The sequence below is a fragment of the Rattus rattus genome, chromosome 5, assembly GCF_011064425.1.
Source record: "Rattus rattus isolate New Zealand chromosome 5, Rrattus_CSIRO_v1, whole genome shotgun sequence".
Classification (NCBI taxonomy): Eukaryota; Metazoa; Chordata; class Mammalia; order Rodentia; family Muridae; genus Rattus; species Rattus rattus.
The window spans coordinates 35002476-35074564 of NC_046158.1; the positions used below are offsets into that span (position 1 = coordinate 35002476).

General features: G+C 43.1%; 2 protein-coding genes across 5 annotated transcripts; both read right to left on the minus strand.

Annotated features, from left to right (window-relative positions):
• Positions 1–5302: 5302 nt before the first annotated feature.
• Positions 5303–22409, minus strand: Nr4a2 (nuclear receptor subfamily 4 group A member 2). Of its 4 annotated transcripts, none has more exons than XR_004387989.1 (8): positions 13148–13986; positions 11367–11490; positions 10019–10884; positions 9135–9264; positions 8608–8771; positions 7560–7762; positions 7059–7116; positions 5303–6910 (listed from the first exon to the last, which is right to left on the minus strand). XR_004387989.1 is itself a non-coding variant. In XM_032903310.1 (8 exons), the coding sequence occupies exons 3-8, from the start codon at positions 10880–10882 to the stop codon at positions 6654–6656; spliced, it is 1797 nt and encodes a 598-aa protein (XP_032759201.1). In that variant the 5' UTR covers positions 10883–10884; positions 11367–11490; positions 22309–22409; the 3' UTR covers positions 5303–6653. The 4 variants fall into 4 exon arrangements, 3 of the variants coding, with proteins under 3 accessions (XP_032759201.1, XP_032759202.1, XP_032759200.1); XM_032903310.1 differs by lacking the exon at positions 13148–13986 and adding an exon at positions 22309–22409 and having other exon boundaries at positions 7059–7237; XM_032903311.1 differs by having other exon boundaries at positions 7059–7237; positions 10019–10706; positions 13148–13983.
• LOC116901422 (translation initiation factor IF-2-like) lies at positions 20685–22547 on the minus strand. Its single transcript, XM_032903312.1, has 2 exons — positions 21185–22547; positions 20685–20901 (listed from the first exon to the last, which is right to left on the minus strand). Exon 1 carries the CDS (start codon positions 22534–22536, stop codon positions 22006–22008), a length of 531 nt encoding a protein of 176 aa, XP_032759203.1. The 5' UTR covers positions 22537–22547; the 3' UTR covers positions 20685–20901; positions 21185–22005.
• Between the last annotated feature and the right edge of the window lie 49542 nt (positions 22548–72089).

Sequence of the window (72089 nt, forward strand, 5' to 3'; positions counted from 1 at the left end):
GAGGTTGACAGAGCTGAGTGACTAGACAATGAAGTGTCCTCTGTGGCTCCTTCCTTCTCTCTGGCTACCTCTATGCCTTCTGTACTGGTCATTCCCTTCCTAGGTAAAAGCTGCTGAAGAACTCCTAGAGGGAAGCTATCTGCATGAGTTCCCTGCCCTGCCTCCTGGTTGATAACCATGGCTTCAAGCATATAAGCGAGTCAGAGGCTAAAGAGAGGCCGAGGTCTGTTGAGTGAGGAGTTGGTTGCTTCACACACAGCACCACCACCCAGCACCACTACCACCCAGCCTCGTCCTTAAGCAGTAGCTGACAAACTTTTGAACTGGGACCCACTCTTAAATTATTTCATGTTGTGCCCCAGGAAAAGTTGCAGCATCAGTATGGAGACTTCCTACCTTGTGAAAGCGCTCTTAATTTCTACTCTTTCATGTCTCTGGGGGGATATCCTAATAGGAAGCTGTAATAACTTTGCAAACCACCAGTCGTTCAAGGGTCTTGTTTCAAAAACTCTGTCTTACCGCGCCCTGATGAAGAGTCCTTTCCCTCCTAATCGCATACCCTAATCAAAATTCCAATTTAGTTTGAGGTTGTCAGTACAATCCTCTCCTTTAAGCTTCCAGAGCCAAGCAGTCTCAGCTGGCTCAGTCCCTCTGGAAGCCCCCTCCTGTTGCTGTGAAGTTCTCCTGCAGCCCTCCTCCCCCCACCCCCCATCCCCAGCCACCCTCTGCTACCTCGGGAGGTCTCAGGCAGAAGCCTGTGTTTGCACGTGTCTGCTGAAACAAGTGGAACGTGGCTTGGAAATCTTACTCCCCTTAAACACAAGCTTAGATGGAAATTAGGAAGAACAGTGAAAGACCCGGTGGAAGGAAGGAACAAGGACCTCCCTAGGATGCCACCACTTGAAGAAAGCTGTCCGGTTACAACAAACACAGGTCCTAGCCCGGTTCAGGCAAGAGATGGGCTGGATCGCCGCTGCCGATCTCCTTCCCTCCCGTAGGATGGCCCGCGCTTAGAAGGGCTTCCTCCTCCCAAAGGCCCGCTCTAGGCGCTGTCCCATCCTGCCATCAGGCTAGTCCCTCACACTGGCGCAACGGCCTGGGTCGGGCTCCTTAGACGCTTAGAAGGAGACCCGAAAGGGGGTCGGAGCCGCGAGCGCTCACTGTTGCCTCGGGGTGTGGACACACGTGTACATCAGGCTCGCGCGGCGTGGGGATGCGGGCGGCTTTCCCAGCCACGCCCCTATGTGAGTCCAGACCACTTGCAAAATATCCTCTCCAAGGAGTTTTGAGGGTACACCCTAAGGCTGCTGGAGACTGACCCCAGTTGCGGGCGCAAAGAGAAGGCGCCTAGTCTGGACGGGCACCGCGCCTCGGTGCCTAATGCACCCGACGGGGCCCCTGAGCCTATGGCGACCTCGGTCTTGTGTAGTGGTAATAGACCTGAGGGGGACACGGGAACAGCTGGGAGAGAATGAAAAAGACCGGAAGGAAACAGAGAAACTGTCCGAGGATGTCCAGAATATCTCTTGGTGTAACCTTCACAACCAAACTCATCTCCAAAACGCACCGGGCAAAGCAGGTTTGCTTGCGAATCCATCTTCTTCTGTGGTAACCCCATACACACGCCCTGCCCCATCGAGCTAGGACCTTGACATCATTAGTCAAGAAGCGTACTTATTAGACCCACGACCCACTAAAACGGAGTGTGTCGCCAGAGCCTGGCTTCTCCTAGTTGGCTTGCGAGCGTCGGAGGCTTTGGATGCAGGGTTAGGCTTTCAGGCCCGCCCACCGCTTCCTGGGGCCACTCCAAAAGAAGTCGAACTTCTCAAAAGAAAAGGCTCGGCCTTGGAGGAAAGACCTCGTGGCTCCAGCTCGCTTGTGCTCCGACGACAGACCAAAAGAAAAAAAATCACTTAACATCACCACCATTCAACTTTGGATTCTAATAAAAATTCAAACACGGATTTCCGCGTGTTGCTTTAGTATTAAAAAACGAATTAATTTTTTAAATGATGGCCTATTTGGAACTCTTATTCTGCCTTATCAATAAAATCCGCCTGTATCGACTCAGTTCGCCCCTGCGGAAACGTAACTGCTCCTGCCTGCTCCTGCCGCAGTTCTGACAAATAGAGTCTTTCCCGATGTCTAGCAGACAGATGCTCTTGTTTAAGACCTGGCTGAGACCTGAGAACAGCAGGGATAGATCAGTCCTCCGCTGAAAGCTTCCCAACAGAGAAGCTTCGAAGTGGGATTACAAGTACGGTTCTGCGGGGTGAGGGGGGAAAGTTTGGGTTGCTGAGAAACTTCCAGAGCGCATAGAAAACTATAGTTCACACCTTCCCATACTAGAGACAGGTACTGGGGGAGGAGGGTATGGTCGGTCCTTGAAGACCCTTCCAGAAGAGGCTATATTAAAAGACACTCATTCCCAGACCTTTATTCAACCGTTAAAACAAGAGTGGGAGAAAGTTTTGCATTTCCGGGCTAGATGCTTTCCGGTCCCCTTTCACCTTAAGGCAACCTGTCTCCTTTCTTGCATGGACTCAGAACCAAACAACCAAACGCCTACCCCGCCAAGGGAGGCGAGGCCAACCGCACAGACCCTCACCCCTTTTTCTCCAGTCACACCGGCGCTGCGCATGGTGGATTAAAAAAAAAAAGAAAGAAAGAAGGAAACAGGCGCGTGTGCACTGCTAAGCGACGCCGGGAAACTGGTGGCTGGAAGACGCGCGACTTGCTTCCTTGGGAGTGCTCTGGTATTATTATTATTATTACACAGTATAAGGTCTGAGAGATGGAAATATATCCTTTACAGAAAAACTCTGCGGTCAAAATATCACAAAAAAATTGGAGGGCATTAGCCTGTGCACCCCTGCTTGTATCTGAAAGTATTTCTTCACGAGGATGTTTTGGTTTAAAAGATAATTAGAGAGGCCCGAGCATGAAGAGTGACATTCGCAAAGCCAATAAATTCTTAAGAGAACCTGAGATTCAACCTTCAAGTGACAGAAAAATCTCTTTGTCGGACCCCTATAATATAATAGAGTATTAGCGTCCCATAGACTTATAAATGGTGTTTTTAGGAGATAGAATCCCCCAAACACTCTAGGGATAAAGTCAATCTGGTAAAAGAAAGAAGTAATCAAGGCAAGGGCTGTGTCATGGGTGTGGCTTGATGCTATTACTCTGGACCATGCACATCTCTTGTGAATCAGGACCGGCGATTCCATTTGCGCACGCAGAAGCCCGCGTGTGTACACACACACACACACACACACACACACACACACACACACCCCTCCGAAGCACCCTCTGAGCAATTTCGGAAAGCCAAAAGTCTAAGCGAAGGAGAGCAGGGAACCCAGAAAAGCTATGACCCGCAGTCCAGATAGCAGAAAGGCTGAAGCCACCAAAAACCAGGCAAAAGAACCGCTCATCCGCTCTTGTTTTAAATTAAGTCTATCTCTCCAAAAGTTAGGGCATTCTAGGCAACTTCTCAACGTGGAACTGGACAGAGAAGACTTTAAAATAGACCTTCTCTCAAGCCTGAGAAGTGGGTGGACGGATGGTCACATTGGAACAATGACTATGTATTTCCCACTGCTGAAATGACACTCCGCAAATGAAACGCAAGGGTCATTAGGGAACGGAGATGACTAGGAACCCTTCGTCATAAAGTTAGACCTCTACCTGAAGACGTTCCACACACTTTGATTTGACAATGTAGAGACATTGGGTCTTCCTGGGCTATATCCAGAGAAAGACTCAGACTGTAAAGTTCTAGGCAGAGGGAATCTTTGAAGACCCCTCCCCGGGGGTGGGGGATGTAGGTAAGAGCCGAATTGGAATCTGATTCTGAAACAGAAACCTTACTAGGGGTAAACTGGGAATCACAATCCAGCCCAGTAGATGTCTGGAGAGCAGGAAAGCCTGGATCTTCTAAAGTCTCCAGAGACTCACTCCCCCCCCCACCCCTGCGACGCCCTCATTGGCCTCAGATAATGCTGGAGGCTTCCTTTGGGGAGAATCAGCCTTGGGGTTCATTTCTGGGCTCAACTCTAAGGGATTCTACAGTGAAGTGTAATTGTCTCGGGGAGCAGACACGTGGGAGAAGAGCTTATTCTGTCTGCTTAAAGAGTTTGTGGCTTTGACTCAAAGTAAGACGTGAAAATACAATGCAGTCGCTGGTCTGATCTTAACACACACGCTAGAAAATTAGACATTTCCTGCTTGATAGCTATAGCTATGTAGCTGGTTTGCCCCTCGTGGCTCAGGGAGAAACTCATCCAGGAAAAATAGCTTTAAACTACCACAGGGGACTTTCCTTGTCTTTTTTTTTTTTTTTTTTTCAACCACAAAACAGTTGTTTTGAGGGGGTGAGGCCTGGTAAATCTGGTGGCAAGATACTCTTCTGACACCCACACTTAAAACAATGACTTTTTTGTAAATTTCAGTGACACCCTCCCCCCAAAAGCCATCTGTGTTTAGCCAGGGTCAGGAAACAGGATCATCCCATCTTACATCTCTCCTTAAAGTCACCTAAGGCAGAACTGGACTACCATCTGCCCAAGGATGGGTGGTTAAGAACCAGACCAGATGAACTTGGTCCCCTTCCCTCCTTGGCAAGTTGATGCTGTATGGAATAATAGAGCCCCATCTTGAAACTTGTTTAAACTAAATCCAAGACCTGACAAGGTTTAAAAAAAAAATCTGAAATAATTAGGTAGAAAGTTTCTAAAAAGTTGAAAATACACCTCATCACTACCCACCAAAGCAGGGGAATAATGTAAGAAATGTCTCTTCAGAGCTCTTCTGGGGAGGATGGCTCAGAACTCAGGCAGGAGACTCGGGGTGTCACAGCAGCATGCACAGGAGTTGAAAAGGCAAAGATAAAAAGAGTGCTGGAATCTGCATGGCCTCTGAGCCTCAAGTGCAAACGTCTGAATTCTGTGCACATGAACTTCCCAAGATTCCCAACTTGGAAAAGTTCAGACTTTTGTTCTCCCAAGCTCGCCTTTTGAAAAGCTGTAAACTCAAAACTTACAAGAGTAGGATATTCTAAATTGATTCTGATAAATGTAGGTCACCAGACTGGAAAATTCAGGCTAAGGAAAAATATCGCACTGAATCCTCTAGATAATTAGTTCAATTACACCCTTCCTTTTGCCACAATGGATCCAGGCTGTCAGTCTGAAATTCAGATGTCACGTAAGTGACCTACCCCAAATCAGTCTCCACTTTGGCCTCTTTCTCAGACGTGTTGTTAAGTCATCCTTTTTCCTAACCCAGAAATAAGACAAAGTTCTGTTCATTTACGTGGTTTATTGTTGTAAACATTAAAATTGTCTTTCTTAAAGAAAGAATTTATCAGAAAAAAAAAATCAGCATCTCTAACTGTCGTACACCATAGAAAAAAAGGCAGTGACTCATCTCATGTGCCATACTAGAAATATACAAAGAAAATACTACAGAATATGGCAATATTAAAATTCTTACTCAAACATAAAATAATATATTAACTGACAATTTTAGACATTAAAAAAAAACAAAAAAAATTCAAAGTGCTCAGTAATTTCCAGGGAGTTATGTATATTATAAGCACTCTGGAAACAGTCAAAAGCTGTTGCATGCAAGTTTTGATTAGCTTTAGACAACAAAATAATCAAGATATAAACTTTCTTTTATCAACATCAACGGTACATACAACACTTACAAACAAGGAATGTTGGACGGTGTTACAAACACTATGTGTCCCTTTTGTCAGGATTTTCCAATGTATTGATACTTGTGCCCACCTATTATACAATTGAGAAAATGTTGAAGCTCAGATAACTACCAATCTTTATAAAATCTAGCAGACTACATAGTGTCTGAAATACTATTTATATAATATAGACATTACTGAAGTAGCAAGTGCCTATAACATCTTCAACCTAGAGTCACATGCTTGTCCCCTTTTTATGTAGTTATTTTCTTTTTTTTTATTTTTTTGCAAACACACTTACTTTTTAGAATTTGTAATATTTATTCATAAATAGGCACAAAATAATTTAAAAAGCCAAACTGCATTGGATAAAATTTACAAGCCTCTGCCTTCAATTCATGCCACCCACGCAACATTTAGTTTTACTATATATTACAGCTTTCTTTACAGCAGAAAACTTTGAAGTCTTGTTAAAGGGCAAAATATGAGGGTCCCATTAAGAGGGGTGTGTGTGTGTGTGTGTGTGTGTGTGTGTGTGTGTGTGTGTGTTACATTTGCCTTACATTTGTCTTAACTGCAACAAGCAAGCATGGCCAAACATTTCCCATCATACATTAGCAATCTTCCTTCTGAACAATAAACTGATTTTGAACTGATAATAAAAAAGTTTATACCACTGTACTGTGTATGTTGTCCGTTTTCTAAATCCAGGATGCCCCGGAGCCAAAATGCCCTTTCACGTTCTGCCTGCAGGTTAGGAAATAGCAACAGTTTTTAATTTGTGTTTGTTTGTTTGCTTGTTTGTTTGTTTACTTTAGGGGTGAGGGCTAGGGGTCTACAGAAGGGAGACATGAACCGGACACTTCAGCCAGCTCTCTGCCCATCTGACCAGCCCCCTCTGGATTTTTTTTTTTTCTTTCCAGTTCTTTGACGTGCATGGGAGAGAGTCTTAGAAAGGTAAGGTGTCCAGGAAAAGTTTGTCAATTATTGCTGGTGGTGGTACCAAGTCTTCCAATTTCAGGTAGAAAATGCGCTGGAGCCCCTGTGTGCAAAGGGTGCGAAGTTCTGGAAGCTTCCCCAACAGTTTCGACAGGTAGTTGGGTCGGTTCAAACCCCCATTATTGAAAGTCACATGGTCTTTAAGACAATTTACAATTTTGTTTTGTAGCTCTTCCACTCTCTTGGGTTCCTTGAGCCCGTGTCTCTCTGCAGAAAATGCAATCGGAAACAAAAGAATGCACAGGGAGTTAGTCAGCTGTCAGAATCCAGAGAGACTCTGTGATTAGGGAAAGCCATGACCGGTCCCACCAGAGGAAGTTCCAAAGGGGAAGTACCCTGCACCAGCAGTACTGACCTGTGACCATAGCCAGGGCAGCAATGCAGGAGAAGGCAGAAATGTCGATGTTCATATTCTGCAAGTTGGAGGAGAATTCAACAATGGAATCAATCCATTCCCCAAAGCCACGCACGCATTGCAACCTGTGCAAGACCACCCCATTGCAAAAGATGAGTTTACCCTCCACTGGGTTGGACCTGCAATTAATACCAAAGAGAGAGGGGAGAAAAAGAGAGAGAGAGAAGCTAAACAACTAATTACTTGAAGAGCAATAAATGAGGGATTTAAGAGGCACCTAATTACTGAAGAGTTAATAAAATGTCGACCAGTGGACCTTGAAAGGGTTTAATTTCATAACAATCAAGGACTCCCCTATCCCACCTCCACTTGTCCACCCAAGGCTCTGGTCCCACTCTTTCCCTTCTTCACCTTCGTTTTGTTTTTATCTTGCGTCCCACCCCAACCCTTCTTTCTCCCTTTTCTTTACTTCTAATCCCTCCCCCAGGACCCCCTCATTACCTGTATGCTAAGCGTAGAACAAATAATTCTAAGAAAGCTGATTCAAAAAGCAGGTCCTGATCGGCTTTGGGCAGGTCAGCAAAGCCAGGAATCTTCTCTGCCCACCCTCTGATGATCTCCATAGAGCCAGTCAGGAGATCGTAGAACTGCTGGATATGTTGAGTATCATCTCCACTCATCTGATAGTCAGGGTTTGCCTGGAACTGGAATTTCATTTTAAAAAGCACTTAATGAGGTTCTCTAAAATATATAACCCGTGAAATTGCTAACCCCGTTTCTAGTAGGGGAGCCAGGTTTTTATAACAATTAAACCTCTCTCTGACCAGTAAGGAAATTAGATGTTCCGGGGCAATTAATTCAATTAGGGACGGTGCTATGAGGTCGCTGCTTTAAATATGTAAATTACCATTTCCATACAGACTAAATACAGTGCCATCCAGCCCTGGGAAACGTTCAGTCTTATCTCCACAAAACAATTGACACGGTAGTATTCATGCTAATCCCAGAGTGGGTCTTGAGCGGAGGCGCCCTTTGCAGAGCTTAATAATCTTGCAGTCGCTACTAGGTTTGCCCACACTCCCTCCAACCAAAGCCTGCACATTTCTCACAGCTGGAGTAAAAGAATTGCACCACTTGATCTCTGACCCCCGAGAGCCCCCGTTGCCATCCCTTCCACCCCTCTTTTCACTCCCTGGCCCCAGATAAGTCATGGGTGGCAGGGTGAGTATTCTAGTAACTTCTACGTAAGTAGACGTCGGAAGGAAGGTTAGGCATGGACCGGCTAGGTTTTGCCTTTCAGATCGCAGTTGGAGGGACTGCCGGACAATAATGGTTAACAAAGATGAAACCCCTCTAGCATGTTCTCGGTCTAGACTTTGAAGTGCACCGTCTCTCTGTCTCCTGAAAACCTGCCCAAAGTTGTGAAGTATATATTCCGGTGTGCCTCCTTTACCCTTGAGTCTGGGGGTGCTAAAGCTGGGTATAGCGCGAGGGTCTTGCCCGTTTGTTGGCTTGTCCACATGATATTCTTACCCCACAAGCTTCTTACCCTGGAATAGTCCAGGCTGGTCATTGCCGGATTGGAGTCGACGTGGGCTCTGACCAGGGCACTGATCAGACTCACCGGAGGTGAGGGGGGAGAGGGATCCTGTGGGCTCTTCGGTTTCGAGGGTAAACGACCTCTCCGGCCTTTTAAACTGTCCGTGCGAACCACTGTAAAGGAATTATTCAAGGGTTAATGCTGTTCCCTTGAGCCCAGACTCGGCTGTTTCACCGGCTCCTCCCCGGAGGAAGCAGTGGAAGCCCGACCTGGTGGTCCAGGGCCCCTCTGCTTGTAAAGACTCTACTGACGAAAAGCATTAATAAACGGCGGGTTGTTTTAGACCTTCCTCCAACTAGGTCCTATACGTAGAGACAAGGAGGGCCGTCGGGTGGCTTTCTTTAGAGGAGGGAATTTAAAAGAGGAATCCTGGAGTCAGGGGGCTGGGGAGTGAGGCAGGGACAAGAGTCCACAAGCAGCTGGTGGTGGTCTTTCAAGGGCGAGGAATGGGAGGTCAACAGCTTGCCCGGACCTACCTTCTTTAACCATCCCAACAGCCAGGCACTTCTGAAACCGACAGTACTGACAACGATTTCGGCGGCGCTTGTCCACTGGGCAATTTTTATTTGCTAAACACACATATTTCGCGTTTTTTTGCACCGTGCGCTGTAGAGGGAGAGAATGTAGGCCCAAAATTATTATTATTTTAATTCACACTACAGCAAACTGGACACATTTTTTAAAAAATGGCTTGGATCTGCATTCCTTCCCTACAAACACAAACACTATTCCTTAAATTTTTTTTTCCTTTTTCTTTTCTTCCTATTTCCTTTCCTTTTCCTCCCCAGGGCATTTACCAGAAGAAAATTGATAGCGTTAACATTTGAGCTAACCTTGCCGCTCCTTGCTGTGTTTTATATGCCAGGAGAAGGAGCAGGAGACGCTCAGTAAATACAAATCCGTGGGCATTCATATTATTTACATTCCTTGGAGACCTTCTCTATTTAAAATGATAAGATTATTCAATCAGGATGGCGAAATAAAGAGATCACTTAATTTGACCATAGGGAATTCTGTTCCACTTGGTTAGCTCAGACACGGTTCTCTGTCCTAACCAATTTCAATCTGAACAAGGAAGACAGCGCCTAACACATGCAAATCGCCCTCTTCCAACTCTGGCTTCAGCAATTTCGGGCTTGAGCCCGCCGGGGGCCGCAGGTTGCTGTGGGGCGCGGGGGGAGGGGGGATGAAAGCCTGACTCTCCCAGTCTTTATTTCTTTCCTTAGACACCCCGAAACCTCTTCTACAGCTCGTGGGTAGCTTCAGAACTCGAGCTGGGCTGCTGACCGGAAGGTGAGGGCAAACTGCTGGGTCTCAGGTACAAGGTCACTACCTGACACCGCTGCCCTGGCTTGCTCACCTTAAAGAAACCTTTGCAGCCCTCACAAGTGCGAACACCGTAATGCTGACAGGCCGCGTTGTCACCGCAAACAGCGCACAGACCCTCATTGGAGGGAGAGCCCCGGGACGGCGGCGAGGGCACCTGCGTGTCAAGCAACTGCGACGCGTGGCCGATCTGCAGGCCCGGGAAGCCCATGGATGCCGGCTTGCGAATGGGATTGGGCACGGCGAAGGTCTGCCCATCCACTACGTGGTGGCTGCCCGCGGGCTCCGGGTTCATGGGGACGTGCAGAGGCCCGTCAAAGCGCATCTGGCAGCTAGACACAGGAGTGCCCGGGGGCGACTGCTTAAAGGAGAAGAGTGAAAGGCGAGAGACAGGTGTCTTCCTCTGCTCGATCATATGCGTAGTGGCCACGTAGTTCTGGTGGAAGTTGTGAAGGGAGCCCGGATCGTCCCACATCGGGCTATGCTGCACCTGGAAGCCCGGGGTGCTGGGTGTCGGGGGCGAAGAGGGCTTGTAGTAAACCGACCCGCTGTGTGGCATCATCTCCTCGGACTGAGGGGGCAGGTGGCTGTGTTGCTGGTAGTTGTGCATCTGAATGTCTTCTACCTTAATGGAGGACTGCTGTCCGGACAGGGGCATTTGGTACAAGCAAGGTGGCTTGACGTCGTAGCCTGTGCTGTAGTTGTCCATAAAGGTACTGAAGCTGGGGAGAGAAGTGGTGGCAGTAATTTCAGTGTTGGTGAGGTCCATGCTAAACTTGACAAACTCTGGAGTTAAGAAATCGGAGCTGTATTCTCCCGAAGAGTGGTAACTGTAGCTCTGAGAAGCGGGGCTGGCTCCTTGAGGCGAGGACCCATACTGCGCCTGAACACAAGGCATGGCTGGAAATGAAACAGGGTGATATACACTCAGCCTGGTCAACTGAACACTTTCTTCCGGCCTCGGGTACACCTGGAGCTACACCGGCAGCTCGAGGTGTCAGGGGGAATGGGGGGATAGGGGTGCAAGGGTTAGGGCAAAAGAGGTTGAACAGCGATGAAGAAAAGAAAGGACTGATTCCTGGACGACCCAGAGCTGGGAAGCTGTTTAGGGTCTACACTCCCGGATATTCCAAAAGCCATCCCCTCCACCCCCTCCCAACACACACTCCCACTCTGGTGAGCCTCTTCGTTGAAGCTCAGGGTCGACAAGGATTTCTAGAACCCATGATCTAGAAATGAAGTTGAATTGCACAATGAGAAAGTTGTTCTCTGTGACCATAAGGCACAGGGTTGGCCTGAAAAGATTCTGTTGCCTTGGGTTCCCCCCCCCTCTGGATATATGAGGAACTCGGGAAAGGTAATGAAAGAAAAAGCTCACTAACCTTCAGCCGAGTGATTGGAGTTTTCGAGGAAATTAAAGGTGGACAGTGTCGTAATTCAGCAAAGGACAAAGTTTCCAAGATATTTTTTAAAAAGCAATTTGGGGATCCAGCCCGTCAGATCTCCCTGAAATACAGACAGAGGAAGTTTCAGGATGTTCCCACCGAGACTTGGCTGGACAGATGCGGACTCACTCAGCAGTCCCTTCAGGGCTTTCTTGGAAGAGAGTGTCAAGACTATACCAAAGAGCAGCTTAAAATGAATGCGCAGGGATAGCAGGGATAGCGTGGCTAAGCAGCAGAGAATGCCACTCAACTTCCCGTTTCCCTGCAGAGAAAGCATCCTGTGGGGAAGTTATCCCAGGAGTCTACTGGATACTAGACAATATAATGAATTGGCCCCCTTTGCTATAGATGGAAAGGCCCTTGTCATTTTACTTTATTTCAAACCTAAGAAGTCTGGGCTAAAGAGAAAACACAGCATCAAAGCCTCCTCTTAATAATTTTCTTGCAGTCAAATGGACTTTTCTCTTAGAGGGAGAAAGAAAGTTAGTAGAACTCAAGAGTACACCGTGGGGGGAAAAATAACAATAGAGATCCCATCCTTAGAAAAACGTTAGCAAGTCCTGGACAACCAAGAAGCTAATTTGGGTGCGAGGGTGGCTTTTGTAATTGATTTTGTTCCAGCAAAATCAAATGGGGCTTTGAGGGGCAAGTGAATTGGTGTTCCTCCAGAGAACTGGATTTTCAACACTTTTCATGGCCCAGAGGTGATGAGAGAGACCTTTACTTTACCAGAAGTATCTTGGGTCAACTGCAGAGGGAAGGAAATATTACGTATATGATATTGGCACCAAAGTTAGAAGCACTTCTCAGCACAGCAAGCTTAGCACCTTCTCCACAATGCTTTCCACCGGCTGCCTACTTGCTGGGACAAGGCACTCTTATATTCTAGCTCTTTTCAGATGTCCCCACTTGCAAGGCATTCTAGAGCATGGACGATCTTGTTCATAAAATAAAGAAAAGAAACCCAAACACCCACTCCTTCTGATCCCTCTCCCTTCTTCCATAATCTTGCTTGCTTCACGGAGTGGAGAAGGTTAACAAGAAAAACCAGAGGACTCTTGCCTTATCCCCCACCCCACCACCCCCATCCGCCGCCGCCCTTGAAAATATGTCTGTGCTGGATATTAACCCGAGGCTGTGTCACAGTTTCATAACTGTATTCTTTACCTCACGCACACAATGACACACTGATACCCAAGGACAGCATATACCAAAAGCAGAAATTTCAGGCAACTTCGCAACGGGACCCTCTACCGACACCACCCTTGCTCGACGATATCCGGGAAACCTCCGCAAGCGGGCGAGCTGAGCGACACTGTTCCCAAGCAACACGTAAACTTTCTCTCCCGGACTGTTTCCCACACGTTCACGAGATGGAGCCTACTCAAGCCACAATCAATTTCACACCAAGAGCAAACTTTGCGCACATCTCCGCAGGCAAGTCCGCTTCCCCTAAAACTGTGGGAGTCCCCCCTGCCACATCCACCAATGAGAAGCCTGGAAACCTCTGCCGGCAGCCAACTCCCCCCGCTTTACGCTACCACCGGAGTTCCAGCAAAGGCTCGGCGGAGCTGCGCGCGCCCACTCGCCACCCCCCCTCCGCACCCCAAGCCCCTTCGCGCTCCGGGGCTCCAGCGCCCACTTGCAGAGAACCCGTTCCGGGTACGCGGAGACCCGGAGGACGCGTGACCGCCGGCGATCCCGCCGCTTCTACTCACTTCTCCGCTCTCTTCATTCATTCAACTCCGCCGAAGTGCAGTTCCCTCCGGGAGCGGAGGAGCCGGGGTCCGCCGGAGCGCTGCGGGAGCGGGGCGCGGAGAGCCACACGCAGCCAGCCCGGCCGCAGGAGAGGGAGGCAGCCGGCTGGGCAGGAGAGAGGGACGCAGAGCCGTGCGGAGCCGCGGGGCGGACTGGCCCTGGCCGCCAATGTGCCTTTGTTTATGTGGCTCGCGCTGCTGCTGCCAACATGCACCTAAAGTCTGCGCGCGTCAGCCCGCGTCAGCGGCCCACGGTCCAATCGCCGAGCCGCCGCGCTCCCCGGACTCCTGGCCCGCGCTCGCTTTGGTATATTTCCGACCTGACGTCACGACTGGGGCTGATTTTAAGGTGGGAACGGTTCACCTTGGTAGCCCACTTGGGTGGATTTTTTTTTTTTTCCGAAAGAAGTGTGACTTCTGCAACCCGGGTCCGTGGAGCCCGCAGCGATGCTACCCTCTACCTGCCCCACCACCCCACCCCCGACCCTGCGTCCTCACACGTGGGGAGGGTGCAACAAAAGCTTGAACGGAAAAGAACGCTGGCGTGGGCCAGGTAGCTGGCACCTGGGCCGAGCCGGCAGAGGTGTGCCCTGCAGCCTCCCAACACACCCTCCACACACTCCTTAGCAGAAGCGGAGACAGTTGTCCCGTGACTGTAACTCTCCAAAGGCTTGGGCGTTAGATGGGATTCCCCTAGTCCGTGCATCCCCCTCTCCCTCTTTAAAACCCACTCTTACTCCCCGCTTCGAGGGATGAGGGGTCAGGGTCTAATTTTCTTCCCCCTTCTTTCCTGAAACTAAAGAGATATGTTACCTAAAGCAGTGTGGGAGGAATGGGGGTACACTGAGCCAGGCCTTAGAAGACCCCACAAGTAGGAATGAACTGTCGCCTGCTTCTCTCTCGCAGACAATGCATTAAAGAATCGGGCAACAGGTGCGCCTCCGGTCGAAAGGTGATCTGATCCACAGCCCCCCACCCCCTCGGTCAACTCTTAATAGCGTTGACATTTCGCTGCGCCCGCCAAGACCCTTCAGTCCCCTCAGGGTTTCTGAAACGCAGGGGATGTGGTACCCGCAACCAAGGAGAAAGCACGGAGGTGGAAGCGGCAAGGAGAGTGGAGCTCGAGGCGGTAGTGGGCCGCTCGGCGTCTCTCCGAACCGAGTGTGTGTGTGCCCATTGCCTCAGCCTGGGGTCCCCGTGAGTTGTGTGAGCGTGCCCTACCCCCGCGGTCCTCTCAGTTGCCTCCAGCTCTGCTCTGCAAGACAATCCGCGCCCCCAAGCGCGTGGATCTTTCTAGCAAAGGAATTGCAGCTTCTCCGGAGGGCTATCCCTATTCCCAGTACGCGGGTGAAGCTGGCTAGACAGGCCTCTTCGGGTCTCTCTCGAGGCCAAGAAGGGGCTGAGGCCAAGGAAGGGAGACTTTGTAGGGTCCCCTTCTTCGCCCAGGACAGCGCTCCTCCTCCCCTCCTCCCGAGCGTCGGCTCGCTCCCAAGCTGCCCCGGCGAGCGGTTGGGGGTGGGTGTGTGTGCAATGTACAGTTCGGCCCCCTCTCGGTGATCCTAGCACCAGCGGAGAGCTCGGCGGAACTCTCGGGGTTGTGGGGTTGCTCATTCCTAGCCTGCAACTCCGCCTAAGCCGGCTCCACGCCGAGCGAGCCTGCGGCTGCAGAGGCGTTGCCATCGGGTGCCCTGCGGCTGCCCAGACTCGCCGCGGGCTCCACTGTGCATCAGCCTCCGGGAAACCTACGTGACCACCTTAAGTTTCCCCCAGATGTTGCGGCTGCCTCTCCAGCTGCTGCCGCTACGGCTCAGCAGTGCTCTAATGGGCGCGAGGAAAAAAAAAAACAACAACAACCAGGAAGTGGGGGGGGGGGTGCAAGGGGGGGGGCAGGGTAAAGAACAACTTATTAGTGTGAGCTCGGCAGCGCCAGCGCCCCGTGGGCAGAAGCGATTCCACGCGAACGAAAGGGAAAAAGTGAGAGTTTGGAGAGCAATGGAGAAGGAAGGGGGTGGGGGTGGCGGTGACGCAGGGGCGCAGGCATTGACGCACCGGCCAGGCTGGGCCCAAAATAGAAGCAACTCCAGCTCACAGGCGCCCTCCCGGGTTCCCTTCCCCTTCCGTGAGGGAGCAGGGTGCGGTCACCAGGAGCTTTCCTTGATCCTCGCGGTGGGCCAGGTTCCCGGCAGCTATTTTCAGACAGTCGGAAACCCAAGCTCAGTGACACTGGGGTGGAAGTTATTATTTTTTAATACAGTTCCAGGAGAGCGGGTATCAGGAGTTTAAGGTCGTAGCCACAGACCTCCCAACACAAAAGCGGCTAAGTAGATCTGTTGCCCTCTGCAAGCTCCTCTCCGAGTCATTAAAAACACATTCAGTTTGGGTTGAGTTGAGTATGGGAACATTTTGAAAATGCTCTCCTAGAGAGGGGAAAGAGGGCCTGGAGTTCTTATACTGAACAGCACGGAACAAGCACAGTAACGAGGGTTATTCTTTAGCAACCTCCAGTGCTTGGTTTCCTGATAAGAAAAGCCTTTGCTCAAGCCTTGTTATACCCGAGATCAAAAGGCAGCGGTCATAGCAATTTACTACAATAATAAGTGAGAATGGGGTAATTACAACATGTAAATGAGAGGAAATGGAGACTTTTTTTTTTCATCCATCTGTGAGTTTTCCCTCTTTTCAAATTTGTGTTCTCTGGATGTTACTACTACTGAGGAAAGACTCATAAACTCATTTAAAGTAATTCTTGGGCTGAGTCTATTCTACGGTTGGAGTTTGGGTCAGGGCTCGCATATACTTCAGGTGGGAAGGATAGAGTGCACACATTGGAAAGTTTAAAAGAACCACGCTCAAAACCTTAGTCCGCTGTTTTTCCCCACTTGATTGGGAAGGACGAAGCTGCAGGAGCAAAGACAAGGTCTGCAATTGACTGATCTTGTCAGTAGGGGGCCTGACTCCACAATGTTCAAGAGACAATCTCCTACACAAATACACATGCATGCGCGCTCAACACACACACACACACACACACACACACACACACAGAGAGAGAGAGAGAGAGAGAGAGAGAGAGAGAGAGAGAGAGAGAGAGAGAGAGAGAGAGAGAGATTGATTGATTTACTACTTAGGCTAACTAAGCCCCAGGAGAAAAGTCTGCAGACCCAAACGTTCATATTGTGTTGGAATTCATAAACAACAACAACAACTCTTAATTTTTCTATTTTCTCCAACAGGGAAACAGTTTAACACATGGAATTAGGTTCACAATGGATTTTCTTTATTTCCTCCTGCCCATGTTTAACTCGCTGTTAGGTCACAGAAGGAAAAAAACCAAAATGGCAATAAAATCTCTCATTTTATCTCAAAGCAGTTCAAATTGGCATATAGTTTGGAAAAATGAAAGCATGTTTTAAAATCCTATGATTACATGTTTAAATAAATTATAGTAGAGAAGAGAATTCCTGTGGGTATATTTGCTAGTACATAAGAGAATGCTTTTGTGCATAGAGGTTTAATTACACATATAATGGAATCAAAATGTAGAATTGAACAACCTTTCAGAAAATGTTAAAACGATGCTTTAGGCTAAAAGACTGAAATTCCGCATTTATATGGCTGCAACTCTTCTGCATTCTTACACATAAATATTTCAAATAAAGTATTTTATAACTCAATTAAAATGACAATAATGTTTTTTTTCAGGATCCACAGTCTGATGGAACTTTAAATTATTGCCACGTTTAAATGTACAAAATAATGGTCTATTTTCTTAATAATTTAAAATAATGGAAGCAAAGAATAGGTGCTATGCATAGTAGGTCCTTCCTTATGTAAACTATAAATTATTGCTATTAATAAATATAAGGATGAGGCCTTAAAAAGCATTGATGAAGCTAATGTTGTTATATTACCTTTCACGATACAAGCACATACTGAGCAGTACATATCTGCCTGTACATCAAAAAACATTTCCATTTAAAAAATCAGTATAAATGAAAATAAACTCACATCTAAACCTAAGTATTTTATTTTTTGCATGGCTAAGCAGATCACACTTAATAAAACTGAGCTTTTGGTATAATTTAGAGAGCAAACATAAATGTAATCCCATTGGATTTTCAATTTTAATGCATGGGGAAGAGGCCTCTAGGGGTTGCTTTCCGTATTCTCCCCAAATGAATTCAGAGGATACCTCACAATGCAGATACAATGAAACGGGCATACCTGTTATGCTGCAAAGTTGAGACAACTTCAAGATATTTTTTTTAAAAAATTGCGTAGGTATTCGAACTTATAAGCATGAAAGCGAGATGTGTTTTCAATTACGTGTGAACAAACTCATGGCCACAGCCTTTGCTGCTATTTGGTAGGCCGTCTTTGAGCAGTGACAGAAAAAGATAAGCTTTCACCTTAAAACATCTGGTTCTCTAAAGAAAAAAATTAGTATTAAAGATGTTTTATTGTTTTGCTTTTGCCATTTCATTTGCAATCGTGGGCTATTAATCAACCAAACTGCCCCTTTCCTGTAGGACACTTGGAGAAGACAGCTGCTCCTTTGATGTCCACACTGAAGATACATGCAGCTTTTATTCAGTTTTAGCCACTCTGTTTTTCACCGAGGACCATGGGTTTTTTAAATGTCTTACTTTAATTCAGAACTCAATTCTAGAAAATGTGTAAAGATGTGCCGAAGTAAACAGCACTTTTTTTTCTAGAAGCTTCTACTTATAAATTAAAATCATAAAACTGAACATATGGTAAAGCCTCATGCCACTCAAAAACTATTTTACATAATAAAAATCTTTGGGTTTTTTTTTCCCTTAATACTTGGCTTACACTGGCCCTCTCCTAATACTTGCTTTTATGGAGACGACTTAATATTTTCTTATGAAAAAACCTCTTTTATTAAAAAGAAGAATAATTTTAGTTTTAGAATTTATTTGCTTATTTCAGTAAGCATGGAAGATATTAAAATGTACAATGTCCTAAAACACATTTAAAATTCTGAAAATAAGGTTCTATACTATTATAACAGACATCAGAAATTCTAACAAGAGCCAATGACATTAGTTATTCTAACAGTACTAGACAAGATTTCTTTAAACAGATAAAATATATTCTTTAAACAGATAAAATAATATACTTCTAATGGTTATATGTAAATCTCAGACAGCCAGTTTTGGTTCTACTTTTAATAAGTAAATAACCACATTTTATTTTTTCTCTCAAGCTAATTGGTAAAGAATCTATTTTAATGGAAAAGAAAATAAGGTATTGCTATATTCAACAAAGACATAAATGCCCTTTTCCTCATCATAATTCTCAATTATCAAGCTTACAATTTCAACACTACAAAAGTAACTTATAGCAAGGACCCTTAGAGTGATAAGAAATAAATCTAATTACCATATCCTTTGAATAGATGCAATATAAATTTCATTGCTCACTTAAAAGTTCTAAAGTTAACAGCATAAACTTGAAGTTGAGTAATTAAGTAATCCTTATATAGACACTTATTAAAGTATTTATACATATTATCTTAAATCTACATCTATCATTTTGCCAATTAAAATTAGGACTTTAATTGCAATTAAGTAATTTAATTGCCAATTGAACAGCAAAATTGCTAAGTGACTAATTTTAATGCCTATTTTAATTACCAATCATGACTGGGGAGGGAGCTAATCAAGTTACATCAAGCAGTACCAGAGTAATGATGTGAAAAAAAGGGAGAACAAACATTCAAGACTACACGCTTTAAAAAAAGAAACATAAATTAAATAAATGCAAACACAATCTGATAAATGTATAAAAATACTGTATTTCAATATCTGAATACAGAACATGAAAAAGAACAAGGTTAATTAAAGGAAGAGCTCCTGTCAATCTTCAGTCAAAGTAAGGGCAACCCAAGTCAATTTCTTATATGGTATTTGTATGGAGCACCTACCAACCCATATAAAGACAAAGCTGCATATTGATGAGGAGAGACCACTTCCTGCTTGACGGGGGTAATATTACAGACTGCCACTTTCTTTTTTAATGAAAGGCTCGTAAAAGACAGGAAGGAGCTTCTAATGCAACAACATGGGTTGTTTTGAATTTGAAAAGCAGACTCAAGTGCAGTGGGGTCCACACTCTTTCCTGGTGACTCACAACCCCACTTAGTGGAAGAGTTTTATTAGAATCCTAATACCTATTCACAACTGGTTACATGCTGCCTTGAGAAAACCATTCCTTGAGAAAACCATTAAGTCAGTGTAACTTAAAAGATCATAAATGTATCTGTGGGGGGAAAAAGTGGAAATAAAATTACTTAGTGTGGGGAATATACCTAGTTGTCTTTTGTTTTATCCATGGCCATCAGAAACAAAGAAGTATTTTCTTGGCCAACCCATGCACAGTTTTCAAAAGTTTCCCTGTCTAAACAAATTCTCCAACTAACGACATGGCAGGGCAACCCGGAAAAGAGAAGTTTAAGTTTGACCTCTCAAAGACAAAAAGGAAAGTTATTTCCTAGTGGACAAGGGCAATGGCAGTTCTGGTGTTGCCCTTGGTGATCGGATACATTGTTTAGAGTAACAGTATACATCTATTGACTCTTTACGTTTAAATAATGCTGTACGATATGTATCTTAGGCATGTTGTCATATAAGCAGACAGAAACATGCATAGTTCATATCTGTAAGGGTGCCTGGATTATCAGTGGATACAGGTAATGATACAACTGGAGAGGGAGAGCAAATAGCGCTGCTTGAGACTCTGCTTGAACTCTGAAACAAAGCCCAGGAGGCCTTTTGGCCTGGATTTGAAGGAGGAACACTTTAATAATCACAGGGCTTGACAAAAGGTTGCAGTATCTGCCCGTGACAATAACAGCTTTATAAGGCAAGTTCTGTGTGACTGGTTAAGGGACGCGGTCACTGTCAATTCACAGGTCGTGAAGATGGAGTCGTGATTGACAGGTTCCCTCCTGGTCTGGCTTTAAATTCACTGGTGCCACAGAACAAACCAAACCTCAGCTAGTAAAAGACTGCAGGGAAACAGCCCCAGCAAAGAATCTCGCCATAAGGTAGACAGAGCCTAAGTTATTCTGTAGAAGATTCCTTGCTATATAAATAGGCAAAAGGCGTTAGCTATAATGACAGAATGTCTGAACTAACCCAAACACTGCTTCACAAACCATCAGCCATTATAAGGTATGTGTGTCCAGGGGACGAGGGTGTCATCTTGGCCTTTCAAAATGATTCTGAAAGGACATGATATATAAACTTTTGAAATGTTATCACTTTCTGAAATGTAGAAAATTAAAAGTAAATACATTTTTAGACTGTTCGTGTCTATTTTACGTACTTTGGGAGTCAAATCTATCGTTTCATGTGAACTTTCTTACACATTGCTGAATGAAAAAAAAACCCTACATGTTATATTTCTAGCTTTATGATATCCCTTCATACGTAAAAGTAAATGTGACATTAAAGTGCGAATAATACTTTAATTAATATTCTTTAAGTTGTTGCTTGTCTTTTATTGTGATCTGCGTTTGTGAATCAACAAATACAAGGAATGGTAAAAAGATGATCATGTTTAAAATCCAAGCTTAAAGGCAGTTACATTTTATTAGTCGCCAGATTTTAAAATCTAATATGAAGTATTTATTACTAAGCCACTCGGTAGGATCTAAACGATGACTTCGGTGTGTTGATACCGACATCCTGGAAAGAAAAAAGTCATTATTATATTCACATTATATCCACAACCAAGGCTTGGTTTAAGACACAGAGAAGTAGGGTACAGGAACTGGTTTTCAGAAAAAGTTCTAATTAGGTTTAAATTCATTATTTCTTAGAACTGTTTTCTTAAGAGTTGAAGTGGGATTTTGTTGGTGAGAATTTCATATATGTAATAAGATTTATTAGGATTAACACTGAGACAACTTTTCCTAGGGGTCCTTGGATTTTCTGGCTTGGAAGTATGGTATTCTTAAAGAACTTGTACCTAACACCGGAAGTCGTATTTTCCACCTCTCCACACCTCACCAGATAGTAGGTAGAGTGGCAATTTCCAAGATCAGCTTTGTTAAACTTTGTCAATTTTGCACGTCTAGAGATGGAAAAGGGTGGACGAAGAAGATGCAGAAACCGATTTTACTGCCAGAATGATGTGATAGGGTCCCTCAAACTACCAATATTTGATTATAGAATTTGAAATGTAGCTCTGTAAGTCAATTTATACCACAGCAATCGGGCGATGCTATCTTCCTGTTGTTATAACGCATCAGGTCAAGGGATATAAATTGTACCAGGTAATTCATTTTGCTGTTCAGAGAGTCATTAGGTTCCTCCCAGAATATATATGATTGATATCCCTGGAGGTGAGAGGCTAAAGGAACCATATGGCAACATGTTGCATTCCGTATGCTATCTGCCCATCCGTGCTTAAGCTGCCATTAGCAACATCTGTACCTTACAGAAATCCAGCTGCGCCGACGACGGCTGACAGAATTGTACTGGGTGGGGGGTGGGAGGGGATCTCTAGCTTAGCGCCATTAACTTGAGACTTAGAGTCTATCTACCAGGACGAATGGAAGCCTTCACAATTAGACGAGACGACACAAATGCTTTATTAAAGTTTAATTCTTAACTCCCAATTAGCGAAAGTGCGTTACAAATCGATTGCAATTTCCTAGAAGGCTCAGCAAGCTCTCGGCAGCCTGCTTGCCTGCCACGTGCGAGGGGCTGCACAGCAGCCGGAAGGACAGGGCTCAAGGCTGGCCTCCGCGGTCAACAAGTCCCTAAAAGTCCCTGCCAGGGCGACAGTTAGGCTCGGGCGAGCCAGGGTGGGAGCCAGCGGGTGGTGGTCCCCGGCCTCCGGATGGGGGGAAGACAAGGAGAAGGAGTGGCCAGGGAGGGTCTAGGGAGGAGGGCGACAGGGTGTCGGTGTCGCGCCGGCCTCTCGGGAGGAGCCTGTTGGGACTGGTCGCACTGAAGTTTCTCTCCCGCTCTGGCGCTCCACACCCACCTCGGCTTCCTGCCCCGGCGCGGGCCACCGCGGGGACAGAAGTCGGGGAAGGGCCGCCCCCGGGCCTCCCGGAGCCCCCAGCCCGGTTCAGTACACGTTACCTGCCCAGCGCTCCCGGCCCCAGGTCGCCGCGTCCCCGGGCGCGGAGTGGTCGAGCAGCCCGGCTCCAGCTCTTCCTGCAGTCCGGGCGCGCGGCAGGGAGCGCGGACCGCCGAGCTGAGCCCCGGGGTCGAGGCCGAGGCTGAGCCGGCCACCCCCGTGGAGGCGCGGAGCCCAGGCCCCGGGCCGGAGAGCGGCCCGCGGAGGCCGGGAGGCGCGCTCCGGCCCATTGTCGCCGCCCGCGCGCACCCGCGCCCTCGGCCCGCGGCAAGCGCGTCAGCGGGCCCCGTCAGCCCGGCCGGGCTCCGTGACGCGCGCAGCCGGCGCTATAAATAACCCGCCGCCCGCCCGGGCGCCCCGCCAGTGACGCCGGCCTGGCGGGAGGAGCGGCCGAGGAAACAATGACCCGCCGCGCCCTGCGGCCAGGCCGCAGGCCCAGCCCTCCAAGCTCCCCGCCCGATGGAGGGGCTGCCCCACCCCCTGACCACGGTGCACCAACCCGGACACCCCTGGCTCAACTCCTTAGCAAGTTCCAACTAAGTTGCTTTAGAACGTCTCGATGCTTCTCCGCCCCAACTTCCCCTCAACTACAGGTCCAGAGTGTTTTAGGGGTAGGAATTTATCAATGAAAACTCAAAATAAAGAACTTGCGTCTCCACCGTCTGCCCATGCTACTTTTAAGCTACTGTACCCAAGGGTCTAGAAGAAGCAGTGAGGCCTGGGTCCCAGGACTCACCATCTCAGCAACACTATCCTTTACATCCTTGTGACCTTCATGATGGCGCAGCTTGTTGTGATCTTCCAAATCTGTGGTCCTTTGGCAGTTGGAAGTCCAGTCAAGGCTGGCATTTAAGGGGGCTTTCTCTATAGGTAAATATTTCTGCAGAGACTTCCAGTGCCATCTCCGTCTTCAGGCGTTTCTGTCACAACACTCCCTGACGCATGTCTTATTCATCAAGGTTCCCATATATGAATGAAGATCAGCTACTCTGCTGGAATTATCAATTATCAGTCGATTGAGACTGTATTCATTATTGCATTAATATTGATTGCGTGCTCATGTGTGTGTGCAAATGCACTCACGTGCCATGGCACTGGCGTGGAAGTTATTAGGTAACTTTTGGATGTCTTTCCTCTGCCATGTTGATCTTGAGTAGCCAACTCTTGTGGTCAGCCTTGCCGACCAGCGCCTTTCTTGGCTGAGCCATCTCTCTAGCCCCTTAAGCCTTTGTTTCATCTGAGCAAAATGCCTCAGACTTATGAACTCTATACTCTGGGGTGCTGATACATGGAAAATTTGCAGATCTAGCCAGGAGAGTGAAGTGATGAGGCGTGGCCAGTGAATTACAAGGGCTACAGAAATAGTTCTTATTCAAAAATCAAGGCAAAGTGGTGTAGTGACCCATCACTGGGCTGGAAGTGGGAAGATCAGAGAAACTTGAGTGTTATGTCTTCATTGCACTCTTACGTACCATTTTCTATTTGTCCATCTTCCCAAAAAGTAACTATATCAGCATCACTTGAAAAAAGGAGCAGAATATATACTGTTTCAGTTATTTAAGAGAGGAAAATGGTGGCCGCTGTTGTTTCAGTTGCATGCTGGTAGCCGTGTTCATGTCTGATGCTGTCCCAAGCCCTTTCCGGCACCACTTTCTCATGAGAGAAATGGACTGATTATGCGTTACAAGTACACTAGGACTATTTTCTGCTATTTTGTCCCAATCTCTGATTTTTTTTTCCCACCGGAAAGGTAATAACTTTTCCAGCAGAGGCTAATACCCTAGCAGTGTTCTCATTGACCTCCCTAGACGGTCAGAAAGAAGGTACCTTATCCTCCTGTCTTCAGGTTGGTGAAAAAAAAGAAAACATAAAGGGGAGAGAAACAGGTTCGGAGCCAAAACATTTGCTTCACATAGACACTGCCAAAGTGTGATCACAACTAAAAGTTAAGCAATTTTTTTTTCCAGTTTCAAAAGCATATCTGCCTCGGTTCCTATCAAACACCTCATCTATCTCTTCCTTAAGGCTGCTTTAACGTCCTCGCGATGCTCAGAATCGGGATCTTTCTTTTGCTGCGGTTACTCCCACAGTTTTACAAGTGAACCACTCTTTGCTTCTTATCACTTTTAGCGTGATCCCTGCTAATCATTATCACCGTCCTTACACTTCGCCCTTTTTAAAAAAGGTTTACAGTTATTAATTTGTCTTGTGCATTCATGGTGGGATGGGCTGGGGCAGGATGGGGGTGGGGTTAGATGGGGGTGGGGCTCTAAGTTTCCTCTGCCCAGGGTGCGGTGGTTAGAAAGAGTCCATAGTCTCCTTCCACCAGGTGAATTCTGGGGATCCAACTCCAGTCCTCAGGCTTGTAACTTTACCCTCTGCTCCATCTCACTGGGCCTGTTCTTAACTTTGTAGCAGAATGAAAATTACCACAGTCCAAATACATATTAAACGTGCCCGAATTTATTAGTGGTTGGAGATGTGTTGTAGTTTGCACCTGAAATGTTCCCCAGGGGTTCAGGCGTTGAAGGCTTCATCTCTGATGCACATTGTGCTCACTGTTGGTGTCATGAGGGCACTGACACAACTGATTAGCTCATATTTTGACGGGCTACTGAAAGGTGATGCCAACAGAAGGTAAGACCTAGTTGAAGGGTGTAGGTCCTTGGGTGTCAGCCCTGAGTAACCATATCTTACATGAAAATGTTATTACTATACACTCTTGCCTTAATACTTGTTAATCCTGACCCCTCTTCCACTCTGTCTTTGCTCTCTGGGTACCATAAGGCAAGCGACCTCTTCTGCCATACCCATTCCCCGACCACGACATTCTAGTTCACCTCAAGCCAAAAATCAGTGGTAGCATCTCTCCCCTTGGATTGAACTCTTTGAGACCTTGAGCGCCGATAAAATGTTCCTCTTGCGACAAGTTCAGCTCAGGTAGTTTGTTACCTACAGAGATGGTAAAGTCGACTAACACATTCTAGAACCAGTAGAAATGCCCAGATAATTTCCTGAATAGAAAAGCAATAGTATTGAAATCTTTGAAACAGAGGGATAAAAAAAAAAAGTTTTATAAATATTTGGGCTTCTTTGATAGCATAAAGCTTGTCACCGTCTTTCTCCCGTTCTGGTTTAGAATGTAGACATTTTCCAGATTTCCAAAGTTTCTGCCTGCCTACATGTAAATCCTTCAGTCAGCTCTTCCACAATGGCGGCGTGGGATAATTTCTAAGAGGAGCTACCATGCAGTCTTGCTTTATTGCTCAGTTAATCCGGGTCTGTATTTAGAGAGAGGTGCCTGCCAGTTTGAGATTTCAAAGAAACGAGCACAAATATTTGCCGTATCTTGTGCAGTGCAGTTTTGGTGACTGACATGGAATATCGCTGACACAATAGTATCAGCAAATCTTAGCAACCTTCAGGTGGATAAATAGAAAGTTAGCTAGATAAGCCACTAAGACTTCGAGTATTCCAAATGGAAGAGAATAGACAACCCGAATTACAGAGGTACAAACTTTATTTATTAAAAAAAGACAAGTCAGCCAGATGGGATAGCACACCCTGGAATCCCAGCACTTGGGAGGTGGAGGCATCGGGGCTGGGCTCCTCTTCCAAAGTCATTCCTGGCTACACCGAGATTCTGAAGCTAGCATAAGCTACTATGCCAAACAGCCAAATCGGTTGCTTGATCAATCAACAAATGGACAAGCAATGTTTGTAAAAATAAGGGTGACTAAATTCAGAAAAACTGCAAGACCTAACACCAGTGCCAAATATGGGCAGAGATGTATAATTGGCTTTTCTCATAAGATTGGCTAGATTTTAATGGTTAATCCACCAAGGTTTTCATTGTTGGGAAGAACTGCAATCAACCGTGTTAATGGTACAAATAAACTATAAACATCAAATGGTGCTCGAAATCCTTTGCGAGGCCTAGCCAGAAACATTGGCTTTGCAAGAACGGTGCTCTGGGAAGCATATACAGACTGTCCTGGGGCTCGAAACTCCCTCATCTCCTAACCTCCTTTTCAAAATTAATCTTCAGTGTAGAAAATAAACACATAAAAACAAGAGAGAGGATAAGTGAAATCAATTATCATGCCACTATGTGAAAATAACCATCGTTACTATTTTGATAGACATTATTTTTCTTTTCACTTTGCTAAATACATACATCTTTATCCAAATGGGGTTATAGTATGCACAACCTCTTTTGAGTAACAATGTATCGTGAACATCTGCCTCCCATTCCCCCCTAAACAAGTCTTCAGGAGGTTCCAGGATCCTAGGCCATGCACATCTCCTCAGTCTTCCTCTGGTTTGCCTAGCCAAAGCTGCATTTCCATGGCTTCTGTATGTGCTGCTTTCTAGTTGCATTCGACCAATCAGAAAATGGAGTAAGGAAAAAGTCTTAGCATTCTCCACCCCTCCCCCACACTCCAGCTAAATGACTGGGGACCCTTGACTCTGAGCACCAGGCCCACAGCCTACTCATAGTTTTAGGAGTTCACCTAGTTTCTCACCACGAAAGGCTCCTTTCTGGCTTCCCTCTTCAATTCCTTGTTTTACAGAATAGTGAAGTGTAGGAGTTTAGTTCACCCTGCACTGACTGTAACAATGATGTGTATTTTTCCCGGTTGGAACCCAAATCCTCGTTTCCCATTGTGGATATCATACACAGCAAAGCCAATTGGTCCTTGAATTCCTCTTGCTAGAAGTTGGCTAGCATGTTAAATGTACTGTTTGAATTAAGTAGCTTAGACTTGAGAGAAGCAGGAAGAAAACACACACCCATTTAAAAATCAATTTCCCTGGAGTGTAATTAAAAATTACAAACACGAAATATTGTGTAACTTTCCTAAACATTAGTCAGAACCTGGCAAACCCTTAACCGAGGCTCAGACATAAATCTTATGCTAATGAAAAGGGTGGCATATAATACCTGTCAAGGCTTAATTTACGTTGCACATCTTCCACAAGACCCACTCCTCCCCACCTTATTTGTCAATGGTCTCTGCCTTCTCAGATCCTAAAACACAGAAGAAACGGAGAAGAATTCTGGGTTGCTAATTCGAAGTATCGCACAACTCTAGAGAAGTATTTCAAATCTCTATGATATCTGCGTTTTATTTCTAACGGGATTTTCTGCTGTCGCTTCTTTTCTCCTTCCCAACTCTTGAAAGAAAGTAGGAGGCTGTTGTCACAGAGGTGGCAAAATCAAGGCAAACAGAAAGGGTCTATAAGGGTTTCTAACTTTGCTTAATAAAATTCTAAATTCTTAGAAGAAAGGGTTACTTTTGTTACTTTGTATCCTGAGACGAGTTCTCCTTAAGTTTCCTAGCTGGTAGGGAACTAACACCGTAGCCAGACAGGTCTTGAACTTGTACTCCTCCTGCCTCAGGCATCCTCCTTAAGCTGTGGCAAAGCCTCTGACCCTCTAGACTCCACCCTACACCTTTTTATGGCTAATGAAAATGAAAAACAAATCATACACATTTGTACACATGCATCCTCTCCTGACACACACATACACACATGTGCATATTACATGCCCACAATATCATGCATGTATGTGCATTTACATCCCCTGACATCAAATTATACACACACACACACACACACACACACACACACACACACACACACACACAACATCCATGCTCATGCATCCCTCTGGTACCACACATACACACAAGAACACAACATGCACACACATATCACACACATTATAAACACACATCACACAAACACCATAGACATAGATCATGTACACATCACACATACATGAACATACACACATCAGGGATCTCCCTGACATCATATATTACACACATGTAGACATATATGTTAATACACATATCACACACACATACGTTCACACACCACACACACATATATAATATTTATTTATATAATATTGTGTATATAATATTATATAATTATTATATATAATAATTATATAATTAATATTATATATATACCCATCCAGCAAAAGCTTTAATCGGAAAAAAGGATTTCTCCGCACCTAGATAAAGACCCTGGGCAAACAGAAAATGAAGATGACTAGGGTCCAGGTAACCCAAAGGACAAACAATTCACTTAGGGCTGATACTCCAAGTAGTATTTAAGAAAGAGGAGGTCCAGAGTAGACTTGGCAAAGGAGCCCCATGATCTCACAATACTGAGAGGCATCATCGTGCAAACGCTACATATGCTGCATCCCTTTGTACCAAAGGCGATGCTTATCCTTTTCCCAACTGACCATACTTGGTAGCCAAATGGACAGGTTAAAAGATGCAGGAACCATCAGAGAGGGATCACTTTCCGTTCTCTACACTTGGACATGGGAAAGGGTAAATTGAAATCATATCCAAAACAGAGGAACAGTGGACAAGCAAGAGAGAGAACGAGAAGGACAAAATACCAAAATCATTTAAAGCTGCATCAAGCTGTTCCTGACGCTACAGGTGAGCCCCCAGACATGTTATAAGCGTCCATTTGTTGTCTTTCAACTGAAGGGAGTTAGAGTTGGATTTTCAGTTGTTTAAATGTGACGGTCCCTGATTGACACACCTAACCCCTCCCCTACCCACCGCAGGCCTTGTAAGCGGGGGACTTTGTTAGCCAGCATCAGTGCACACACTTACGGCTTATTCATTTGGTGTACTGTCGCTGAGCAGGGGAGGGGAGACTTCACATGATCGCATGTGCCAGTTCTAAATTAGGTTGAGATTTTAGTGTGGATGGGAATGTTCTTAGCAAACCCTTCTACTACCACCACAGGATAACTGAACAGTCAAAGTTGGCCAAGTGCTGTAGAACAAGTATCTCTGACATCTTGGATGCATCAATGCCATGACTTCCATCCTACCATCATCAACTAACCGTGGTCCCCTGAAATGGCCCATGCTGTAGGCATTGGAATCTCATGAACTCCATCCTCAGGCTGCAGTGAACTTCCCTCACTGTTTAACTGTCAAGATCTAGCTCCCTCTGTGACTTCACCTGCCACTAGCCACACACTGCCACCCTGGCTTGCCGCTCGCATGTTCAGAAGTGGATCACTCGCCTCTGTTGCGACCACTTAGGGTTGTTCGTTTCTTCAGGCAGCTCTGTTGCTACCCTCCTCGACTCTGTGAGGAAGAGGGCCCTCTCCATCCTCTTGCGGTTCTAAGCACCAGCTTGTTTAGCCATCATCAGTGGTTATCTGTTAAACATGTCAATACATAATTTAATAAGTTAATGGACAGAGAGGCAGAAAGACACCTTTAGCTGGGTGTGGTGGCTCACGCCTTCACCCTCAGCACTTGGAGTTAGAGGCAGGCAAGTCTTTATGAATTTGAAGCCAACCTGACATAGTGAGGTCCAGGACAGACAGAGCTACATAGTGAGATCCTGTCTTGAAAAGCGAAAGAAAGAGAGAGAGAGAGAGAGAGAGAGAGAGAGAGAGAGAGAGAGAGAGAGAGAGAGAGAGAGAGAGAGAGAGGGAGTTGTTTGTTTGTGTGTAGCTGGGAGATTAGAGTCTAGCTAATCATTTTGAATTAAAATACATTATGAAAAAGAATAAAATACATAGAATCATCATATAGTACATTCTATACTTTACAAGCATGATAGTGTATTATAAAGTTTAATAATTTTTATTTAAACTTGCTTATCTTTTTTCTCTGCTTCAAACAAAATATCTCTTTTCTATTCCCTGTATTTTATGTGATATGCATGGCTGATTATTTCCCATACTGGTACAACATCTGTGGTTGCATAATATTTTGTAATAACCTGAAACAAAACACTGGGTCAAACAGTGTTTTATAAGTCCAGATCCTTAAAACACCGGGCTAAGTACATTCGGGAAAATAAAACTCTCCCCATCTTGTACAAGCACATACAGCACATACATGTACATGCACATTCATATTCACACTCCTTAATAATCCCGTGGTTCAGTATCTTGTGTAGGAAGAAAGTTCTGTCACTTGAAAAGGTTACAGTAATGGATGCCGTTCCTCACAGACCTGTATGAATCTGGGAAGGCTCAGAAACAGAAGGACGAGTGGAGTGGGAGGCGGCGGCAAACGTCTGCACAAAAATCTACCCAGTTATCCCCATTATCCCCATTTAGTATAGACTCGTGCAGACTGTGTTATATGTAGGGCTCTCTCTCTCTCTCTCTCTCCCTGTCTAAGATGTAGCCCTAGATACCCTTGAACTCATTATGTAGAACAAGCTGGTCTTGAACTCAAGAGATTCACTCGACTCTGCCTTTCTAGTGCTGGGATGAAAGGTCTGCAGCGCAATGCCCAGCTTCTCTTTGTGGATGTGGATTATCCTTGAGAATATAACTATTTATCCTTGAAGCTGAGCGTAATTGTGCATGCCTCTACTCCTAGCACTTGGACAGTGGAGGCAGAAGATTGCTCTGAGTTCAAGGCTAGATTAGATATTAGTAGTACCTAGAAAATTAGGGGTCAACCTAGATTACATACTGAGTTTGAGGGCAGCCTGGGCTATAGATGTAGGATTTTGGTGTGCCTGCATTTTCTGTATCGTGTGTGTGTGTGTGTGTGTGTGTGTGTGTGTCTGTCTGTCTGTCTGTCTGTCTGTCTGCCTCACACGTCATGACTGAATGAATAATCAAAAAGTGAGGTAAAGGAGGGTTTTGGCACACAACTGAAGTCTAAGCACCGTTGAGGCTGAAGTTCAAGGCCAGCCTGAACTGTACACAGAGACTCATAGGAAATGGAACAGTGTGAAACAAGCAAATGATGCGGCATTTCTGTGACAATTGTCTTTGGAAGTTGCAGTGCCATCCCTGCATCTGGAGATTTGGGTGTGCAGAGCTCCTGGCTTGAGCCTCTTGAAGATCCACTTCAAGTGCCATTTTTACTCACTTAAGAAAGGCCACCGGAGCCATTTGTCATGCTAAGATTCCATTTAAAGATTTATCCATTTAAATAGAACCCAACTTTTTAATACTGAGACAGATGGCCCCACAGTAGGAGCTGTGACGTCCTTGAAAAGATGTGGGTTTTGTTAAGAAAAGTGTATCTTCATATACTAATCAATTAGGGCTGTAAGCTGCACTCCTTGAATCATTTCATAATTCCACCACACTGTTCTGGTTCTAGATTAACCCGGGTCAATAGGAAGGATACGACCAGCATAGTAGAGAGAAACAGACTTCAGATGGAAGTGGACTTAATCACATGATATCTCATCTTTGTGGTGCATGTAGACCACTCCATTCTCTGAAGTGTGTGTGTGTGTGTGTGTGTGTGTGTGTGTGTGTGTATGTGTGCATGTGTGTGTGTGTAGGTCAAAGATCATTCTCCAGAACAGTCTGCCTTGGTTTTTGTGACACTGTGGAGAACTCACCCAAACCATCAATCCTGGCTTTTGTTTCTAATGTATCAGGGATAGAACTCAGATCTTGTTTCTATTGTATCAGGGATAGAACTCAGATCTTGTTTCTAATGTATCAGGGATAGAACTCAGATCTTGTTTCTATTGTATCAGGGATGGAACTCAGATCTTGTTTCTATTGTATCAGGGATGGAACTCAGATCTTGTTTCTATTGTATCAGGGATGGAACTCAGATCTTGTTTCTATTGTATTAGGGATAGAACTCAGATCTTTGTGTGTTGAAGTTTGGCCCTGGTTCTTCCTCCCAGCCCCATGCTCCCAAAAATAAGGTTCAAATTCAAAATATATTTACAAATACTGTCTTGGGGTTTTGTGAACAGATAACATGACCAAGGCAACTCTTTTTTTTTTTTTTTCTTTTCTTTTTTTTCGGAGCTGGGGACCGAACCCAGGGCCTTGCGCTTGCTAGGCAAGCGCTCTATCACTGAGCTAAATCCCCAATCCCTGACCAAGGCAACTCTTATAAGGACCATGTTTAATTGGGGCTGGATTTACAGGTTCAGAGGTTCAGTCCATTATCATCAAGGCAAGAACATGGCAGCATCCAGGCAGACATGGTGCAGGAGGAGCTGAGAGTTCTACATCTACATCTCAAGGCTGTTAGCAGAATATTGACTTCCAGGCAGCTAGGATGAGGGTCTAAAAGCCCACACCCACAATGACACACCTACTCCAACAAGACCACTCCCTGGGCTGAGTATATACAAACCATCAGTTTCTAAATACACAGAAGAGAAAGACCATGAACATGCCCATCTTGTCCATTGTAGTAAGACGCGCATGTAGAAGCAGTTAGATATAGTTTGGGTAGCCATGTGACTGTCTCTTTCCCCTCCCTGTTCAGATCCTTGGTCTGCTGTTGGATAGCACAAACTGGGTTACAGAATCTTGCCCCCAAGTCAAGACAGCAGAACTGTCTAAGAGACTGTGTCTAGAGCTTGCCCCCATTTCTATAAGATGTATTTGCAATTATGATTGACATAAAACATCTTCTATATCAACCATGAGTTTATAATCCATTCGACTTTAGTATTTAGTTTACATCTCTTATATTCAAAAGCCCTTTGCCACTGCTGCCCACACATGCTGACAACTGTTCCCAGCAGGAATAACAGATTTGATTTCTTAAGCATTGCAGAATTAAACCAGAATGCTAGTAATACAGGGGAGATCTCATACTGGTTTTACAAATAGGGAGAAAAGTAAGACTTGAGATGAAAATAGTCAAGGCTATTTTAAAATACCCTACATATTGAAAATTGTAATTTAATTTGGTTTCCACAGGTGACATATTCAAATGCTCACAGGTCAAAAGTCCCAAAACCAAAGACAGAGAGTAATTTTGTCAGGTCTATGTTACCCTGCACCGATTTCTTGCCAGGCTGACTCAACATAATTTACCCCTTATATTTTCTCATAGAGATAGTTATACTCATACTTTCTCATAGAGATTCTTTAAAGGAAATGAGGGAACATATACTGTACCTTATCTGTCTTCTAATGACTCACTTCGGCGATAGTCTCATATCAGTATATGAAAAGCTTTTTGCTGGGCGGTGGTGGCACAACCCTTCAATTTCAGCACTTGGGAGGCAGAGGTGGAAGGACCACTGAGTTTGAGGCTAGCTTGGTCTAAACACAAAACTTTAATATATAAATAGGTTTTATTCATTCATTCATTCATTTACTTATGTAGAGGTCAAGGGCAGCTTGCAAGAGTTTGATTCTCTCTCCTTTTTCCATGTGGGTTCCAGACACCGTACACAGGTTGTCAGGTTTGGTGACAAGCGCACTCACCTACTGAATCACCTCACCAAATATACCCATCTGAGTGGTGACTTTAAAATTCAAAAGAAACAAAGGGATGAGTTTTAAAAATAAATCTTTTTTTTTTTCAGAGCTAAGGACTGAACCCAGGGCCTTACGCTTACTAGGCAAGCGCTCTACCACTGAACTAAATCCCCAACCCCAAAATAAATCTTTTTAAGCAATGACCTTTGTTCAATTTTATACTTCCTTTCTCCCAGGAGCAAATGTGTAACTACTTATATATCCTTTTATACATACACACACACACACACGCATGCACACATGCACGCATGTGCACAAACACACACACAGAGAAAGAGAGAGGGTGGGGGAGGGAGAGGAAAGTTCACTGGTAGAGATTAATTCACACAGGTATGTTTTTATTTTTCTCTTCGTTGAAGCCTACATAAAAGAGAAAGCAAATGCCATCATTAAGCAAATGCCAAGGTGATTGCTGCAGGAATTCAGTGTGGTCATTTAAGATTTGAATACACCTCGTGTAAAAATCCAGGCCTGGAGAGCTGGCTCAGCACTGGAGAGTTCATACTGCTCCTCCAAGGATGAGCTCAGTACCTACATCAGGGAGCGCACGACTGTTTGTAACTCCAGTCACAGAGCTGTTGTTTCCAGCCTCGCAGGGCACTGCATTCTCGTGTACATATCTGTGTACACACAACACACACACAGTTTATAACTTTTAAAAACCAGTGAAATCCCACCATGTTTATACCTTAATGACTTGCTTAATTCAGTTAGAATAATGATTTTACTTTTCATCCGTATCGTAAATTTGCCAGAATTTGCTTGCTTTTTAAGGTGAACAACATTCCACTGTGTAGACACTCATCTGTTCATGGACATAGGATGCTAGTACATTTTGGTAGTTGTAAATAATGTTTCTAGAAACATGAGCATTTATCATCTTTTTTTTACTTACATTGTATATGTTTTCAAATTTTTCTGTTGTTCATTGTTTTCTTTTTTGTTTTTTTTTTAAGGTTTATTTATTTATCATATTTAAGTACACTGTAGCTGTCTTCAGACACACCAGAAGAGGACATCAGATCCCATTACAGATGGTTGTGAGCCACCATGTGGTTGCTAGGAATTGAACTCAGAACCTCTGGAAGAGCAGTCAGTGCTCTTAACCACTGAGTCATCTCTCCAACCCTGTTGTTCATTGTTATACGTCATGCTATTTTTTCTTTTTCAGAGCTATAATGTTATATATATATATATATGTATATATGTATATATATGTATATATGTGTGTGTTTGTATGTATCATGTATGATTTTGTGTTTAATACATTTGTATTTATTTATTCCCAATATCTCTTTTTTCAAATTATATTTGATTAAGTATCTTGTTTCCATGATAGAACTGCCCTTCAAATTTGTTACAATGCTAGATTTAAATTTTTTCACATATTTATTTTGATGATGCTATGGATGGAACCAAGGGCCTCTTATCTATGTGTTTACGTCTTTTGAGACAGGGTCTTTCTATGTAGTCCTGGTATGCTAAGGCTTGATACATAGACCAGGTTGGTCTCAAAGTCTCAGAGATCTGCTTCTGCCCCTGCCCCTGCCCCTACCCCCCCTGCCCCTGCCCCTGCCCCCCCCTGCCCCCTGCCCCTGCCCCTGCCCCCTGCCCCTGCCCCTGCCCCTGCCCCTGCCCCCCTGCCCCTGCCCCTGCCCCTGCCCCTGCCCTGCCTCTCTTCTTCTCTGCCTCTCTGTCTCCTGAGATCTGGGATCAAAGGCAAGTGGCCATGAAGCCTGGCTAAATCTAGGGTCTCTTGCATGGCAACCATATATTCTATCACTGAGATTCCCAACAACTCTTTGTTCATGATGAACAAGGAGAGAAAAGAAGCTGATGGGGACTAGGTATGTGGCCCAGAGGCAAAGGACTTGCCTAGCATCTGAAAGGTTTAATCTTGACTGCCAATAATAAATAAGTTAATAAGTAAATAAATGAAAAAGCTTTCATCCCCCTATTCTGTACTTTTTAAAAGTATGTCAGGCCAGACAAGGCAGTAATCCCAACACTCAGGATGCAAAAGCAAGTGAATCTGTTTGAGTTGCAGGCCAGCCAAGACTTTGAGCAGTGAGTCTCTGTCTTTAAAAAAAGGAGAAAATGGAAAGAAAGGAAGAGAAAAAAAAGTATGTTCTCTTTCCTTCATTTCTTTGTATCTTTAAGATCTTGGTGAGGGAGGGAGCTCTAGGGGAAGAGCTCAGTAGATAAAGTGCTTGTTCTGTAAGCATGAAGACCTGTTTGGCTCTATCTTCAGTACCCACATATAAAGCTGGGGATACTGGCATGGTCCATAACCCCAGTGCTGGGGAAGAGTAGAGCCTGGAGGATCCTCAGGGCTCTCTGGTCAGACAGGTTCTCCAGACAAGCAGTCTAACCAAAACAGCAAACTCCAGTGTTAGTGGGATGCCTTGTCTCAAAAACTCATGTGAAGGCTCACCATTGACCTCTGACCTCCATGCAGGCAAGCATGGCCAACTTCAACAACATACACTACCAATTATAATAATAATAATAATAATAATAATAATAATAATAATAATAATAATAATAATAAAGTCTTTATGATCACTTTTAAAAGATCCAGAATGCTGACAGTTACTGTGTGTATCCAATCCTCTCCTTAACTCTGAACCAAGCAGAGCCTATTTAAGGCTTGCCAGAAAGAAAGGAAACGAATATTCCAAAAACTCACAAAGCTTCCAGTAGACTTAAAGATTTAAACTGTAGCTTTATGTCATTAACTTAATGTTGCAGTGTTTAAAACTCTCTTGTTTCTTCATTTTAGGGTAATATTTAGGAATAGGCTTATTTCTGTAAAAACGAAGGCTTTAAGCTTAGGTGCTAAGCACATGAAGTGCTCATTCTGAAAAAGCAGTTTACATGTCAGCAAATGAAGCTATTTTTACAAATGTGAAATATGACACTCTGTTGGAAAAGTAGTCAATGAGGACATGGTATGTACTTATTTATGGCGGAGGCTAAGTTACAACTTATTTAACTCGTTTCTTCTCTAGTTATCAAAAAATGGAGTCTTCTAGCTTTTCTACGACAGGAGCTTCCCCCCCGTATTCTTTGAGGTCATTTGTGCCCGCAGATCAAGTCACAGTAGCATCTCAGTAAATCAAGTGACTCTACAGGGAAAAAAAAATAATTTAAAAATAAAAATGGCACCTGGTTATTACCCAGATATATCTGTTCCCTCTGCTTCATTTTAGTCATAGCTATTTAATTTCCTGAAACAAAAAACAAACAGATTTTTCACGAATGTCAGTGCTGCAGAGCTAGCGCAGGCGAGAAGAGCCAGCTGTACCCGGTCTCATCTTATGCATCATCAACAAAATTGGCAGCTAAGTTCTGATTTCAGAGCCTCCGTGGTTTCTGACGATGAACAAGCTGTGCTTGATTTTCAGATACAAGACTGATACTTTGCTGACAGAAGAATCTATTTTTGATTTGTAAATTGGGCAAGTTTGCTGCAAAATTATTGATGTAGGATAAACGCGGATCTCGAAGATATCGTTTTTAGACTCCCATCTCTAACCCTTAAACCACTTGAGCTTATTATTACTATCATCATCATCCTTATAATTATTAGCATTATGACGACGGAAACTAAGCATTTAAGTAAAATCACAGTTAAACTTTGTGAGTCATGTATCGACAAGGATTATGCTAACACAGGAGCGTAATTGCAATGGAAAGGAGCAACCAAACTAATTAGCGATTGATTATATTAGCATCCCTGTTCTGGGTACAATGCTAATTTAGAATCATGTTACTGGTGATCATGGGTAAAATATGACATTACAGAAACAATGGTGGCGCAAAAGATGTAAGCGAAAAGGAAAACGTTTCTTCGATTTGGAATTCTTCGACAATGGAACTGGCATATCAGCCACTGCTTGGGCCAAATAATATAATTTTTTTTTAAAAAAAAATCTGTACTTGTTAATTTGCTCAGTTGCTAATGACATGTGACTGAATTTTTTTTTCAGACAGTAATACTGGCCTTATACAAAATTTGAGAGTTGCAAGTTTTACATTAGATGTTTCTTTAGCCTATGCCCATGTCGAAGTGCCCACGGTGAGTGCCCCATTCTTTCGTGATGGCTGTTTCTTCAAAGCAAAAAATCTCTCCCATCTTTCCAGTCAGGACTGCCTCTCCCTTCCGCCACACCTGCTATTCCTTACCCATTTCAAAGCTTACCTGTCACGCAGCCTATTCCTTAAGGTTTCACAAGGACACTGCGTCTGTACACAGATGAGTGGGTGCTCGGATTTTAACAACTCGTCGATTCCTTTTCATCCCCATTTGTTTTTGAGGCAGGATCTTGTTATACGGACGGACGGCCCTAGTTAGCCTCAAAGTCACAGCAATCCTCCTGCCGCAGCCTCCTGAGTGCTGGGATTTCAGGTACGAGTCATTATGCCCACCTCATGTCATTTTTTGTTTTCTGCTCAACACCACTGATTGTACCCCCATAGAATTGGAACAAACATTATCAGTGCTGTTGCTATTTCACTGATTGTTATTTTAAAAATTCTCCAAGTGCTTCAACTATTTCATGATAATAAACCGGGCTGTACTTTACAGAGTGATATTAACTCTTTCAGACCTCTAGAGTGTAATTTGGTATGTTTTCTGAGCAATCTGGAGGTACTAACATGTTCCTTGATGGTAAATTAGGTCCTGCGATACTAATTTATTGCTCATAACTTATGAGATCCCTGTTGTACTATGGACAGGATTGTCTTTTAAGAGAATGTTTCATTTGCTCTTAACTAAAGGGAACAAAAACCAGTAGTTTAATCTAATTAAAGCACATTAATGTATGGTTTGGTTTAACTTTCTGTGGCTGTGATAAAATACTCCAACGAAGCCAGGCCTGATGGTACACGCCTTTAATTCTAGTGCTTCAAAGGCAGAAGAAATGGTTCTCTATTAGTTCAAGGCTAGCCTAGTCTTTATAGCCAGTTCTAGGCCACTCAAGGCTGCATAGTGACACGCCATCAACCAACCAACCAAACAAGCAATCCAATAGCAATGCCACTGACAAAAAGCAACCTGCGGGAGGAAAGGTTTACTTTAGTTTATAATTCCATGTTGCCATCCATAAAATCAGGGAAGTAAAGCAGCCAGGACTTACCATAGCTGAGTGTATTCCCAGTCAAGATGAAGGATAGAGAGAAATAAGGTGCTTATGTTTATGCTGAACTCACTTTCTCCATTCTTGTACAGTCCAACATCCAAACCCAGAGAACTGTGCTGGCCACAGTGAACTGGGTCTTCTTATATCATTTAATACAGACAAGAAAATCCCTACGGACACACCCACAGGACAAACTGAGCTAGACAGTCTGCCACTGAGACTCTCTTCTCAGAGGATTCTAGATTTTGTCAAGTTGACAGTTAAAGCTAACCAGTACAGTGTCTGAACCTAGCCTTTTTCCTTTATGCAAGCTATTCTTGTCTTACAGGAAATACATAGTGTCATGAGAGTTGTTTTACGGTGCATGGATTAAAACATAACATTCATTTAGCAACTATTACAAACAGAATCTTGTGCATTGCTCAGTTTTGGACAATAAATCAAACAAGGCTTCTTGCCATGGTTTTCTTAGGTTTGTCCTTCCCTTCCTAGGAAGCAAAGATTCATATATGTGTAAAACGATGCTTGGAATAAGTGATTATCAATTTTATAAAGAGTAGCACTTTGTGATGACCCAACTGCATCATTCCACGTTTCAGTACCAATTTTACATGTGCTGACCAAATTACCGCTCGCAACATTCCAGTGAGGTGGGTAACATTATTCTCTCCTAGATAAGTAAATCCCACTAACAGGTAGTAAGTGGCAGAGTTGAATTTTAGAACTAGGTCTGCCTGCCTGCAGAGCCCTTGATCTTAATCTCTATCTCATTATGCTTCAGAAACACACATTTTTAAGCTGGGTAGAATCGATAAGTAAAAGCCAGTTATTGTAGGATATGGATTTTTGCCACTCTTGACAGACAGAAGATGTGACATTTCAACTGCTGGCAATAGGTCTTCAAGAGTTCTTCTTAAAAATGCAAATCTGTACTCCCAGGAGGATAACATATTTTAAAAAAATAAACATTTCAGGCTCTTTACTTGCGTGTCCTTGTGGAACCTTAAGGAATAGGCTGAGTGACAGGTAAGCTTTGAATATAGGTGAAAATAACATAGAGCCTGCCCAATCAGGGCTCACAGCTTGTAAATAAAATACCAGGTTTGGGGATCTTTTATAGAGGCTAGCTAAAATAAATGTTTCATTTGCACATACCCAATGCCTCAGACCTATGGAAATAGCAAGATTTTCCTGCTGGTCAAGTATAGATCTTGTTGGATGTTGGCAATGTGTGAGTAAAGTACCGACCACAGCTTCCTCCTCCAGGAGACTGCAGCCTGCAACTGCTTCCCTGCGGATACCCTTACAAAGACTAGCTTACCTGACTCCTCATTCAACCTGATCTAAGAGACACCTCAAGTCTCTGGGCTCCATCAGAACTCATCCCCTGCCCATTTAGTCACAGCTTCTCTGTCCTTTTTCATTTCTTGTCACCCCAGTTGGCCAATCCCAATATCCCGCAGGCAGTGGCACAGTTTGATATGTAAGAGCTTGATTAGCTTGAAGCTATAGGATCATTTATATTATACATTGGGAAAACCCGAATTAGCCTACATCGTGATAGTTTGGGGACATAGTCAGGAACTAAGTGGGAAAATATTGCCTGTCCTCATATTACCAATGCTTGTATCTTTTTTCTTTAAAAATCCAAAATGTTTCTACCTGGCCTTTCAGCAGCAAGTGGGGTCTGCTCATTCACAGTGCTGAGTAGCCTGGCATCAGGTTTCCCTAAACTCGTGAATCTAGGTCTCCCTTCCTGTATGTCAGATACTATCACCCAAACTGATACACGCTTCCCCTCTCAGCAGGTTCATGCCAGAGCCCTCTCTCCCTCTGGACTACTACAACTGGGCAGCACACTTGGGGATTTTTACTCTCGATTTTACAATGTCTTTCCTCTTGAGTAAAGAGGGCAAGGGCAGGGAAACATATGTGTGTATGTACATGTGCGTGTGTGTATACAACCCACAGAGGTACATGCCCTGTATCTTCCTCTGTTTTCCCTCAACTCACTTTTTGACATGGGGAGTTTCACTGAACTTAGAGCCCCACTGATTCTCTAGATTGTCCAGGGAGTGCCAGAGATCTGACTGTCTCCACCATTCCAGGGTTCCAGGGTCACCATACCTGGGTTTCACAGCTATTTCCTGTTGCTAGACAAACAGTCATCCAATTGAGCCAACGCCATGGTGCCCCAAGCACTCACATTTTGACCCAGATCTTTACTGTTTGTCTCACCCATCATCAGAAGCACAAACTCTATTACAGGCTCAGTTTACTACTCAAGCAGCACCAGTACCTGTCTTGGAAAATAAGACTTCGTTGGAGCATCTCCCACATCCATACCTTTGCACATTGCTTTCACTCTAAAAGGTAGGGTTGAACATTCCCAAAAGAGAGCATCAGGGATGTCAACTTAAAGTCCGTACTCTCTGGTCTACTGTGGAAAATGTTCCAAGCCTTCATCTGGCTACTCTTCCTTCCCTAGTCTGCACTTCCTCTATCTGACCTGTACTTTCACTTCTGCAACCCGTAGTTAGCGCCAATCTGTCTGGATCCTTACCAGCACCTTTGAAAGACACCTTGCCTTCTTACTCTCAGTGGAATGTAGCTGGCCTTGTGGAAATCATGCCTGTTGCAACCAGAGGCAGGGGAAGATATTACACTTCTGCACACTGTGTAACTGCAGCAGCCTACCACGTTCTCCTGGGCCCGGCCAAGCCTACTGTTTTCATCCTTCCCAACCAGCTCCGTAGAGGTTTATGTCATCAGAGCTTGCTGCTTCCTCCGCATCTGGAGAACTCAGTTACTCATCCTGTGATAATTTTAGCCCCTGCATCACTGTCTCTTCACTGCCCTGGCTTCCTTGCTGGGTTCAGTGCTCATGTGGATAACGTATCGATCACCATTGACTCTCAAGTTCCAGATCTCCTCGCTTTCCATGAGACCTTGTGATCGTCTCTACAATTTCTGGTGTCCCCTACCCCAATACACAATTAACATCTTGACTCCATTAAGACTTTCTAAAATGGGACCTAGGATATGGTTTTGTGGGTAAAAGCACTTAGTACACAACCCTGACAAACTGTGTTTGATCCCAGGACTCGTATAAGAAGCCAAATGGACTAAATAAATGAATCCCGTAGGTTAAAATAATAAACAAATAGCTTTAAAAATTATAAACAGAGAACATGAATTTGGAAGGGTGGTGTGATGGGAGTCCTGAGGGAGGTTGAAGAGAATGAGTGAGCAGTCAGGAAACACAGCAGGAGGCATGTGCAAAATTTTCAAAGAAAAAATAAAAGTTAAAAGCAGGATGTGATGTCATGCTACAATAACCCCAGTAGTACTATGAGGAGAAGGGAGATGGATATGGCGGAATCTCGTGGAAGATCTCCAGCCAGCTAGCAACAGACATAAGAGAGACCCTGCCTCAAAACAAGGGTGCGAAGGGAGAAACCACTCCTAGAAGTTGTCCTCTGGACCGCCTTACTTGCACTGTGGCATACATGTATGCTCCTTCACTTACACAGATCACAGACACAATACAAAACAACAACAATGACGATGATGATGATGATGATGATGATAATAATAATAATAATAAATTTTAATTTTAAAATTGTGGACTTTCTGAACTGTTGAGTTTATGATTGTATTATTATTTGTTTCTATTCCACAGGTCCTTCTTTCCTTCTCTTCAAAGGAGAGAGTCGTTCTCTGATATTTAAGCCTATCTTTCATAACATCCCTCACGCTGACCTCTGCCACCTCTCTTCTCCTGGTTAAACTGGCAGATATCGATATACGCCAACATTGATGAGGATGTAAAGGTCACAGTTATTAATAGCATCTTAAGTCCAGCCTGAAACTCTACAGGGAGTCATTAAGACCAGTGGTCCCTCCCATCCCACTTCCGCCTCTCCATAATGCTCCTGTTCTGTCATGATTTACTCCTGACTCTCACACTTGCAGTATATAACTTTATTGAGAAAATGAGTTTAACAAGAATTTCTATCCTTTTTCAACTTAAAACCACCCACCTTCTATACTCTATCATTCTCTGCCTGTCTTATATTACAGAGTACCTCTGCTATCGTGAGTCCTTCCTGAAGTGAATGCATGTAGACACAGGGTCACACACATATCGATGATTGAAGTATTAATCTGTTGTTAATTAACTTTTCTATTTGGGGACTTAGCTTTTATACAATGTAGGCTGGCCTTGAACTCAAAATCTTCCTGCCATCCATTTCCCCAGTGTTGAATAAGTGGCACGCACCACCACACAACCCACAAGCATAATTGTTAATGGTAGCAACAATAGCAGCTAAAAGACACTTGACTCCACCTGATGATATTCTTCATGGTCTCTTATGGTCTCTTGGGGCATAGCTTAAGTGTCTTCGAATAGGAGTCTTCTTTGTCCACATAAATATAGCCACCAGGAATTTTAATATGTCACTTGACTGAAATTTTATACACCGACTTTATCACCATGAACACACATTGATGTTTGTTTACTGTTTTTCATCCCCCTTCAATATTGCACAAGCTCTTTGGAAGCCAGTGCCATGTGTCTTCTCTCTTCTTTATTCTCAGAATACATGAAGATCCTCTGTAATGATCTTTGAGTAAAATAAGGGGTTTCCATTACCTGCTTTCTACAGATCACAGGGTTCTTCGGGGCAAAGGTCTTTGTGAATGGTGCCTCTTTGCAGCTGGTGTTTGTCAAACACTTGTTGCACGAGTGAATGAATCATTGCTAAAATGAGCAATAATCTAAAGATAAAAGTTATTAGCATGATACTCCACTTTTAAATTTTGCATTGGCATTTTTACTTTTAAAGAATCAAAACGATATCTTTTTGGGCTTCTTTTAAACCAGTGCTAATTTGTGGGACTTATCCATATGCAAAATTAATTTTTCTAACTTTAACTAAGGCTTATAAATAAATAAGTATACATATATGTATGTAGATGGATGGCTATATATACACCTACCCACACATATATAAAACATATGTTAGTCCTGTTCTTAGGATCTGCCAAACTTTCTTGGTAAGACTTGCCAATTGCAGTCATGTGACAGGATGACAGTTCTCTTCTCTGGGATAAGTCCAGGCTTCCAGTGTCTGGGACAGAAATAATATAGACCAAAAAACATATATAGATGATGATGGATGATTTTTGGCTCTCATAATGTGTGGTTTGGTTGTCTTATTGGAAGACTATGAAGATCATTAGACCAGAAATTATTTTTATTTCCACTGAACTGAAAGAAGGTTTTTTTTTCTTCTTCTTTGCTGTTTTGAAGTGTGCCGGCATACTGCAAAGACAATTTGCCTGGTCAATATGGGTTTCTTCTAATCTCTAACACTCAATGACAGCATAACATCTTTGTGCCAGTGTAGCTGCCTCATTTTTATTGGTATAGTACATATGTGTCCAAATATACTCAATTATAGATGCTTTCCTGTCACCGATAGTATGGCAGTGCTTAAGACTAAAGATGTTTTTGCTCACTGGCAGCACTGATCTCTAGCAGATGACAAGATTCCTGAAGTGGCTGCATTTGTTCACAGAGAGGAGGTAATGGTTAGGAACAGTGCCACTGCAAGCAAGAGAAAAGGCAGCTAACAGTGGCTTTCATGAACTGAGACTTAGGCAGAGAATCGATGGCAACAGTGCCAACATATGTACATCCTGACTGTTTTCCCTATCAGTCAAAGGACAATTCCAACCCTGCAGTGTTCTCAATCACTTGTTCCCGCAGGAAAGGAACACCCCAGGTCCAGGAACCAGATTTACCCAGAACTAGAAAGTTTCTCTTTGTGTGCTGTCCTCTTATTGAGAGAAATAAAATGTCCCAACAGACTTCCACTTATGTCCCAAAGGCTATGAGGTCAATTGCTAAAATTGGTTTTCCCAAGAGCCACAGATGATTTTTCTTATCCAATTTCTAAGGAAATTGAGAGTTCGTTTGGAAGGCTACAAAGGGGGATAATGCTGAACCCAGAATGGTAGGGCAAGCCCATAATCCCAGTACTTATTGGAGGAAGGTGAAGAGGATCACCCAGCATGGAATACATAGTTCAAACTCAGGGTAAGATACAGAGTGGGTTTCAGGCCCCTCTATGATGGATAATAAAACCCTATCTTAAAAAGAGAGAAGAAGTAAATGAGAGAAAGAATATTGGGGGTTGGGGTAGGGGTAAGATATAGAATACACCACAATGGGTTACCAAACACATTCAATAGGTTTCATGAAGGAAGGTCTCACATTGAGTGTTAATTGAAGTTAAAGGTGGACAATTAGTATATCTTTGAAAGTTAAGAAGACAGAAAGATGTTTCTGCAAGGGAATGGAGCAAACGGAGAAGTGTAAACAGATACAGCTCAACGTCCTTCCTGGGCAGAACAATGAGAAGAGACTATGGAGTGAACAACATCCATGCCATAAAGGCCATATCCAAGTGGGAGTCATGTTCCAGTGTTTTCTGCTATTTATTTTCCCTAAGGCTGGTACTACAGGAACAAATGCATATCTTGCTGAGCTTTCATTGCATAAATAGGTGGGAGGAGAGTGAGGAAGAGGGGAAGGGAAGGAAGGAGGGAAGGTGAGAAGAGAGGCAGGAAGAAGGGATGAGACAAGCTTGTGCGACTCCCTCCCATCTCCTGCCCAGAGATTTTCGTCTTTAGCTCTTCACTAAGTTGCATCTTACTCAATGGACTACGGTACCTCAGAAGACTTCTGAGTCTGCAGTGAAACCAGCTCTGCTGAGTTGATTGATGGTGACTAAGCCAAGGGACCAGCATCCAAGCCAAGGGACCAGCATCCAAGCCAAGAGACCAGCATCCAAGCCAAGACACCAACACCTGAGCCAACACCTGCCCAACAAGAGTGAACCTTGTTTGGTAATGACAAACAATGTAATCAGATATGCTCACCTTGAGAAGGTTAACGGAGTGAAGAATGAATCCAGGCAAGTCAGAGGCAGGCTGCCAAAGTACAAATAAGGGACAGAGGAAGGGAAAGAGAAATAACTGGAGGGAGGGAGAAAGAGAAAATGGGCAAGGGCTGAGCTCCAGAAACTAACACAGTGCGTTAATTTCTTAGAAGGGAGGAACCACAGAAGGTGACAATTCTCAAAAACATTTTAGTGGCCTAGGCCACACTTTCGTCACTGTGAGGTGAGCAGTTCCACAGAAATTGGTGAAACTATTTTACAATATAGACTATTTATAGTCCTTCAAATAAATATGATAATACATTCTCACAAAATTATTGATGACAGATGAGTCGTAAATGATTTTCATCCCAGCTTCCAGGATCTCTGAGGTGTGAGATTCCCTGAGCCATTCTGAAAGGAAAAAAAAAAAAACAAAACAACAAAAGAAACAGTAGCAACACTGGGAAATCATGGGCTGCCAAAGAGAGAAATGTCATTGCTCCCATATACCATCCCAGTGTGTGTGTGTGTGTGTGTGTGTGTGTGTGTGTGTGTGTGTGTGTGTGTGTATACATGTGTAAAAGGAGGACAAAAATTTGAGATAGAGCAAGAAGGAATATATGGCAGGTCTTGGAGGAAACAAAAAAGGTAATGAAATTACATCATAATCTCAAAATATAAAATAAATAATGTTTAAGAAGGAAAGAAAAGGTGATAAATATCAGTAAATAGTTGTCAGAACTTAGGACCAGAAGAAATAATTAACAGATCTGTTTGGGTATCAAGCCAGCAGTACAAAGAGAAGCAGATTGGGTGACCATAGAGAAATCTGTAGTCAAAGAAGGCAAAGAGGACCTAGATTCACAGAAGCCAATCCCATGTCTCCTAGAACCCCTGTTTTCCAGCATGACTACTTGTCAGAATTACCTGGCATGCTTTGGAAAAACAATAATATTTATGACTTACTGGATTAAAACATGGTTTTCATTTTTATTTATTTTGTAATTATCCCAGTCCCCAACTCCAGCAGGCATTCTCTGGGAGGCTACTGGCCACTCTAGCCAGGGAACAAAAACGACCAACTGTAGATCTGCACAACTCCCTCCTGTCCTCCAAATCCATCCCTGAGTCCCATCCCAGCCTCCTATCAGACCACCTGATGCAATCCCCTCCAAAGTTCCCTCCCCCTACTCCCTCACTTTATCCCAGCCTTCAACTCTAGCAGGAATTCTTCTGGGAACCTGAAGCCCTCCTGGTTCCGGAAGTAGATAACTGTAGCTCTTCACTGCTCCCCCTTCTCCTCCACATCCAGTTCCCTAGTATCACCTGCAACTCTATAGCAGACCACTTATGGCCTCCACTTCCTCTCTGCACCCATCTCCTATGAATCATGAAGATCTTCTCCTCCAACCTGCCTCCACACCCATTCTATTATCCCAACTCCAAGTCCCTAGGGCATTGCCTGGAACCCTGCCAGCAAATCCTGCCAGAGAAGTAATTAGGCTAGCAAAGCAGGTAGACCAGTTCCAGATCTTCACCTGGCCAGATCCAAACATTAAGTCTCATCTCCAGCTCTTCAACACACTGTTATGGTTTCTCTTCACTCTCTGCCCCATCTCTAGTGGACTAATCAAATCCTAGGAGAACATCCTGCTTTTCTCCAATCTGTGGACCACCTCAACCTCTCACCCATAGCCCATGCCCTTTTTTGTGTCAGCTCCCAATACCTAAAAAACATTCTACCTGGAACCCTCAGTGACCACCCTTAGCAGGATCCTAAAAATATTCCCTAACAGGCAACACATAGCCACCATACCCTCCTAAGAACCATAGAGGGAAATTGAAACAAAATACTCTTCCAATAAAGACAAACTCAGATATCAGCACCTAGAATTACAATCTTCTCAAATACAGATGCCTAGACACCAGCATAAAAGCACAATCAATGACAACCAGGACAGTATATCATGACCAGAACCCAACAACCCTAATATGGTCAGAGATTGTAACATAACTGAAGCACAAAGCAAAAAACCTTAAAATGGCCATTGTGGATATGACAGATGTCCTTAAAGAGGAAATAAATAAGTCCCTTAAAGAAAACTATGCAAACAAAAAAGAATAATGGAAGAAAATAAATAAAAGAGTTTAAGACCTGAAAGTGGAAATAGCAATAAAGAAAACCCAGAGTGTGGGAAATCTGGAAATGAAAAATTTAGCTTCTCAAACAGAAAATCTCAGAGGCAAGCCTCACTAACAGAACACAAGAGATGGAAGAGACACTCTCAGGCATTGAAGATACAACAGAAGAAATGGATACCTTTGTCAAAAAAATGTTAAATGTAAAAAAAAAAAAAAAAAAAACTCCTGCTACAAAACATTCAAGAAATCTGGCACACTATAAAACGACCAAATATAAGGATAATAGGAGTAGAGGAAGAAGAAACACAGGTTTAAAGGCGTAGAAAATGTTTTCAACAAAATTATAAAAGAAAATTTCTCTAATGTAAAGAAGGAGAAGCCTATAAGGTACAAGAAGGATGCAGTGAACCAGAAAAAAAAATCCCCTTGGCATATAACAATCAAAATAATAAATATATAGAACAAAGAAAGAATATTAAAAGATGAAAAGGAAAAATGTCAAGTATTAATGAATGAAGATATATTAGAATAATGTCTGACTTCTCAATGAGACTCTAAAAGCCAGAAGGGTCTGGACAGATGTGCTGCAGGCTCTAAGAGGCTACCGATGCTCCCCCAATCCCAAACTATTATACCCTGCAAAACTATACATCGCAATAGATGGAGAAAATGAGACCTTTTATGATAACCAAATGTAAGCAATATCTATCTAATCTACAAACCCGGCCCTATAGAATAAAACTCTTCTTATAGAAGGAAAACTTCAACGTAAAGAGATGAAACACACCATCCAAAACACAATGAACAATAATCACAGACCAGCAAATCAAAACAGGACACACACACACACACACACACACACACACACACACAGAGAGAGAGAGAGAGAGAGAGAGAGAGAACAAAAAGCAGAATATCAGATTGTTATCTCTCAACATCAATGATCTCATTTGCCCAATAAATCATATAGATTAACTGAATCGTTGTAAAAACAGAATCTACCCTTCTGCTGAAACCAAGAAACACACCTTTCTGTCAATAATAGATATCACTTCTGGATAAAGGATGAAATTAGATATTCCAAGCAAATTGGCCTAATAAGCAAGTTGGTATAGCCATTTCAATATCTGACAAAACAAACTTCAAAGCACAACTAATAAGAAGATACAGGGAAGAACAGCACATACTCTCATCAAAGAAAAACTCCACCAAGACGACATAGCAATTCTTATCATCTATGCACTAAACAAAAGGGGAACCATGTTCATCAAAATACTACTATAGCTTAAATCACATACTGACCCTTCCTCACACGCTGGTAGTAGAAAACTTCAATACTACCCTACTCTCACCAATAGACAGGTTATCTGAACAAAATCTAAACAGAGAAATGCTGGACCTAGCAACTGATGTTATGACCCAAATAGAACTAACAGATAGTTACAGAGCATTTAATCTAAACATTAAGAAAAAAAACCATACTACCTTCTCAGCAACCCATGGAACCCTCTTCAAAACTGATCACGCACTGAGAGAAGAAAATTGAAATAATAGCCTGCATCCTATCTGACACTATCAAATAAAGCTGGATATTAGCAACGACAGAAACAACAGAAAACTTACAGATACATGGAAACTGAACAGCTCACTACCAAGCGAAAAATGAATTAAGACAGGAATTAAGAAAGTGATTAAAGACTTCTAGAATGCAACGAAAATGAGTAAACAACATACTCAAGCTTATAAGATACAATGAAGGAAGTGCTAAGGGTTCGTGGCACTAAGTGCCTATGTGGAAAAGAAAAATGGAGAGATATCATACTAGTAACTCAATAGCATGCCCAAAAGCTCGGGAAACAAAGAACAAACCATGCCCAAAGGATGGTAAGAACTAATCAAATCCAGGGTTGAAATCACTAAATGAATTAAATAAAGAACAACAACAAAAAATAATACTCAATGAAACAAAGAGTTTGTTTTTTGAGAAAATCCATAAGGTTGATTATGCAAATTAACTAAAAGGTAGAGAGAGAATATTCAAATTAACAAAAGTAGAGGTGAAAAATGGGACGTAACAATAGACACTGAGGAAATCCAGAGAATCACAAGGACATACTTTAAAAACCTGTACTCCATCAAAGAAATGGGTAATTTACATGGTACATACCACTTACCAGTGTTAAATCAGGATCAGATAAGCAATTTAAACTGACCTAATAACATGTAGTAAAATAGAAGCAGTCATTAAAAGTATTCCAACCAAAAAAAGTCCAGGGCTAGATGGTTTTACACAGAATTCTACCAGATGTCCAAAGAAGACTGAGTGCCAATACTCCACCAATTATTCCACAAAACAAGAAGAGAAGAAACATTGCCCAATTTGTTTTACAGGACCACAGTTACCCTGACACTAAAAGCACATAAAGACATAACAGAGAAAAATAATTACAGACTAAGTTACCTTCGAACATAGATTTAAAAAAATTCTCTTTTTTTTTTTTTTTTTTCAGAGCTGGGGACCAAACCCAGGGCCTTGTGCTTGCTAGGCAAGCGCTCTACCACTGAGCTAAATCCCCAACCCCTAAAAAACATTCTCAATAAATTACTTGTAAACCAAATCAAAGGACAAACACAACACATAGATCATCTTAACCTCAGTGATGCAAGGATGTTTCAACATATGTAAATCAATAAATATAATCCACCATATAAACAAACAGAAACATCATGACCATCTCACTAGATGCAGAAACGCTTTTAACAAAACTCAACACCCCTTTAAAATCAAAGTCCTGGATAGCTTGGGGATGAAAGGGATATACGTCAGCATAACAAAAATCTTTTACTGCAAGCCCATAGCCTACATCAACTTAAATAGAAGAAACTAAAAGAATTTCACTAAGATCAGGACGAGACAAGGTTTTCTATTCTCTCCACATTTATTCAACATGGTTCTTGAAGTCTTAGCTTCAGTAGTGCAGCTGAAGGAGATTAGGTGGATACAAATTAGAAACGAAGGAATCAACAGGTGATGGTGGCATGCACCTTTAATCCCAGTACAGGAGGCAGAGACAGGCAGATCTCTGTGAATTTAAGGCCAGCCTTTTCCACAGAAAAGTTCCAAAAAAGTAGAGAAACCCTGTCTTGAGAAATCAAAAAAGGAGTCAAAGTAGATGACATGATAGTATATCTAGTTTATCACCTACAAGTATACTATATTTAATATATATGTATGACGCTAAAAATTCATGCAACTCCTACAGCTGATAAACATTTTCAGCTAGGTAATTGGATACAAAATTAATTTACAAAAATCAGTAACCTTCCCTTATACAAGCGATAAAAAGACCGAGGAAAAAACTCAACTCCAAATGGACCAAAGGCCACAACATAATACCAGATGCACTGAGTTTGATAGGAGAGAAAGTGGCGAACAGCCTTGAACTCATTGGCACAGAAAAATACTTTCTGAAATGAACTCTGCTAGCACACACACTAAGGTTAACAATTAACAATGAGGCCTGGACAAAACTGAAAATCTCATGGCAACAGACAACTGCCATTCAGACTAAGTGGCAGCCTACAGAATGGGAAAATATTTTTTTACCGACTACCCATAGAGAGAGCTAGTACCCAAAATACATAAAGAACTCAAAACTGGATCTCAAGGAAACAAATAATTCAGTTAAAGTATGGGGTACAGACCTAAACAGAGAATTCTCAAAAAAAGGAAACTTACATGGCCGAGAAACACTTAAAGAAATGTTCAACATCCTCAGTCATCAGAAAATTTTGAATCTAAATAAATTTGAGATTTCGTCTTACAACTGTCAGAATGACTATGATGTATAAATAAAGAAAGAAAGAAATAATAAAAAATAGCTCTTGCTGGTGAGGATGTGTATACCAGGAACATTCATCCCATCCATTGCCAGTGTGAGTGTGACTCTAAACTTGTTCAACCACTATGGAAATCAGTGTGATAGTTTCTGATAATGATGTGAATCAGATCTACCTCAAGATTCAGCTATACCACTCTTCTTCGGCATTCATCCAAAGGACTCTTTATCCCACCACAGCGACACTTGGTCATCCATGTTCATTGCTACTCTATTCATAATAGCCAGAAACTAGAAACGACCTAGATGTCCCTCAACAAAGAGTAAATAAAGAAAATGTGGTACATTTACCCAGTGGACTATTACTCAGACATTAAAAAAAAAATCATAAAATTTGCAGGTAACCCGACAAAAATCTGCCTTAGTGAAGTAACACAGACCCATAAAGATAATTATGGTATATATTTGATTCTATGTAAATATTAGCAGTAGAGGTTAGACAACTAGGGGAGACAAACAGATTGATTGCCCTAGGAAAGGGGGTAGAATAGTTATGGATGGATTGGGGAGGAGACTGCAATGGGGGAAGAAGTGGCTAGGGGAGGGAAAAGGGAGGTGAGGGAGGGAATGCTGGGAGACAGCTAAAATTAAGACATTTGAGGGGGAATCTGAAAGCATAATACACAGAAGCACTGAAACATATATAAATCTAGTGACAGAAAGGGCCCCAACTGGTCATCTCTTGTCACCATAGTGTTCAGTACCAGAAGAGAGTTACATCTAATTAAGTTGTTGGCCAAAGGTGTCCCATGGGAACCCCCAAATAACCCAGGCTGTTGCCAAAACTGTAAACTGTAACAGTGAATTGTTAATCTGTTCTGACCTCCCGGCACACCCACCCAAGAGCTCTGGATTCATGAATAAAAGACACACACGTACCCTTTATATCTAATAGCCTTATATTGCTCAATGGCTGGACACTTCCAAACCTCCCTGCGGCTAGCACACACTCCCCTCTGGTATTCCTGAGTTAACACTAGTTAAGTAGTTCATCTAGTTTATCTTTGCTGCCCTGTTTCCTTCGGGGCAGCCCTCCTTTCCCTTTGCACCTTCATTTCTGCCATCTCACCCTCCTGCTCCTGCATGGCATGGTCCACCCTACACCCCTCTTGTGGCAGACTCTGTTCCTTCTCCTTCCCTGTGCTTTTTGCCCTGGAATCCTCAAGTCCCACCTCTGTCCCCCTACCCAGCCATTGGCCTTTGACAACTTTATTTCCCAATCAGAGCTAACTAGGGTCAGGTGTTCTTTAGCCTAAGCGCAGGACACTGCTAACAGGTTTTTGGGTAACACAATTAGCATGAGAACACAAGCCACTACAAACTACAGATGTCCTGCCTTCCAGCTATGCTAGGGCAATGGTGGCACAAACCTTGTGGGAGTAACCAACCAATGTCTGATTTGACTTAAGGCCCACTCCAAGAAACGGAACCTATTCCTGCCTGCCACTACTTGAGTGATCAAGAAATGAAGACTAGATAGTCCAAGGACCTAGGGTAAAACAAAACTTTACTGTTCTAAAATAAACAAGAAAACAAACCAAAAAACCTTAGCAATAAAATGACTCCCAGTGACTCATAAATCAGTGCCTTGCTAAGCTATTATCAGAGAAGCTTCCTCTTGAAGCAGATAGGAACAAAGGTGTCGTAGATCCACAGCCAGATAATATGTAGGGAGGGGTTCGGGAGAGAGGGAGAGGGAGAGGGAGAGGGAGAGGGAGAGGGAGAGGGAGGGGGAACTTTGGAACGCCCATCCCTAAATAACATGTCTTTATCAAACCCTCTCAGAGCTCAAGGAACCCTGCAGAAGGACAGGCACACAGAGTGGGCCTTAACTTAAAAAAGATCCGCTAAGTCAACAGGATTGGTAGACACAGGAACCCAGAGAAACTGGGGTAGCATGCACAGGGCCTACACAGGTCTACACCAGATGGGGTCCTAAAGCTGAAAGGAGCAGTAGACACTGACCCAGAAGCAATCTCCAATTGATACCGATTTACAAGTTAAACATTACTTTTCTCTAAGGGAGTCTCACTGGGGAGACCAACTACTCCCCAGTGTGCGTACACACGTCAGTGGGGGTAGGATGCATGTCTAGCAGTAGACCAACAGAAAACGAGCACACAGGCATCTTTGGAAGTCCCTTGTCTTACGTTGTTATGGCTTTTTAAAAAACATTTTATCATATTTTTTGTTTATATCTTACTTATATTTTTCCTCTCCTCTTACCCTACAGACCCTTTGAGTATAAATCATGGCTTCTAGTTTTGAGTCTTTATGGGACTCCTGAGTGGGTGAAGAAGTGGGTCTCTGTGTCTCTATCTGCTTCATGTGATTTTTCTTGGGCTCTTCTCCATCTGTTTGTTTCGTTCTATTAGTTTTTGTTTTGTTTCACTTTATTTTATTTTATTATTGTCCCTCAGAAGCCTGTTAGTTTTCTAATGAAAGACAGAAAGGGGGTAGATCCAGGTGGGAGGGAAGGTGAGTAGGAACTAGAAGGCATAGGAGGAGAAACTATAATCAGGATATATATATATCAGGATATATATGAGAGGAAAAAAAGAAGATAATTTTCACTAAATGAAAAAGTCACCTGCATGGAAGTGAACTAAATTGCTAAGAGGCAACAATTTATTAAACACTCACTAAACATCCATTCTGTGTTTTGTAGAAATTTGAGACAGAGCAGAAAGGAAATAAACACGTTTTTTAAAATCATTACTTTGTTTGAGGGGTACATGCACTACATGCATGTTGAAGACAGAAGACAGGTTCTCTTTCTCCACCATCTACGTCTGAACTGAACTCATGTTAAAGTGAAGCCTTTACCTAAGGAGCCATCTCACCTGCCCCAGAACATAGCTGGCCTGGCACACACGTCAGGGATCTGTCAGGTGTCTGCAGAAGAAACATGGTCCTCTCAGGAGGTAACCATATCTTCCAGAAAAGGGCTACCTTTTGCTCTAAGACTGGACCCATCTTAACTCCTGCCATAACATTCCTACTGTTTCGCTTGTGAAATTGTAATGAAGCACTTTGAAGATTATAATCATCGTCATCGTTAACGTTCACACTTAGCAAGCACACGGCTGGATGGGTGACTGTCCAATTCATCACCATCGCTATTTTCCTGACTTTAATAAGAGTAATAGAGTTGAGCATTGTGGCCTCCCCCCAATCCCAAACCTGGGGTGTAGAGGCAGGAGGATTAAGGGTTGAAGGTCATCCTTGGTTACATGGTGGGAGATCTCTCTGGGCTACCTGAAACCTTATCTCAAAATAAAAATCAGAGCAAGAAAGATGAGACTAATTAAATCTGACACGTTTTTATAAAGATGAGGATAAATATGAGAACACAGTCCCATACCTAAGAAAAGAGTTAACTCTTTTTGCTGAGTCATCAACGGTAACACTGGCCAGGGAAGCAGCTGCATCTTGTGGTGGGTACATAGCTCTGTTCAAACCCAACCCCCACCCCCACCCCCACCCCATGCTCTGTTTTCCTGCGCTCCAGTCCATTCTCTTCTTTGTCCTTTGCTTTTGCTCCAAGGTAGCTGTTGGGATGGTGTCTAGGTCAAACCTTCAGTATAGTTAAACATTCATCCGGGCCGCAGTTTGGGTGTGTCTCTCAAAGATCCATGTTGAAAGAAGCACGATCCTCGGTACGAATTTTGAGAAATGATGTGAAAACCGTACAAAGTAGGGCAAGCGGGATGCCAGCAAATCTCTGAGGGGACTGCCCCTTTGGAAGGAACTGTAAGAGTCTTCCTGGGACCGAAGTTCATTTTCCAAGAGCAATGTTATAACAAAGAACAGATTCTTCTCTCTAACCTCCGTCTTGCCGTGGGATCTTTCTCCAATCAACCTTCCACGGAATCCTGCCGTGGACACACCGCGTTTCACAAGACCGCCACACCAGGGTCTACTTTACGTCCTGAGCTTCCGCGTCTGTAGAGTAAATAAGCACGGTTCACAGTGAATACTACCACCCTCGAGTGTTTCATTAAAACAACAACAACAACAACAACAACAACAACAACAACAACAACAACAAATACTGTGAGAAAATATCCTGTTCTTTCAGCCAAGGAAGGAGCAAAAAATTCAGCTCTAAGGAGATTGACGGAACCCTGAGCCAGTAAACCCAGCTAGGAATTCATTGAGTGATTTCCTGAACCAATACAGACGCTAAAAGGAAATTAACTTGCTTCATTGAACACCTAGAACCTATCCCTGAAACTATCAATGCTAGATTATCAAATCCAAAAGTTACCCTGGAATGGGAAAGAAGGAAATGAAAGTTCTGGGGACTATCTTAATTCCTCTCAATTTGAAATACTTTTATTTTTTGTCTACCCATATAGCAACCCTTTCATATGCCTTACTGGCTGTAATAAAACAGTTTGTGTTAAATTTAAATAAGCTGTCAACATTGTATTTGATGGAAATGAAACTGTCGTTTGCTTAATATGTTGAGGTATAAAAATATTTCCATTGAAGCCTGAAGTACATAGAAAGCTAGAAGGGATTAAGATCTCAAATTGTTAGAGAGAATAATCATTGTTGAAATTTAATGTATTATTGACTCTATTGTATACACGTTTATGTTATCTAAAAAGTTATATATGTTTATAATCTATTTTAAGTCTCACTAATAAATGCTTCTGTGCATTATAAGAGAAACTCTTGCCTGGGTTTTCTTTCTTTCTACTGTTACAATGGTTTGCATAGTTTAGGCTACCCAGGGCCTCACATTCTTTTGCATTTGTCTTTGGATGGCTGGGTTCAGAGGTATTATGCACCCACCTGACCCAACTTTAGTCAGATTTCAAAGGAAGAAAAATACAGGCAGATGTGTGAAACAAACAGAAAGAGGGAGGAAAGAAGGCAAGAAAAGAAGACAGGGAAGAGGACAAGGGAGAAAAAGAGAAACCTTACTGAGACACCATCTCTGATTTTCAGTCTGCATCAATACTTGCTCTATGTACTTGTGGCAAAGTTATTTATACTTGTATTTTAAGCATAATTAACATACAAACATTCATTTGTCTTAGATGACAGATAATATCTACCACTGGATGGTTTATTAGTCTTTCCCAATTAAAAAAATGACTCAGGTAATCAATATGAGCTTTAAAGATGTGGAAACTCATAACTCACATTTCTTAGCAATAAAAATGACCACCCTGCTACTGTAGACAATTCCTAGATAAAGGAAGAATGGGTGCTATAATGCCTCTTCCAGGTGGCTTACAACTCTTTAAATAGTTTAGCCAATGTTTACATCTTTATCATAATTTTAGCTCTTTTATGAATATACTATGTCTTGAATATTTGTATTGCCACCAATTCATATGCTAATATCCTAACTTTCAATATGGAGATAGGACCTCTGGGGTAATTAAATCATAAATACAGCACTGTCATGAGTGGAATTATTCACTCCCAAAAAGTAAGACCTGAAAAACACCCTTTCTACCCTGCAAAGACAAGAAACTGCCTTCTACACACCATGAAAGGAGACTTCATCAAACAAATGAATTTGCTAGAGCTTTTGGAACCTGTCAGCCTCCAGACCTGTAAAAAATAGATCTGCAGTTTTAATCTACAACCTACCTTATTTTCTTACAACAACTTAAAACAGACTTTGCATTTGAAAAAAAAATGCAATTTTCAAAGACATATGTGGTACCAAGCTTCTCTTGTGGGTCCTCAGTGTGTATGTGTGTGTGTGTGTGTGTGTGTGTGTGTGTGTGTGTGTGTGTGTGTGTGTAGAGCTGGGTCTGGTTAACAGGGTTATACAGGCACCACATTTCAGGAAAGAGTTACGATAGCCTAACTCTCCAGGCCTCCAGAGCAGACAGTTGACATTTGGCGTGGGTTATAATTGCACACTCACAGGATAGCATCCTTAGGGAGATCTCTTGCCAATGCCAGGCATGCAGATTACCTGAGGAATGGTCCTGGCGACAACATATGAGCTAGCACACTGGGAGCTGAAAACAAGCGCTGAGATCCCTTTGTGAAGCTGTAGCATGGTTGAATCCACAGCCCACACTGAAGGAAACAACAACACAAAAAGCCTGTCAGTGCCAGCACCTGCTAGAGAAAGTGAGCTTTGCGGACATGGAAGAGCTAGATAACAATACAGTCCAGAAAACAATCACTAAATTAGGTCTAGAACATAAGGGATTCAGGGTCAAGTTTAGACCAAGGAAGTCTTAGTACTGGGAAAGGCACTGACGTTCTTTAGTGCATTGTCTTTTTCATTTATCTGATTCAATCCTAGTATAACTGAACTGTTTTGTTTTTTTTTGCCACAGGGTCTCACTAAGTAGCCTGGAATGATCTCAGACTAACATTCTCCTTCATTAGCTACCAGTTTGCTGGGATTAGAGACTCGTTCCACCACATCCAGACTGAACTGAGCTCCTGAACCTAACCAAACAAGGTAAATCAAGAACCGATCACCCCAGAGCACGCCTTGGATATTCGTTTGAGCATCAAGCCTTGCCAAGATTCTGTAAGAGATCAGGCTAGAGTTCATGAAGGGCCTTCTTAGAGGTTGGTCCTGTATCCCTGATCTCTCCCACGCTGTATCCCATAGGTGGATACCACACCTTTCAAAACAGCATCCTAGTATCTCAGTGGCTTAGATTTTTGTCAAAGTCAACAAAAAAGATCCCTAAACCTACCATGAAATGGATGTCAAAGCATCATATAATCCCAAGTAACAGCCACAGAAGAACCTTAACTACTTCCTACTGGAAGATGATTTCTTATGAGGTAAATTGAAATTCAAGACAGGACATAAAAATCCCAATAATTCTTGGCAATTGTAATAAAATAAATAGTGAGAGAAAATTGCAAGACAATGAATAAAAATGTATGAAACTTATTTCAAATTCCTTCCCAAAATAGCCTATGTCCTGGGGAATACACGTTTGCTGTGTCCTAAGGTAGCTTTATCCTTGGTATTTACAGCTATATAGAAATTGCTCATACTTATTGCTTCTGTGCACTAGGCATGTCCAAATAGATTTGCATATACTTGATATTTATCTTCACTTACATTTTATTATTCCCCTTTAGAAACTGAGGCACAGAGAGAATAATGACCTTCTCAAGGTTGCCTGGGAAGGAAGTAGCAGAAACTCAGCTCCAAGCCCAAGTGCTGTGGTTCCGGCATCAAAGTGCTTAATCACACACACATATAACACCTCTCGAAAATTCTTAATTTGCTACACATATTTATCAAATCCTGTGATTTTAGAGTTTCCTGAGTAGAAGGGGGTGGGGGCATAAAAGAGAGCTGTTCCAAAAAAAAAAAAATGTTAGAATCAAGTGATATATCACTGTGTTTGTTTCTTAAAATTCTTTTCCTGTCCTCATGAACACAACAAAAAGTGTCCTTACCCAGACAGACATTGAACTGAGTGTTTCTGAAGTGGTTTGTCCTCAGAATCTTTGACGGTTACAGACAAACGATATGGGAGAACCCAACCCAGTCGAAATGGTCTGAACTAAGCACAAAGCTCAAAGCAATTGTGCAGCCCAGAAATGCTATCGGAAAGGCTATGTCTTTGGATTTTTCTACTATTTGGAAGAGGATTGGGTTCTGTTAATAGGACAGACTTCGTGCAACATATGTTAAGAAAAAATTTGGAAGCACTTTAAAAATACAAGCTTGGAAGCTTAATCTTGCAAAAAAGAAAAGGGGGGGGGGATCCTTAAAATGTTTTGGAGCTTTTAGGAGAAAGTCAATATTAAAATTAGTACAGAGCATAGAGAAAAGGCTCTGTGAGTTGAGTGACTGTTGTTTTTCTAAATGTCAGCATGGAAACCCAAACAGAGAGAGGTGAGTTGGGTCCCTGGAAAGACTGACTGGGAAACCTGAATTCTATTTGTGACATGGCTGATGGCAACCAAAACTTACCAAGGCTGGGATGACAAGGGCTTTCCTGGCTCTTGGGTGACTTCAGGTCATACTTGGGGGTACTATTGAAGGGTCATGGGCTTTCAAACAGGAGGCAGCAGACATGGAAAAATACTACCAACTCCTGAGAGATATCTCCAGATAGAGCTCTTTAGAGTCTGGAAAACATTCATAGAGAGTTTGAAGTGAGCTTTATACTAAAATGACATTCGTGTATACAGCACAGGAAAGGAAGCAACCTTAAACATAACTTGTGGTCTGCTTTTATTTTAACAGCATGGAAAATAACCAGTTTTAAAACATAACCTGCACTCCGCTTTCACTTAACTTCATGATTATTTTTTTAAAAATATAATGTTTGGGCTGTTAACAGGAGCTAAGAATTTCTTCATCATGGCTTTAGAGACTTATCCTGAACTCAGTATTTTATTTAGCAGTAAACTTTAATTAAACACAACTTCCTCTAAAGGTGTAACCACCTACACTGAGAAAAGAAAACGGAAAGAAAAAAAAAAGAAAACTCTAGTTAAATTCTACCAGACTTTGGCCCTAATTTTCTCATCTGTAAAAGAAAGGAGTGTTCTACATGCTCTTTAAGAGTTTATGGGAAGCAGGTGGAGTATGGTAACCCAGAGCTTCAATCCCAGCACTTGGGAAGCAGAAGCAGTAGATTGGAGAGTTCAAGGACAACCTGATTTCATTAAAAACAAAACAAAACAAAACAAAAAACAAACAACAGCAAAACCCCGAGAGAGAGAGAGAGAGAGAGAGAGAGAGAGAGAGAGAGAGAGAGAGAGAGGGGGGGGGGGAGGGGAGAGAGAGGGAGAGAGAGGGAGAGAGAGAAAAAGAGAGAGAGAGAAAGAGAGAGAGAGAATATTTCTGTCTATAGCAAACCATCATTCTACCCAGGCCTTTCTTTCTTCTGTGTATAGTAAGTACATTGGTATATACATTGGTCGGAAAGTATACCTGTAAGTAAGGGGCTATGTATTAGTGAGCCTTGTTTGTGAGACAAATCCTATGACCATGGAACTCATAGAAGGAAGAGTGTCTTAGGGGTTATGGTTCCAAGGGATAAGATCCATCATGTCAGCAAGGCCTAGCAGCAGAAGCAGAAAGCTGAGAGTGAGATGGAAGTGGCTTTTGGCTTAAACTCTGAAAGCCTGCCTCCAGTGAGCTCCTTCCTTCACTGCCCAAACCTCCCCAAACAGTGCCATACACTGAGGACCCAACTTCAAAACCCTGAGCCTATGACAGCAATTCTTATTTAAATTACTTCAGAGGTTGCCTTTGTAAAGAGGATCCTTACATCCTTCCCAGTCTCTTCCTTTAAGGTCTTAAATTGTAGCAGCCCCAAGGCAGGGTGGGCCAAAAGGACTAGCTTCTGAATTAGTCTTATATGCTGTCCAGGACTTTGGCTGATCTGCTAATCTCCGAGACACCTATGTTAAGCCCATAAACATAGGGAGTTAGTTTCCTGTGTTCTAGGGATCTCTACCACTTCACAGCTTCCCCAGGGTGAGTGGCTGGCATTATAAAAAGGACCTGATTACCTGAATTGAGAGAGGGAGAGAAAGAGAGTAGAGAGCACTGTGGTTTAAACTCAGATGTTCATGTGACTCCTCCCTTGAGTAGATTTCCAATGGAGAGAGGGAAGGCTAGGGATGTGTAACTGGCACACCCACACATATAAATATACAAACAAAAGAATATTCATGTTTCAGAAATTTACCACACTGGTAAGGCCATCACAAGGAAGTTACTACTGTTGTTTTGCTGAGAGGACATTTAAAAATAAAGAAAAAACAATGTGTACCATACCACAAAGTCAGAAACCCTCTCAGGGAAACACTGGAAAAGAGCATTGCTTAGCTTCCCCGGTAATGCTCTCTTTAGAACACTTTCCTCTCCCTGTAGAGTAAGAAATGGATTTTCTCAAAGCATCTAAGCCACCAGCCTAAACAGTTGTGATTCTGCAAAGCTTCCATTGTCCTGCCACACTTACCTTTATGGGCACAATTAACTGTTTCTGTTTAACAGCCTTTCCCTCCTAATTAAACAGAGAACTGAGTCAACAGCAGAGTTCTGGAAGCTGACAAACCGAAATGTCAATCAGGTCCGTCCAAGGATATTAGGAAGCCGCGCTGATCTGCATCCGTAAAGGAGAGAAAGACCTTTGAATTAGAAGCAGCCTATGCAGCCGCTGAGGAATCTTCCAACTCGCAGCATGATTCATTTTCCCTCACAAACATCTTCTGATTCATAGACTAGAAAGTTGAGGCCAAGGCTTGTCCAACTTGCAGGGAGGGAAAGAGTCCGTGCTCTGACATCTGTGTTCTCTCTGTAGTAGCCTCGGCTTGTTCCAAGGCAGAGGACATCGGTGGAGAGGCGGCTATCAGCGCTAGGAAAGCAGAGGAAGAGCAGGCGGCATGCAAGGCGTGCAATGATTTGTCTCTTTTATCTTCATTCTTGGGGCAAACAATGAGTTCTTCACACACCGAACACAGCGCATCCTCCGTCTGCGTAAGACCTATGCTCAGCTCCACAGACCCAGAGATAAAGAGGACAGTTTCATGACTTTGTACATATATTTCAAACTGCTGATGTGTATTCGTCGAGTGGGTGAATTGTACAGATTTGTCTATAAAAGTAATATCTATCTCTTTATTTTGCTGGTTTGGGGGATTAATCACGGGGTTTTGTGCAGTCGGCAAGTAACATCCCCACACCCACACACATTCTTTCTGAAATAGTCTCATGTAGCCAAGGCTGACTTTGAACTCCTGATCCTTCTGCCTTTCAAGAGTTGGGATTATAGACATACCTCACTACACACGAAAAGCTACAGGGTCTTGAGACTGTATCTAGAGGAGACTCTGGGAGCAGCTGTGGGGGTGTTGGGTACCAGGAACTTCATGTAAGTGGTCATCCAGATTCTGAGGAGATAATCCCTGGTTTTCTGTTTTGTTTTGATGTTTTTGTTTGCTCCTTTGGTTTTGTTTGTTTGCTTTAGTGTTTTGTGACACGTTTCTCTGTGTGGCCCTGGCTATCCTGGAACTCACTTTGTAGACCAGGCTGCTGGCATCAAACTCACAGAGACTGGAATTAAAGGCAAGCTCCACCATTCCTGTCGACGACCCCTGCTTTTAGGAACATAAAGAGAGATGGTGGGTTTGGAGGCATAGCTTAGTGGTGGACTTTTGCCTACCAAGTACCAGCTGGGGATTTAATTGTCAGCACTGACAAAAGAAAATCTTACAGGAACCCTACAGATCTCATAAGAGCCAATGGATAAATAGTCATATATCAAAAAAAAAATCATAATTCTAGTAGCTTTAGAAATGCCTTAGTGGTTAAAAGCGCTGACTGTTCTAGGGTAACGGCCCTCGTTTCATTACCAGCAACCACATGGTGGCTTACAACCAACTGTCATTCCAGTTGCAGGGGATCCAAAACCTTCTTCTGGCTTCTGTATGCACTAGACGTACACATGATACACACGTATGCATGCAAACAAAACACCCATACATGTAAAAACATTAAAATTTTTAAAATTATAATTCTATACTTTAATTCTTAATCCCAGTAATGAAAATGAATTTTTATCAATGCAATACCAGCCATGATTTAAAAAAAAAATCTTCACTAAGCCGGGTACACTGGCTTACACTTGTAATCCCAGCATTCTGAAGGGCAAGGCAGGAGGAGTGCTGCCAGTTAAAAGTCATCCTACCATTCTGGACTACAGTATAAAACCTTATGTCAAAGCCAAAACAGCCTTCCCTAGAGGGAAGGCAAGAGCCCCCATCATCTAACTGGTTTTTGTGCATTTCACAGGCTGCAAAGGGCTTTCCTGTGCAGTTTCCCACTGAATCCTCACAAAAACCTACGACATTTGAAGAGCTGTAAAAGCCACCCATCTTCTACAGAGGGGTAGGTGGAGAATCAGCAGAGGTAAGTATCCTGCCTCCCAAACCCCAAATGATAGCTTTGACCAACCATCCCCTCCTCATTCAGTAGTTGGCACCACCAAAATCCGCTGCTAAAAAGGCTGCTTCCACATGGGCATGGCCTTTAGGTAGTGCTTGAGCATATATCTGAAGTTTTTTTTTTTCGGAGCGGGGGACCGAACCCAGGGCCGTGCCCTTGCTAGGCAAGCACTTTACCACTGAGCTAAATCCCCAACCCCAAGTTCTTTGTTAGAGCTGGCTGCAAGACCATCTTTTCTCTAGCTGCAATGACCAGAGAGCATGCATAATTCGATTAATTTCCCCTAAATTTTCAGGAATATCTTTTATCTAAAAACAGGATTCATATATGATAATGAGGAGGGTGTGTGAGTGTGTATGTGTGTGTGTGTGTGTGTGTGTGTGTGTGTGTGTGTGAGAGAGAGAGAGAGAGAGAGAGAGAGAGAGAAGACAGACCTATCTCTATGTACTTGTGGAGAGAGGAATAGAATATGATTCTAATATGAAATTACAAAATAGAATCACTTATTGATTTTTATGTAAGCTGTTAAGAGAAACTAATATTTATTGGATGGCTAAATGTTATAAATCAACTTCTCTCATCAATAACTCCTCTCCTATTCTCTCTCTCTCTCCCTCCTCTCCCCCCCTCTCTGTGTATGTATGTCCCTCTTTCCAACCTCCCTCTTACTCTAAATAAAAGCCTTTTCACACACCTATAACCCATTGTCTTTAACAAACTTTGCCCAGAACCTATCCTGCTGCTTTTCCTATGACAAGGTAAATACATCTCCCCTCTCACTGAGGAGCATTTTATACACATTCAGAGCCCCCTCTCTCTGATACATTCTACATCCATTCAAACATACTGATTCGTCCCTCATCTTGAAGGCAGAACAAGTAATTTCTTAGCCCAAGGATATTCTAGAAACAGAATAGCCTCTACCTTCATGGAGATGCTCAAGTGAGAACCTTGAGGGTATTTTTATTCCTTCCTCTTGTGTCTCCCCTATGGACCCAGTTTATATGTGAATTCTGCAAACCAACTTCTAGATCTTTCTTCCTGGGCTTTTTTCCATTTCCTGTGAAGCTTCCAACCTGTGCCGTCCAGCAGAAATACAATGTGAACCACACATGTAGATTTTATTTAATTTTCTGAATACATATACAATATATATTTAATATCACTAATATACTGTCACTATAACAGACCTATTATTAAATAATATATTTAATGATATATTCTATTTAATGCAAATATTAACAATATCATAATTTTCATATACATTCGTTATAAAACTTTATGCATAGGCTGTCACCATAACAGACTGCATGAGTTCTCTAGATCAATATTTTTCTCAAAATGGACTCTACTGGATGCTAAGAAGGCTTCAGTTGGGACTGGAGAGATGATTCAGTGGTTTGGAGCACTGGCGCTCTCCTAGCGAACATGGCAGCTCGCAACCACCTGTAACTCTGGTTCCAGAGGATCCAAGGCTCTCTTTTTTTGACCTCCACGGACACGAAGCACACATGTGCTCAACTTGTACACATCCCCTACACTCATGTAGGCAAAACATTCATATACATAATAAAAAAAATATCTTTTTCTTTAAAGCCCCCAGTGGTCTCTTTGTTTTCTGTTGGTTGACTTTCTAGTTTTTCAACATGTTACAGCTAGAATGGGTTTTGTTGCTTGTTTTTAATTTTATTTACATGTATTTATTTATTTAGTGTGCAAGCATGTGTGTTTGCATGTATACATACAGTGCCATAACACATTGGAGAGATCAGGGGACAACTTTTCTGAGTCAGACTTTACCTTGTGGGTTCCAGGAATAAACCCGGGTCGTCAGGCTTGGCTGGGCACCTTGACCTGATGATCTTGCCAGAGCCCATTTTTGTAAAATGATATTTTAAGTTGTCGCCTCCACTGAACTCAACCTAGGGCTGTCTGGGTTCTGTGATATTTCCAAGGCCCTGCATGAGCTGGATCTTGTCTCTGCTTCTCTGTTCCATCTCCTACTTTCCATAGTCCACACGACAGTGAACACTTCTACAGTCACACACGTCATCCCGTGTACGTGATTTCTTTTCTTCCTTACACCCATCATCGTGGCTTTGGCTCCTCTGTCATTGTCTATTCTGCCTCTTATGTTTAGAATGATCTTTTCATCTCCCTGCCTATCTTCAAGGCATAACTGCTGCTCACACCAAGTATCATCAGACTGCTCCAGATGCCTTAACTATTGACCAAGCTTCCCTGTGTGCTCGTGTAGAATGTATAGCTTTTCCAACCATACCTCTTTCACATCATTGATAGCTTCTTATTTATTTATTTGTTTGCTTATTTTTCTATTTATTTTGAGGACATGGTCTTTCTATGTAGTTTCAGGTGGCCACATACTCATGACCAACTGTCCACTTCAGCCTCCCACGTGCTTGGATTCTAAGAACATACAGGCATACACTATCACATTCATCTCTCAGATAAACCTTTGGCATTTAGCTGTGAAACCTTTGACCTTAAGTGTAGTGGGTCAGAAATGGCACTAACTGTATCACTGTGAGATGCCACACTCTAACATAGGGCTTAGCCTCTGATAGGTGTCCATTAGAGATCTGCTCACTGAGTAAATGAATAAGTGTTATTTGGGAGCTAGAAACAAGAATAGTAGAACGAACTTCTCCCATTTGCAAAGGTCCTGATGATTTAAAAGTGTCTACTCGTCCTATCTTTTTTCCAGATGAATTTGCCCCAAAGGCAATTTCTTTGAGGTAAGAATATTTTTACAATGGTAGAGAGCATGAAACAGCTGTTTCAGTAAAAGAAAGACAGGGACTTGTCCTAGAAAGAACCACTGTAAATTACACACCACTTATTAGGAGAATTAGCACTCATTTTTATAGTGAAATAACGGTTCCTAAAGATAACCAGATGTTCCTCACGTTCCTCACTTCAATGGAAACATTGAGTCTGGAGTCTGCTGCGTAACTCCTCAGGTATTGGTCCTTTAAAGTTTAGACTTTCTTCCCTTTGAAGTTCAGAAGTTTATTTCTAGGGCCCCTTGTGTGCTAAGCATTTTATTGCTGATCCCAATCCCCAGCCTTCAGCCACCTTTTCAAAGCCTTCTCTTTGTTCTGGAATCTCTGAGATGATCTAGATTTCTTCTGTCTCCAGAACCCTTCTTCTTCATTCTCTCTTGATCTTTACTTTGCCTGTTCTTTCCTGTCTCATTCTTGATGGCCTTAAACACCCTCTATTCTATAACTCTGTTTTCTCAATAGTAGATCTTTTCAGAAGCAATGTCCCTGACTTGTCTGGTCTGGAATTGTAAGTCCTCCTGCTTCAGCCTCTTGAGTGCCACGCCTTTAGGCACCCATCATCAAGCCTGACAGACTCAAGTGCATACACATATTTCAATGCCAAACCCCTCTTCTTGTCTCCAAAAGTGTGTCAGGATCAACCTAACCTCTCCTGTGGAACATATGAGTTTATTCCAAATTGAACAAAATAGAAATAGAGTTCATGACTACCACCAAAACTCACTGTCACCTGGATATAGTTGTACACACCTATAATCTAAGCACTTGGTGGCTGAGGCAGAAAGATCACCAGTTCAAGGTCAACCTGGACTACATAGTTAGGTCCTGCTTCAAAACCAAAACCAAAATTAAAACATACATTCTTGAAGGAATGCTTTCTTTTCCTTTGGCACTTTGTGTGGAATTCTTTAAGCCAGAACACTAGATGCTATCTCCTCTTGATATTCCCATTTCTAGGATATTCCTAATCAATTAATACTTAGAAATGTCTTACATTAGTAAATTTGTCTAGTGCATTGAAAGCATCTATATAGGTAATGTTGTTATTATATAGTTCTATTTAGGTGTGTTATATAATTACATATGTATCCTGGGTTATTTTATTTTGCTATGGAGTTTTCCCCACTGAGATTCTGTACAACATTTGCAGTTCTATTTTTGTTTTTGAAGCAGAGTGTCATTTTTAAGTCCAGGCTGGCCTAGACCTCGCAATGTAGATCCGGTGGACCTGACTCAAACTCATGGTGCTCCTCTTGCCTCAGCTTTCCAAGTGCTGTGATTACAAAGGTGAACCAACATACTTTGTAAAACGTTTATTTTTGAAAATGATGTTTCTTATTTTAATTTTCTGCATGTCTTTCTGCATGTGTCTACAGAGGCCAGAGGCACTGGATCCCTTGAAGCTGGAGTTAGTGCTAGGAAAATGGTTCATGGGTTAAGAGCACTACCTTAACTCCAGCTCCAGGAGACACACATGCTCACACATACACAAACACAGATAAATAAACATATAAAGGAAAAGAGTTAGAATCGGGGAAGGCAGAGCAAGCCTGAGATGACCCCCACCAGACACCACACACATGGGACTTAGCACTCCTGAGAGGACCAGACACCCAGAAGCCCTGGTCGCCCTTAAGATGAACAAGTAAGTGGGGGAGAGATGGAGAAAAGGAGAAGGTAGAACTGGAGACTGGGTAGTGAGGAACAGCAAATGTGAGTAGCCAGCAATGCTACCTGTGGCCTGTGCAGCTCGTACTGCTGCCCAGGGTCTGTCGCCCTGTAGCTGCAGGAGAGTCTGTTACCACCAAACGTCATGTGGACATCCCTGGTCTGGACTGCCATCTGGGCCCAGGTCTTAGGCCAAACCCCTCACTGGAAGCAGAACTCCATAGGGCTGCCCTGCACCTCAGGAAGTACAATAGAGCCTGCCTTGGTTTCCAGGGTTCAGTCACTGGTGAGCCTGCCTGAGGAAATGAGTGGGAGAACTGGCCCCACTTCTACCCTGAACAGTGTGGGAAAGCGAGCCCAGGGGACATAAATAGAAGAACTGGTCCTTGCCCTTCTTTGGCTGCAGCCCTCAGGAGAGCAACCCAACACCTGGGCATGCTGGCCCTAAGGACATGAGAGCAAGAGAGTTAGCCCTGCCCCTAGCCAGCTACCCCATCAGGTGAGCTAGCTGGGGCAGTGCTGAAGTGCTTGTCCTGGTGTGAGTGTGGGAAAGCTGGTGATCAGCTGCCACCCAGGTCCAGATCCAGGGCTTGTAGATGACCCACCCCAATATCTACCCGATCTATGAACTGCTGGAGTGAAGGGGAGCGTCCTGCAGATCCAAAGCTGTGGATCTCCATGACAGAGGCAATGACAGGATATGTGAGAGGAGTCCCAGAGGGGTTCAAACCAGACCAATGACTCCCTGTAATGAGCATTTGGTCAACAGGGTATACCGTGATACACTACAGCTTCCACGACGAGATGGTTGTTTATTATTGTTGTTGTTGTTGTTCTATCTTGCTGATGTTTTTCTCCCACCAGGGGGAAGTTGCAAGAACAGAGGATAGTTACAAAGAGAAGACGAGATGAGTGGGACTGGTGTGCATGATGTGAAATTCACAATCAACATGAAGTTGAAAGAAAGAAAGAAAGAAAGAAAGAAAGAAAGAAAGAAAGAAAGAAAGAAAGAAAGAAATGTACAAGTGAAAGTTGGCCTAACACTCAAGAGACAGGAGCAGATGGATTTCTGTGAGTTTGAGGCCAGCCTGATCTATGTAGTGAGCTCCAGGACAGGAAGGGCTACATAGACAGAGAAAAGAAAAGAGAAAGAGAACAAAGAAAAGAAGAGAAAGGGAAGGGAAGGGAAGGGAAGAAGAGAAAGGGAAGGGAAGGGAAGGGAAGGGAAGGGAAGGGAAGGGAAGGGAAGGGAAGGGAAGAAGGAAGCCAGCAAAGTGGTAGAGAACAACCTGAGTCCCATCTTTGGAGAGTTAAACTTCTGAATTTAGAGGAAAAGCTGTAGCGTCTTTTCCCTTCTTCATTTGCCTGCAACCAGTCACAAATAAGTAGGAAATAGGAAGTGATGCTGAGGAAGATGATGTCATTACTGCACATTGCTTTTGCTTCCTCTTCATGAGAGGATAAGTAAACAAAAAAAATAGTAGTATATATATATTCTTTGCCTAGAGTTAACAAAAATGAGATTGCTGGCTGCCAGTGAGCTTGTCTGCACCAGCCTCATTAGCAGTGTCCAGAGCTCGTTCTCCTTGACTTATAAAAGCAAGCTACTGACACGGCTTCAAATACTTAAGTCTGTCACATGGGCCACACTTGTCTATGTGCTTACTTTAGCCCAGGGAGAATCATGACAAGCTTTCTCTTTATGAATTAGAATTTAGGGTAGAGAGAGAAGCAATGGGTGAGAGGGAGAGGGAGGGAAGGAAGGAGGGAAAAAGAGACAGAGGGGAGGAGGGAGGGAAGGAAGGTGGGAGAAAGTTGCTTTGCCTCAAGGGCATTGATCACCCATTGGAATCCTGGTGCAGTCAGCACAGGGCTGTTGAGCCTTCCTCCTCTTCTTTCTCTTTCCACCTTCACTGTTTAGCTTGAATTATATCAGGTTCAGGCTGCTAGAATACAAGGGGTGAGAGCCTCGCAGTTTCTGGAATGTATCTTTAGGAGAAGAAGTGCTTTGGGATGGTATTGTTCCCTGTGGCCATGAGGCCAGCTATAGGTAAGAAGACCTCTTGTCATACAATGGGCAACAGGTATTAAGAACAAACAGCATTCTTGGAAGGGGCAACCTTGGGGTACAGGCTCAAAGGTGAGGTAAAGCAGGGTTGATTTTTGCTTTTAGCTTCTCTGCTTTGTAAACAATTTCTAACGTTCTTGAATATTAGTTTCTGTAATGTTGCAATTTATCCCTGGGCTTTCCTTGGCTCAGTTTAGTAGCCTACACAGGTATCATTCACACACTATTATAGTTCACAGGTATGCTGTCATCTGAACCATAGTTTCCTATCTATGCCAAAGATGTGCTTTTCTCCTTCTGCATGCATAGGAAATGGTGGTGGTCATCCACTCTCATCATCTGTGCACCACTGTTTAACTTTTTCCTTTCTACATGAAACACTCAGTGCTCACAAGGAGCTTCCCACGAGATTCCACTCTACTGTTAACACATCCATCCCTCACACACTCCTCTTCATATGCTGTAAAGTTTACCCATTCCACTTGCAGTCATGTGACCTTAAGAGAGTCTACTAAAGCAATGAGCAGCCTAGTAAGAGCACCAGTGGAAGGGGAAGCCCTGGGTCCTGCCAAGACTGAACCCCCAGTGAACGTGATTGTTGGGGGGAGGGTGGTAATAGGGGAAGGATGGGGAGGGGAACACCCATAGAGAGGGGGGGAGGGGGATGTTGGCCCAGAAACCAGGAAGGGGAATAACAATCGAAATGTAAATAAGAAATACTCAAGTTAATAAAGATGAAGAGAGAGAGAGAGAGAGAGAGAGAGAGAGAGAGAGAGAGAGACTACTAAGTTGTACAGCCATCACACCATTCTGTTTCCCACTACCTTTATCCCTTAGTAGAATCTCATGTGTCTGTTTAACTCTAGACATTCTTTATACCACTGACCTCACTGAACTCTAAGGCAGCACATGTCACAGGCATGCAGTGAGCCAAGCAGTGCTTTCTGATATGAGAAATTCATATAGATAAAACATAACACCTCACCTCAGGGGCTAGGCTAGATAGCAATCAGAGACATCGTCAGAGACAACCATGTACAACCATGATTGGAAATGGGGACCACAGACCATTTAAATTCAGAAAAGATCTTTAATAGCACACTAAGATCATTATTATTTCAGTCCTTCTAATCTTAAAATAACCCTCCTTAAAAATGACTGTCCATCGATACTTTCCAGATGTGTGATAATTTTGTAATGTCTCTCTCCTCTTAAATATGTTCCTCCTTCTGTTTCATGCTATTTGTAACCAGAATCTAAGTGGTAAAATCTGCAACTTTCCATGTAATATCTACGATGACTATTTCTGACTCTACATGTTAATTTCTCACTTTGGGATACGTACTGAAAAAGAGTAATGTTTATTAAGTTCCTCTGTAATAAATGTAATCAGCAGCTTTCTTGGCCCTCAGATTGTTATTAATGATAATTAACCATGGAGGTGAAGAATTACTAACAGTTATGATCCCGAGGAACAAAAATAGTGTATTGAAAAACTGCTTGTGTAAAGCCATCAAGATTTTAACCGAGAAAGTTACAAGCACGGAGCATACTGGGTACCAAGTACAACCAGCACTCCCTCCACCCATCGCCTAGCCTCTTCCTGAGCCTTCAAGTTCACAGTGAATCAGCGGGGTCATCCACTTAAGGAATCCATCCATAAGAATGTGGCGTAGGGAGCACAGAAGATGAGGATACGATGTGCTCATTTTTAGCACAAACACACCTGCCTCCACCAAGTTTGAATTTACATGAAGGAAAATAAGGAATTGAAGTTGGGATGAGTCAGCTCCATCCTCCAGCCACACTAATTCCTGAGTGTGGGGGAGCTCTGGGCAATGAGCCTTCCACTTTCAGAATGATGGCAGCCTTGGATGCTCACACGCAAAGTGACGAACTTG

Excerpts from the sequence above, each read along its gene's own strand:
- Nr4a2 (XM_032903310.1), bottom strand. The coding sequence starts at position 10,882 with ATGCCTTGTGTTCAGGCGCAGTATGGGTCCTCGCCTCAAGGAGCCAGC. Across the intron at positions 9,265-10,018 it reads GCTGCAAAGGTTTCTTTAAG|CGCACGGTGCAAAAAAACGC; the intron begins GTGAGCAAGCCA and ends CTCCCTCTACAG. Across the intron at positions 7,763-8,607 it reads CCAGCCTGGACTATTCCAGG|TTCCAGGCAAACCCTGACTA; the intron begins GTAAGAAGCTTG and ends ATGAAATTCCAG.
- LOC116901422 (XM_032903312.1), bottom strand. The coding sequence starts at position 22,536 with ATGGGCCGGAGCGCGCCTCCCGGCCTCCGCGGGCCGCTCTCCGGCCCG.